The sequence below is a fragment of the Salmo salar genome, chromosome 24 (assembly GCF_965601325.2).
Source record: "Salmo salar chromosome 24, fSalSal1, whole genome shotgun sequence".
NCBI lineage: Eukaryota > Metazoa > Chordata > Actinopteri > Salmoniformes > Salmonidae > Salmo > Salmo salar.
Window position 1 is genome coordinate 4613047 of NC_138314.1, and position 72089 is coordinate 4685135.

The window sequence follows — 72089 nt, forward strand, 5'->3', positions numbered from 1 at the left end:
GAATGCTAATAAGGTCATTGTCCACAAGGAAATATAATTAGCATAATACAAAAATACCCATAGAAATCTGTCAGTTTAAGCTAGAGATTTCTGGGGGGGTTTTGCACTGGATGCATCTCAATTTACCGCATCCGCTTATGTAACCGCATCTGTGGTGAAAGGTGACAGAGCTAGAGCGATATTTGTCAGACCATGAGACATCCCGGAAATCTGTAGCCTCCAGACGGTTTGGCCTACAAACTACTATGACCCCTCTATGGAAAAAGACTCAAATACGATGGTGTTCACCGTTTTGCTCTACGACCCCCACAAGTGTCTTAGGACTCGTCTGAAGTCAGTACAGCTGATCTGCCAACTTCTGTCTGTAGTGTCTGAAACAGTTTGGGCTACACACTAATACACACAAATGACCCCTCTGTGTTTTTGTCTAGGAGGCCCACAGGCCTCACAAGACGCATCTGAATGTCCACCGGTACAAGTTGAAAAAATTTATGGAAGCAGATATGGAGACTGTTTAGTAACAAAACTAAGGGGTTAAGTAACAAATGTTTCCTGATCTTTCTTATATCTCTCAGATATAGGATAGACACTTCAGAACAAACTTCCTTTAGATGTAGTGAATCCCATGTAGTGAATCTGTTATTCTATGCAGTTGTGTCACGGATCCCTCCGGAACTTTCATTACGCACACCTGTCCCCTATTCCCACTGATTAGTACTTGACTAAGATTGCCCTTTGGAACAATAATCGACAGCCCTAAGGAAACCAATGTCCGTTGGTGCCTGTGAGTACCTGTGCTGTGTGATTTGGGCTTTCGTGCCCTTGTGGATTGTGCAGATGATTACGGGTCTCGTCCCGTGCGTTAATCATTGTGCGTGTGTGTATTTATTCGAGGTACTCTTCGCTCCTTTTGTTTGGGTTTCAACCCTGTGTTTTATGTATGTGTTTGGTTGGTCTTCGTCCCCGTTCCTTTACACAGCACGGCGTTATTTGGGCTGAATAAAAACCCTATTACGCATTCCTGCGCCTGTCTCCTGAATCATTCATAGCAACGTGACAATTTTTATGGTCTAATAGCAGTAAGGCTAAATAAAATGTGTCATCAAATAATATATCTCTATTTTTTTTTTATACTTCAAGGGGTCTTAAAAGTCAAAATCAAATATCAAAGTGATCCTTGTTATGACCTTCTTAAAACAATTCCATATAGCTTAGTAGTACCCCATCCCCCCGCCCTCCCCCTCCCCCGGCTTAGACAGGGCTTCGACTCTTATAGGTTAATACTGTGCTGAGATAATTGTTTCATTGCAAATCACAACTTTGTTAGCCTACGCTATAAAGGCCTTGTTGTTTTAGTAGAGCAGATCTTTTGATTTAGTTATAATTTGCAGAAAAATGTATTATTCTGATGTTTCCATATCTGCTGACGCTTCAAACCCACATGTTAAGCATAATTACATTACATGACATACTTATTTTAAATATGCTAGACCCCTTATTCGTTTATTACTTACCCATAATCCCTTTTTGTCTTTCTATGACAGATATATCATAATACTGACCCGAACTTTACTAAAGATAAGTGTTGCCGAATGTCTATTTGAGATGTCATGCAATGTGGTTGTCTTCAACCAACATAGTATGTCAGAATATCCAATTTGAGTGTGGTGCCATTGTGAGGGAGTTTTGAGTTTAGGGCTATATTATACTATTATAATGACAGTTTTAAATCACAGAGCGAGTAGATGTCACTGGAATGGAAATATATAAACACACATGGGATCCCAGCGTTATTTCCTTATGGTGAAACACTGACCTCAGCATGCTGTGGTAAGTGTGTGTGCGTGCGTGCTTGTGTGTGCGTGTGTGTGTGGTTTAGGGCGAGGGGAAACGCCAGCTCCATTTCCAGTAAAAGTCATTTCATAGTTACTGAAGCTCCACATGCTGAGCATTACATTAAATTACATTCAATGTGACAAAGCACTAAAATTAAACAATGTCTCTTGCTGTAAGACAATATGTTACAATATGTTGACATGAACATCAGACAGTAGATAAGATACTTTGAACGATATGTGTATAGTTTTAAGTCAGGAATTACTATGAAAACGTATGTTGACTTGAGTGAACCTGTACTTCCCTCTCAATGCTGAAATACTCTGCTTAGTCCAATATATCATTTTACAAGTAGTGCACGTCATCCAGTGAGTCTCGCTCTAATATCCATAACGTATGGGAGAATATAAAAACATTTTCTCCATGCATTCTAGCCACAGAAACATTTATATTTTATATATATTTTTTTATCCCATTTCCTTTTCTGCTTTGCATTGCAGAAAATATTTGTATTTTTTCCCTCACTCATAGATTTCTTTCTTTCAATTTTTTTTTGCAGCTAGGGCTGAAATGGATGCCAGATGTGGATGCAGTCTGTTCCTGTTACCGTGGTAACACAGGGTTCTGAAAAGACCTTCTAGGTTCTAGGGCTGTTAGCTTGGCTGACTCACTGTTGCTGTTTCTATAGACCTGGCACACTACACCGCCGTAATATGTGCCAAGATTCAAGTTCTGTTTAGACTGTCAGTCAACTTGTCATTGCACTTCCCACCCACTCTATTCCCCCCTAACAGTTTGACTGTCAAACCTGGAAGTTATCCTGTATGGTTTGTTTGTTTTTCTAATACTGTAGTTTACAAGTTGCATGAGAAGCTTTGAGCATCTAAATAACGAGTAAACACATATTTTCATATTTCTCTAACCAATGTTTCACTTTGGATGGAATCATAACTATCCAAAACCACAACATTTGTATACAGTACAGGAATACTTCAGAGCTCAGGCCAAAGGCATTGTTTAAATTCAACTAAAGTTGATATTTGAATTGGCCAAATCACAAGAAAAGAGATATACACTATCTGCAAACTTTCTCTTTGAAAATACTAGTACAAAAACATTGTGTTTGAAGGTTAGATTGCGCCTGTAATTCGCAAAAGACTCTGATTAAACGCAGATATGCCTTTTCATTCATTCCGGTCTTATAGGGCATGTCGAGGGAGAGCAACTGTGTGACAGATATTGCGATGCTGGGCTGAGAACCTCCACCATCTGTAAGTTCCACGACAGTAAGTTCTACTCTGACAATAAGTTTGATAACATTCAATAAGTTATATTACATTCTAACATTCAGTAAGTTCTATACAATTCTACTCTGCCAGTTCTACAGCCAAACACTGAATACAGTAGTCAAGAGTTCTTTGGGATGTGGTGAATTAGTATTAGGACCTGCCCTAGCCTTTTGGGGGCCCTAGGCAAGATTTAATTGGGGGTCCTCCCAGCTCACAGGCAAAACATTTTAGTGGCCCCCTCTTGATGGTGGAGACTGGGCTCTAAAGTCTGACCAATTTGGTTGCATATGCAAATAAATATTTTGCTGTGCGACCAGGAGTTGTAGGCGATGTTGCCTATGTCACTTATGGCCAGGTTAGTATCACGAACTGAATTTGGCAGTTAGTGGAAGGAGGTCTATTTTAGAAAGGTCTTTACATTAAAAACACAACGTAGAAACGTCATGTGTCAATCAAGACACATTTAACTGCTTTCTCTGGGCTGTCTGGGATATGATTGGCTCAGACCTTCTCTTTGTGGTCACAGTGTGGTCTGAAGCTGCGGTCGACCTCTGTGTCACGTCTTGACCGTGCCCTAGTTTGCAGTCTAGCTGTGCATAGGGGGCGCTTTGTTTAGTCTATGCGACACACACACACACACACACTCAAAGAAATACACACACACTCAAAGAAATACACACACACACACACTCGCAGAAAGACACACATACACACGCATGCTCGCACACACATGCAGTTAAAAAAACATGGAAGTGGAGTACCATGTCAGCAGTGCAGGCCCAAGTCAATGACCCGGTCTTCTGGATTCAATTACCTGACCACATGATCCATCCATACACTCCTTCACAGCCTTCTGCCTTGCTCCTGGCTATATACCCTTCTATCCCCCAAAAGAGTACAAATATGCAGCGCATGATGCATTAACTTTGGGGTCCTTAGCACAGAGTTCCCACTGTTTTCCCCCATGAAAGGAGCTCTTGTCTCCCTCAGGAGGAGCCCAGCAGTGGGTCCTCTGGCTCTTCTGCCTCTTTGATGATCGAGTGTGACTGTGAAAAAGTCTCTGTATCCTCTTTGTCTCCAGGAGAGAGGCAGCCAGGAGTCACCGGAAACTGTAAAATATCAATTATTGCTAAGAGGATGGGTGGTTTTAGGCTACGAATGGTGGAAGGGAGCTATATGTCTGGTTCTGAAATCAATACTCTAGGGCCACTGTGTGATGTTTGTGTGATGGTAATGATAATATTTTAGCACGCAAAAGGTTGACTGAGGGATAGGTTCACAGATTAATGTGAGAGGTGAGAATGTCCATATAGCTACATGTATCGCTTTTATTTCAAAGAAGTAAATAAAAAAAAATAAAACAAATTCAACGACAATAAACAACTGAAAATCAGATCAGACAAACAAACAAATATACCATATCGCTGATAATGTTTCTGCAGCGTTATGAGGCCCTGCTTACAAATATGTACTGTAGCCTGTGAAAGCAGGCAGAGGCCAGTCAGTCAGATATAAAAAGATGTGTTTTCTGCTTGCTTAAATTGGCACTTTATAATCACACAGCTCATATGGTTTTAGTACTTAATAACAGTGGTAACACAATAATGCACATCCTGTATAATCCTTTGAAGTTTTGATATTTCCTATGGACAAAATTATAGCAATTGGGAAAGTCGATAAGATAAAGAGAGTAGGCTATAGATTCCTGTGTAGCTATTAATGCCAGATAAGTTTCACTCTGCTTCATGCAGTTAAGTGTTAAACAAACAATAACATTGACAGAAGCCAAAGGCAACTTTACAAAGTACATACTCATACTGTGGCTGCAGAGAGCCTGACACAAACAATCAAATGTAACATGAAAGCCAGTTCATTGACACAAACAAAAATAAGTAGCAAAATAATTCATATAAGCGCAGCTTACACACATATACAATTATACTGATACAAAAACACCTTCACGTGTAGAAAAAGAACACTGGTAAAGAGTAGGCTGGCTGTACCATAAAAAAATGAAAACATCAAAGGCACCAAAACAATCATAAGCATTATCAAATAGCTCTGAAAACTGTTGAATTTTCAGTAAGTCTGAATCCACAGCCTGAACCACTGCCACTTTTGTACTACCTTATATTATGCAGATTGATTAATTGTTTTTTAATGAAGTGTTGTATTTATATTCCATACTCTTTTCTACGATCCTCCTCTTGTAATGTAGTAATCCTCATATGTATAAAACCAGTAAAACTTAATACAATATGAAATGTTGATTAAACAATACATCCCTTTCGGGGTAAGTGTTACCCTTGATTCAATAAGGCCTCTTTAACCAATTAGCTTTAATTAGCTAGCATTATTCAGCTAATTAGCCACACTGGAATTCAAGTTAAGAAAAAGTAACCTTCTAATGTAACATGACTAGATTGTCTGTTAGGTAGGTGGATGATTAATATACTGGTAAAGAATGATTGAAGTATCAAAATGTAAGTATAATATTTAATCTGTTACGTTCCCTGTGGATGTGGAATTCAAACATGACTTCAACCTTTATAAACAACATTATGATGAGAAATACCAGATAAGCCAATGCCTCTCACAGACTGTTTCTAGTGGCCAAAGACCTAGTGGCAATACATTTGTCTCTATGTGCTTCTTAGAAAACAATGGCTGCAGAAACAATGCACAGAAGCATTTGGTATAAGGAACATTGCCTACCCACATTTATTAGTGCGTAAGAATCAGGCTGAAAACTATTGAGTGGGAAAGAATCTAAGACTAAGACATGTACACTAGCTGTTCAATAGGCCCGACGAAAGAACATAACCTTAGCTTTTTTTAGCTGCTTTTACAGCATATCCAGGTAATATAGTGCGTGCCATCAGAATACAGGGCTATTGCTCTGATGGGAGGGGAATGACAACAAGTGCTTCCTTAAAAGTTTGCATTGATTACTCATTTCATTGTCAATAAACTGTGACTGACAAAACTGTGGAACAAACGTACTGTACTTCAGCTAAAACATTAGATTGTGGACAACATAGCAACAAAAAAAGATACAAATAACTCAATCTCCTTTATGGAGTGTTCCTTATTGAAACTGGCTAATTTAAATCAAACAGACAAATACTATATTTGTATTCTCAGTACCTTGTTTCAACTTGAGACCTCACTTTGCATAGATTACATTTCTATTGTTGTATCACATACAATGTTGAGGAAAAACATTTTAAATTACAAATATTGTTGGAAATTCCTATATAAATATAGTGGTGGGCATTGGAGAGATATAGTATAGATGGAAGAAAATAGAAGATGATTGTTTGCCGCTGTCAGAACTCTCCCACTGCCACAGTTATGTCCGGCTTTGAAGTGGAAAACTGATACATTGCAGGTATATGAGTTCAATATAATACAAACACACTCCCACACCAATGAGAAGAACCACAGTTTAAACAAAGTTCTACTTACTTTCCACTGGTCCTGGACACACAACACACACACACACACACACACACACACATAATAAATTCCTTTCATGAAAAACCACCAAGTCCTTTTGCATGTCTCCTTTGGAAGAAAAGTAATTAATTCCCCATTGTCATATGTGTGAGTAACAATAAAAAACCCTGGTCAATAGGTATTGGAGTAACAAATGGTCTATTTGATTATCTGCGGTGGCATAATTGCTGTCTTTGTTGGTGTCTTAGTTTCCAGAGCAGTATCCAATGTCCCTTCCTTGCCTCTCTTTCTGGGAGGCTTTTTGATGGGGGTCTTCTTTGGCGTGACGTCCACTGCTCCACCACCACCCTCTCCCACCCTGGAGCCGTTCAAGTCCTGCTTCTCCGGGCTCTTGGGGGCAACCTCGGGGGTGGCTGGGTCCGTTGTGGGGACCCCCACACCCACCATCTTCTGGAGGCTGGTGGTGGTGGGCAGCAGAGGCTTGTTGGAGCCCTGGTGGCCTGGGGTGGCCGGAGTGGTCCGCTTGGCCTTCTGCGGAGGAGTGGGCTTCTCCCGGTCTCCTCGGTCCCGGAAGGCTGGGGTGGGCAGGCCGTTGGTCTTTACCAGGCCAGTGCCCTCATTCCGGTTGATGCTCTGCGTCTTCTCTTTGAGCTGGGCTGCCAGGAGTGTGGCAGCCTCGGAGTTCATGTGTGGGTGGATCACTTTGGGGCTCTTGGGCGGCTCCTTGGGGTTCTCCAAAGCGGCTGCCTTCTCGGCCACCTTCTTGTCAGAGTTGGAGTTGTGGAAGTTACCGATCTTCTTGAGAGCGTTCTGCACCACTCCATTTATGTGCTCCATGTGGTTAATATCCTCCCTGGACCTTCCCAGCCGGTGGGCCTTGTGTTTGATGGGGGAACCATTGACCTCCGTCCCCTTCCCCTCCTGGTTCTTCTTCTCCTTGGACGTCTCCTTCAGCCTCTGCCTCTCTTCGCTCTTGGCTGAGCTGTCGCTGGAGCTCCTGGTCGTCCTTTCCTTGGGCACTGTCAGCCCCTTACCCCCCTGGTTCAGCTGCTCCACCTGGGGTGTGGTACCCCCGGTGTTCCCATGGATCCACGACACCTTCGGTTTGGTGGAGGGGTCTGGCGGGCGTGGTTTGGTGGTGGTCTTCCATCCCGGGGAAGGTGGCTTGCCATTACCTTTGACCTCTATTGTAACTGTGCTGCCACCCCCATCCTCTTCGTCCTTGGAGTTCTTGGAGAGGCGTGCAATGCGAGCATAGAGGGCCCCGATGGCCGACTCAGAGCCGCTGGTGGAGCCCTCGCTGTCGGAGGACTTGAGCAGGGTTGCTTCGCTCCCGTCCCCAGCCTGAGGCTTGTTGGTGGTGGTACTGGTAGCGCTGGTGTCTTTCAGAGAGGTGTACTCCCCTGCATCGTCTTCACTGGGCACAGCTGCTGCGGATGGCTTCTCAGCTGCTGGCTTCTCCTTACTCTCATTCAGTGACTCTATGGGACAGTAAGATATATGATTGATGAGAGTCAGGTTTAGTTTGGATGGTAATGTTTATCATACGTAGGTGGTCAGAATATGAAGTTTATTTCCAAAACACTATATCCACACATTTTTTTCTTTTTTTTATTTAATCAGAAATGATCGCTTATGAGTACCTTCATGTGTGTGTAAAATATTACTGTTCTCAGATTTTGTATTTAAGACCAGTGGTGTAGGTGCGGGTATACGCCGTATACCCACTTATTTTTCAGTGGGCATTGCCTATACTCACTTCTTAATTCCCACTGATAGGTATCAAAGTAGTGTAGCAGAGGTATAAGCAGTATCAATTAATAGGGCTGATAGAACAGATTGGAATGTTTTGCTTCAAATGTCGATAAATTATTATTTGTTCACATTTTAGGCGCAGCATTGTACACATGGCAGTGCGTGAATGTTACAAAATGCAATTTGCGGGAAAACACCGTTCTGAAGTACGCACTGCACATGCAAGCGGTTTCATGGCCAGAGAGTGAAATACAGAGATGGAAATATCCGTTAGAAAGAGGTGGAATTTAAAGATGCAACAATTATCATGGGTTGCTAATATGATTAGGATAATGTCTTTGGCTGCTAGATAATGAAAGAAAGTTGAAAGAAAACCATTATAAAAATAATTGCCTCCACATTTCTATGGTGGGATTTTGTCTTTAGGCTACTTTGAATCAAGGTAAGACATGCCTCATAATATTAAGTAAAACGTCCGGATTTCAAACAATTAAGGAACAGGAAAAATATAGTGATGCTAATGATAGGCCTAACTGTCTTCTGGTAGATGGAAAGGCTTTCTGAAAAACCTTCTCTATTAAATGTTAACTAGCTACAAAGTAGCGCATGCCTATATGTCAGAATGATATCATGATGATTATTTGCATCAATCCAGTAGCCATTTCTTTTGCAAACTCCATATCATGTGCTACAGAAACACAGCTAATCAAACAATAGTGCTAGGTACCTGCATACTTGAATTACAGGGTAGCTACCATCAAAAAATCACAATTTATTAGATTTTTACCAGACCTCAAAAGTGGTTTCCTGATGTGCATTGTTATGGACTTTTTAGTTGTTTTTCTGAAGAAAAACAAAGTGTGACTTTGAGAAAGAAAGCCAGAAAAAATGGCGGAGAATCTGAAACCTGTGAATTTCTGACTCAGTTTATCTGTTTCAATAGTATTAGCCTACTGAACAGTACTGCTTGGGTTGGCCTGATTGTGAAAGACCAATATGGGATTTATCATTTTAGTTCATTCAGAGTGTATGTCACTGTTTCTAATATAATGTTTCACACAGGGTGCAATTTGGAAAAATGTAGGCAAAATTATAGGAAACACACTTCTCCAGGCACCACTACACCACTGTTCAAGACGCTATATATATCCATTGTTTAACAGGAATGGTATGTTCATATCCTGTATATTTGACTGAGATATGTGGTTGTCTCACCTAGCTATCTTTAGATGAATGCACTTACTGTAAGTCGCTCTAGACAAGAGCATCTGCGAAATGACTAAAATGTCAAAAGTAAATGTTTTACATACAGATCTCATATGACTCTACTGAATACATTTGACTGTGTAAAACCTAGCAGTACTAATTATTTATCTGAAAGTGAGGTGGAAATACAGCATTTTGCAAAAAACATGGTTATTTGTCTCTCTGAAATTAATCCATCAAGTAATAGATTTTAAACAAATACATCTGTTATTGCCATTATTAGATAGTGAAAAAACACTTTCATAATTTCTTTAAACCTCTTGACGCACGTTAAGGACAGGGGGAGCTATTGCGAATTTTGAAAGAAATATGTGCCCATTTTAAACGGCCTCCTACTCAAACTCAGAAGCTAGGATATGCATATAATTAGTAGATTTGGATAGAAAACACTCTAAAGTTTCTAAAACTGTTTGAATGGTGTCTGTGAGTATAACAGAACTCATATGGCAGTCAAAACCCTGAGACAAATCCTAACAGGAAGTGGAAATCTGATTTGTGGAATCACTTTCAAGCCTTTGGCTATGAAACACACCGTGAGGTAGGATTCATTTAGCACTTCCTAAGGCTTCCACTAGATGTCAACAGTCTTTACAAAGTGGTTTGAGTCTTCTCCTGTAAAAACTGACCGAACGAGAGGCCTGGAAAGTGTGTCATAGAGGGAGGGCCATTACTACTATGACACACATGCCCGTGGGTACTCTCTCGTTCCGAAACGTTTAGTAAGACAATGCAATCGTCCGCCTTGAATATTATTCAATATTATTGATTCTGATTGAAAAAGGCCCTAAAGATTTATGTTATACAACGTTTGACATGTTTGAATGAACGTAAATAAAAAAAAATTGCACATTCGTGACGACAAGTCCCGCTCGCTTCGTACATTATGAGTAGCCTTTGGAATGCGCTAACAAGAAGGAGCTATTGGGACAAAAATTATTAACTTTTTCGAACAAAACTACATTTGTTGTGGACCTGGGATTTCTGGAAGTGCCTTCTGATGAAGATAATCAAAGGTAAGGGAATATTTACAATAGTATATTTGATTTTAGATGGTTCCAAGATGGCGCTAACCTGTATCGCCTAGCCTATTTTTCTGAGCATAGCACCTCGTTTATTGCAAAGTGTGATTTCCCAGTAAAGTTATTTTTAAATCTGGCAATGCGGTTGCATTCACGAGATGTTAATCTATAATTCTTTGAATGACAATATTATATTTTACCAATGTTTTCGAATAGTAATTTTGTAAATTGTAGCGCTGCTTCACCGGAAGCATTTGAGGGAAAACATTTTCTGAACATCACGCGCCGATGTAAAATGCTGTTTTTATATATAAATATGAACTTTATCGAACAAAAGAATGCATGTATTGTGTAACATGATGTCCTAGGAGTGTCATCTGATGAAGATTGTCAAAGGTTAGTGCTTCATTTAGCTGTGTTTTGGTTATTTGTGATGCATGTGGTTGGTCGTAAAATGGCGGTGTGGCTATTGTGTCGATGTACTCTCCTAACATAATGTAATGTTTTGCTTTCGCTGTAAAGCCTTTTTGAAATCGGACAACGTGGTTCGATTCAGGAGAAGTGTATCTATAAAACGGTGTAAAATAGTCCTATGTTTGAGAAACAGAATTTATTAGATTTGGTTATGAATATGGCGCTCTGATTTTTCGCTGGATGTTGATCCCGGTTACGGGATCAGCGCGTCAAGAGCTAATTTACCAACATTTCTGAAAATAGATATGCAGTGCCTTCGGAAAGTATTTAAACCCCTTGACTTTTTCCACATTTTGTTAGGTTACAGTGTTATTCTAAAATGTAAAAAATATTTTTTTCCCCTCATCAATCTACACACAATACCCCATGATGGCAAAGCAAAAACAGGTTGTTAGAAGGTAGGTAAACCTTCACCCCAGTCTGAGGTCCTGAGTGCTCTGGAGCAGGTTTTCATCAAGGATCTCTGTGTACTTTGCTCCGTTCATCTTTGCCTTGATCCTGACTAGTCTCCCAGTCCCTGCCGCTGAAAACATCCCCCCAGCATGATGCTGACACCAGCATGCTTCACCATAGGGATGGTGCCAAGTTTCCTCCAGACGTGATGCTTGGCATTCAGGCCAAAGAGTTCAATCTTGGTTTCATCAGACCAGAGAATCTTGTTTCTCATGGTCTGAGAGTCTTTTACTGAGGAGTGGCTTCCGTCTGGCCACTCTACCATAAAAGCCTGATTGGTGGAGTGCTGCAGAGACGGTTGTCCTTCTGGAAGGTTGTCCCATCTCCACAGAGGAACTCTTGATGTCTGTAAGAGAGACCATTGGGTTCTTGGTCACCTCCCTGACCAAGGCCCTTCTCCCCCGATTGCTCAGTTTGTCCGGGTGGCTACCTGTAGGAAGAGTCTTGGTGGTTCCAACCATCTTCCATTTAAGAATGATGGAGGCCATTGTGTTCTTGGGACCCCATACAGACAGGTGTGTGCCTTTCCAAATCATGTTCAATCAATTGCATTTACCACAGGTGGACTCCAGTCAAGTTGTAGAAATATCTCAAGGATGAGCTCAATTTCAAGTCTCATAGCAAAGGGTCTGAAAATATTTGCAAAAAAATCAAAAAAACAATTTTTGCTTTGTCATTATGGTGTAATGGCTGTCAGTTTCTGATGATTTTTATTTATTTAATCCATTTTAGAACCAGGCTGTAACGTAACACAATGTGGAAAAAGTCAAGGGGTCTGAATACTTTCCGAAGGCCCTGTATAGCGGTGTTTAATTAAAATCTTCATATACAGTATTAGTGCATCATCAGGGATAAAGGATGCTTTTGTGAGGCATGTTCACATTATTTAGAATGAGTGTACATCATATTTATCTTCTTGAATAATATCAAGACATTTTGAGGCCTCCAAAAACAATAAACTCACGGGGGTGTCTAAACAAAATAATATATAAACTGATAGCCATAATGCTTTCCACCAAACTACAAGGAGAGATTCATGAATTGGATGACTTTACCATTATATTTCCTGTTTATTGTTTCACATCAACACAAGGGACTGGGCTCGATGGCACATGGTAAGGATAACTAACTATCATATCTCTCTAATTAACTTTGCAAAAGTGTGTGACTCAGTGCCCAGTCATCCTAGTACGTATTCTTCCTTTACACTATGTGACAAACAAATCCCACTCCATGTGTGTGTATGTTCAAATATTTGTGTGTGTTCGTGTGTATGTGCATGCATCCGTACGTGCCTGGATGTGTTTATTTGTGGAGTAGCTGTGGCTAATCACAGTGTTTATTGTTCTTTCCTGATGACTCACCTTCATGGGGCACACATTGTTTAGACAGGTCCGTCGTCGTTTGTGTCCGTCCGTGTGTCTCTCTCTGTGTGTGTGTGTGTGTGTGTGTGTGTGGTGTGTGTGTGTAATGACTCACCTTCATGGGGTACACAGTATACGGGGCCATCATCGCTGGGTTCCTCCTCGAAGGAATCGAAGGACTCCTGGGAGGACCAGGAGGAGGGGCAGGGCTGCTCAGCTACAGAGGGGGGCTCGATGAAGCTGCAGTTGAATGTGTTCTCCGGGTCGTGGTGGGCTACTGGAGGACAGGGAGAGAAAACAAACACAGAGAAGCAGGGGTCAGAGAGAAGTAGATTGACAGGACTACCTTACAAGAACAACAGATCGACAGAGATGTTGTGGAGTGTGTTGATGTTGTCAGGCACGGTACAGTCTGGCTTGAGTTATCTAGAATGTTTCAATAGTGTTTCATGTTGATTTACATTTTTTTGTGACAATCTTCATGCTTCTACATTCCTTGAACAAACTGCTATTTACTGAGAAATAAGTTCGAGTTTTCCTTTAGTTATCATTCCAATAGACAGAGAATGCTCCATTTCCTAAATGTAGGTACTTTCCCTCCCTCCCTCCCTCCCTCCCTCCCTCCCTCCCTCCCTCCCTCCCTCCCTCCCTCCCTCCCTCCCTCCCTCCCTCCCTCCCTCCCTCCCTCCCTACCTCCCTCCCCTCCCTCCCTCCTCTTTAGATGTTGATGTATTCTGCTGACCCTTCAGTCTGGGGACAGCTGTGTTCGTGGGATGTCTGTGGTTCCTCCTCTCCTTTCCCCAACTGGCCCGAGGACTGACTGTGTGTGTGTGTGTGTGTGTGTGTGTGTGTGTGTGTGTGTGTGTGTGTGTGTGTGTGTGTGTGTGTGTGTGTGTGACTGGGCGTTAACTGGACACTAACCACATCAGATACCTCAATTTACACCCTCCCCCCTCTACTGGAGGACACATGAGCCCATCCGTTTGTTCTCCGCTAACGCTAAGCTAAAACTAAACCCTCTCTTGGCTGGAAGTTCCCCTCCAACTCTCTATGTATTTGACATGATTTATTTGACCATTTTAAACACAATTCAGCCACACAGGTGGATTTACTGCATTTAAAATCATTGAGGATAAATCAAAAAAGTTTTACAACGTATTTCCATTGTGGTCCTTATTGTGTTATGAGTTTATAGTATGAACGTTGTGGCATGGATGTCATCTCCCAAATTGTAAAACAACTGACCTCTGCTAACACCAACACAACCAGGTGTGGTACAGCTACAGCTAAATGAGTACCAGGAGATGTGTAAATGAAAAAGCAGCATTATTTTATTATTCTCACAGCACTTGTTAACTAAGCCTTGGGGTTTGGGGGGGGAGGGGGGGGTGTACTAAGCTAACATATGGAATTGTTTTAAGATGTCATACCATGGCTCATTTAGCTTTTAGATTTTAGAATTTTAGGACCCCTGTAGGTATCAGATTTTCTTGGCAATACAGACAGTCTAAAAATGTATCATTAGGAATTGGATTTTGAAGTGTCTGTCCTATATTTAGGAGATATACGAAAGCTCTGGATTTTTATATATATATTTTTACACATATATATCCCCCCAGTTAAAACAAAACGAATTGTTTTAACCAGTATGGGGTTACCTTCAGTCCTGTGAGTCCTGTAACACTTGTGGGGGTCGTAGAACAAAAGGGAGAACATCATCGTGTTTGTGGGAGTCTCGTCTTTCCATAGAGTGGTGATATTAGTCTGTACGGTTTGGATGCTACAGACAGAATATGGCACATCGGCGGTACCAAATTCAGACAAGTCCTATGTGGATGTCATAGAGCAAAATGGACCACACCATCTTGTTCGTGAGAGTCTCATCTTTTCCATATTAGTTTGTAAGCTAAACCTTTCAGACACTACATACTGTACATTTTCGTGAGAAGACTGGTCTCCAGGTCTGACAAACAGTGACATAGGTGGATAGCGGTTAACCTCAGAGGTTGAACAGATGGATTTTGATGGGAATCTTTTCATTTTGTTAATTAGATTGACGCAAGGGGACTTTCTATTTTGGTGGGAATTTCCACTGAAAATGGTGGGTACTATGAGGATATCCTGCATACTGCAGAGTCAAGCAGAAAGTGACTATTTTCCGTACTTCTGAAATTGTTCCAGGCATTATATCTGGTGACATCCCAATATTGTTCAGATATTGTTGAAATTCTACATAATACCGCCATGGGGATGGGATTAAATGGAGGAAATTGACTTGATGTAGATTCGTTGGATTGTAGCAATGGCAGCCGTTAGAAACAATATAATATAAACAGTGCCCATCCAAATATTTATCCACGGACACAGAAAAGAAAGGCCATGACAATTCTTTCATAGCAGCTTTTCTTCCAGCTGAAAATTATTTTGTTCAAATTCAATAAAGTAGATACATAAATAAATGGCAGACTTTCTGTTTGGAAGGTATGCACTTCATGACTATTGTAACAGCCCTGCTATGCTAGAGTATAATGACCAGACGACTCCAATGCCATGGAGGTACAATAGCAGAATGTCCCAGTTGACTTAACCATTGTCTGTGCTAGACTATATTACTCAGGACTGATGCAGTGTCCAATAGGTATAGCATAGGGCCTACTGTAAGTAACCTCAATTGACCGACTAACCAACTGGCTCTTTATTCCATACATTCTCTTTCATGATACAGTGAACAACTGCTGTGCTTGAATGTTCACACCAGACTAAAAGTCTGGAGCCGGATGGATTCTTCGGGGAGAGACGGGACAACAGCGAAAGCCCAAAGCTCAGCCTACAGAGTCCATTAGACAACTGTGCATTTCTGATGAACCCCAGCTGTACAGGCCTATCATAGCTGCCTGTGAGGCCAGCTACACTGGAGCAGGTGGTCCCGCTCCACATCACTTTTCACAGGGAAGCATTCGGACATGCAACTGCATCCCAAATGGCACCCTATCCCCTATATTATAGTGTACTACTAAAGTAGTGCACTATACAGTATAGTGAATAGGGTACCATTTGTGACACACACGCACACACACAGAGGACTACGGAATGGAAATGGGGGAAGGCAGCCAGCCGAGCGTGAGATAGCTAACTATAGTATAGGGCGTGGAATAAATATGCTTAGAATGGAATGACAAACTATAAGCAGTGTGGAGGTTTTAGAAGAGGAGGGGGGATGGGAGAACGTTTATGCATGAAGGAGCGGAGGAGCTATATGAGCTATGCAAAAGACAGAGCAAATGTTTTCTTCCTCCTCTTCCTCCTCTCCTCCTATTCCTCCTCCCTCTGTTTCTCTTTACATTTGTCTTGGATTGGGTGAGCATTTGGGTAAAGACACCATAAATATTTTCTTCCTCCCTCCTCCTCCCCCTCCTCTTCATCTTCCTCCTGTTCCTCCTCCCTCTGTTTCTCTTTACGTTTGTCTTGGAATGGGTGAGTGTTTGTGTAAAGACAGCATAAAGGTTTTCTTCCTCCCTCCAATTCCTCCCCTTTTTCATCTTTCCTTTTGTCTTGCCACATCTGTTGTAGTGTGTTGACCACAGTGTGGGTAAATCATAGGTCTGACACGGGCTGGGGTAAATTTGGCCACTTCCTGTTTCGAGTCCAGTGGGCCTCCTGTGGAATGTTGAAGGGACTGACGGCGCCCCAGGGAGGGTAGAGTTTCAAAACGCTGGCAGGCAGGCCACGCTTCTGTGGGCAGGCAATGAGGAAAGCAAAGCAGAGCAGAGCGTCCTGGCTCTCGAGATGGAGAGAGAGAGAGAGAGAGAAAGAGAGAGAGAGAGAGAGAGAAAGAGAGAGAGAGAAGCTGACCAGTTTATCTCTCCTTATGAAGAAGAGAGTCTATAACACTGGGAGAAGGACTCCAAAGTATATTCTTAAATTCAGTCAGTCATTTTATAGCTGTGTGTTGTCATGTATTGTTGAATGTGAGGGAGGAAAACTTAGAGAGAATTGGTTTTGGTTTGAACCAAAAACTCTATATTCTACTCTTTCCAAATTCCCAAAGTGGTAGTTTGTTCTCCTTGATTTGCTTGATCGCAACCCAGACATGGCACGATATGCTTTGTGCACAAAATAATGAAAGGGCTTGTTTGTTTGAAAGGTCATACGCATAGACTTTTAACAAAATGCCATTTCTGTTGCCTCTGGCGGATTGTTTATAAGTTTCAGTAAACTTTGAGGGTGTTTGTGCAAAATGATCTTAATGTCCCATGACACTAGATGACAAAGACAATACTGTTCCAGTGTGTGTTTCTACGCAGGCACAATGAAGACAGCTGCGAGCTGAAATAATCAGCTAAAGAAGTGGAGAAGAACATGCTACTCGTTGTAAAAGAGGAGAGAAACAAGGTCACCGCTTTTTAACTCCTTCCCCATCACTGATCTTAATTGGTAAAGGTAACTACAATATATCCCACAAATAGGGCATTTCTTAATTCCAAAACTTAGTCAGAGCACTGTCAGAGCTATTCCATCCATGCATTCAGAACCAGTCTAGATAGCCATGATTCAATTTAACTCCTACATAGCAGAGCCAAAGCAGAACGGCACAGAATGTGGCCGTGTTTGAAATTTCTAGAGATTCCAGAAGGCATCTGGGTAGACAAAGGAGCGTTCTTCAGTATGTAGGCAATGTGTAATGTCCTTTAAGCTGACTTGAGATGGGTCCTGACAGACAATCCTATCCCAGACCACGAGACCTTCCTCCACTTCCTTCTCTCCCTCCCTCCACACAGACAGACAGGAGCTACTCTCCCTCCTCTCCCATCCACGTTGACACAAACAGAGTAGCCTTTGATAAAGTATCACTCAACACCACTCAGACCTCCCGAGCACCACACTGACCCATTCTCTCTTAATAACACTGCCTTCAGCCCAGCAGAGTAGGAACTCAACTCACTTTCTTAGGAAGTAGGGAAGGAGGGAAATGAGTAAAGAAAAGAGAGAGAAAAAAGAGAAGGGCCTGTTTAGGGTTGTAATAATATGAACACATGGTATTTAAGGGTGCCAAGAATAATAAGCCCTGCAACCAGTGCATTCCTCTCAGATGAAACCCCATACCCATTTGGCAGCCGCAGTACACTTTTCAACCCTATTCATTGTCTGAAAACCACTCCACAGAGAGTCGCAGAGAGAAGTATCACAGAGCAAAGGTAAAATGAAAACGCTCTCTCCCTCTTGCTGAAGAGTTAAAGAGGCTTGCAATGATTATGACACAGAAACTATGGGATCATCCGGAGACGCATGGAGCATATACACAAACAAACTAGAGAGTATCGTATTGAAGAAAGTGGCTGTAGCTGCATCCTGAATGACACCTTCTATTCCCTATATAGTAAACTACTTTTAACTAGGGCCCATAGGGCTCTGGTCAAAAGAGTTGCATTATTTAGTGAATAGGATGCCATTTAGGATGCAGGCTCTGTCTTGGCATGGTTGAGGCGGTAGACTATGGGGAGGAGGGATTGGGGCTTACCGACTACTTTGGGCAGCTTCTGTCGTCTCAGTGGGATCTGGGGGAGTTTGGTGCTGATTCGGCTGAATCTTCCACACAGGATCCGCTTGGCTTTTTTGCTGTTGGTAGAGTTGTCTTGGTCAGGACTGAGGGAAAGAGGGAGGGGTGACTCCATGGAAAACATACTAAATTACGAAACACCACAAACTGATTCAAATGTGGGTAATGTTCATCTGTATTGACACGCTTGCAGTACAAGCAACATTTCATGGGCCACATGAAGAAAAAAAGACCACACACAATATCATACTGACCCATTTTTGATTTGGCTACAAACGATATGCAGGGCCTGCCGTTCTTCCTTACCATGTGAACTAACCAGGAAAGACTTTAGGCCCTTATTGTAACTTATAACAAGGACCCAGATATAAGACAAAAGGGCAAAAAGCTATTTAAAAGGATAGAGCCATCTGCATGAGCTACTAGCAAGGAAGGCAAATGGCCCACTCTTCCCTTCCAACCCATCCCATCCCTCGCCCTACACCAGGCCCGTGTCTGTCACTCACTTGTGGTCATCTTTATTTCGGCAGAGGCAGCAGCAGCAAAGCAGCGAGAGGAGGACAATGAGCAGAAAAGAGACCAGGGTTCCTGCCGCGATCACGCCCATCCGCTGGTTGGGCTCTGAAACAGCAGACAGACACAAGCAGGGATTTTTGGGTGTGCCACACTGGTGCAGACTGCTAGTGCCAACAAGAGCCATTTGTATAATATATCTGGTGTCAACTAATGTTACTCTCTGTCAGAACTCCCTGAACTCCTAGAACCAGAACTCTGGAGCTGAAATTCAATCTGTCCTGCACTGTGTTGACCCTCCACACTGTGGAAATACTGTAGGCCAATCATTAAAGTGGGCATTGAAGAGATAGAGATATCCAAATTATCGACAATGTGGAACAGACAAATTGACTTCCATCTATTAAATCGCCACCCGCATTATCTATCTCCTGATGTGGATTCTACTTCTGAAATATCTGTCAAACCCCATCTTTTCACTTTTCTCTCACTCCTCTACTACACTCCCTATACCGCCATAATTCATTGATGATTTATTAGCACCCCTCCCTTTCTACACTGGATACACTTAAACAGAACAGCAGTCCATCTGTTGCATAAGCATCTCTCAGGGTGTGACTGAAATGGCACACTATTCCCTACATAGAGCACTATACTGTTAACCAGAGCCTTATGGGCCCTAATCAAAAGCAGTGCACTGCATATGGAATAGGATGCCATTTCAGACGCACCTTTAATTTCCACAGTATACATGCACTGTGCAGCCAGATGACGCCATCAGTGAGATAACCTATAAGTTAGCAGATAGATAAATACTGCTGGCCCCTGGCCCTCTACGCCCCTCTTCTGTCAGAGGCTGTGGATGAATGGAAGTGTGGCCTGGGTGTGGCGTGTAAGGCCTCTTGTGTTCACAGCTGGAAAAAGGAAGGGACTAGCCTGGCAGAGCCCAAAGGCCTGACCTGTGACATCATCACTGCTTCCCAACATGTCCATTTGGTAACCCTGTTTCCTCAAGCTGCTCTCCTCCCTCCATCCCTTCTCTTTTCTTCCTCCAGTTCTCTCTTCCTCTTTTCTCTCTCTCCAGCGGGACAGGAACAGGGCCAACAAACACAAAGTAAAAAAAGGACACCAGGCAGTCTGGAAACACCGTTAGGCTCAACTACTACATTGACCTGAATCGACATGTGTGCTAGTGCTCATTGTCTCCCCCATAGGGCTCTGGTCAAAAGTAGTACATAATATAGGGAATAGGGTGCCATTTAGGATGAACTTGTCTCTGTCACCGCTATCAACTGGCTATTTAGACAAACAGTTCAAGCAAGGGGTTTGGGACCTTCATGTGCAGTGCACCCATTTGATATGTTCCCTATGGTTTCATGCAGGGGTGTGTTTTCTTTATGTTGTGCCTTTCTTCTTATAAAAATGTCTTTATCACTAGAAGCACCAGGGTTTGACGCCGCAAGTACTCTGCTAAGAATGCCTTTTTACATCTACATTTTAGGTCTTGCAGCGTGGCTGACTTCAAAAACAGTGACCTAACATTCACCCAGATCTGTAGAAGTGAATGAGGTAATAAAGAGAGTGGTTCCCTTACATAGGTTGCAGAGTGTATATGTGTCTCGTGTGTGTGTGTGTGTGTGTGTGTGTGTGTGTGTGTGTGTGTGTGTGTGTGTGTGTGTGTGTGTGTGTGTGTGTGTGTGTGCATGCACATGTATGTGTGACTAAGGAAAGAGAGTGGGTTGGTTTCCTTACGTAGGTTGCAGGCCCCAGACATTGGGTTGCAGTTCTTGTCGTGACAGGAGCAGGTCTGGGCACAGTTCACTCCATACTGACCCATCTGACACGTCATATTGCAGCTAGAAGAAAGAGAAGACACTAACAACTTAGTTACTGTGTCCATGTGAGAAACATACAATTAAATAGACAGTGGCACAGGGATTCAAAGACAGTAAAAAAAAAAACGGAAAATGACAATATAATACTGACTACTTCCCTGTACTGACTGAATAAGCAATGAGTACAGCCAGGAGTTTTTCCTGAATATATGACCTGAGCAGGGTTCTAGAGATATGCTAGGGGTCTAAAGTGTTTCCTGATCTAGTCAAGTAGACAGGAAACTCTAGCGTGAAGCACGGATGAGTGGAAAAAACAGTAGAGAGAAAACATGACATGTTGGACACTCTTTCTGGCAGTGAAGCATGAGAGGAGGAAGGGGAGGACCATCCCTCTAGGTGAATTTGATAAAAATAAGAATAGTGAAACATTTAAAAAGTTATTATTTTTAGATAAAACTATAATAAATATATTCACGTCACCAAATAATTTATTAAAGAACATTGTTTTGCAATGAAGGTCTACAGTAGCCTTAGCAACACTCTGTAGACTGGCAAAATGGTGTCGCCGGAGGACAGCAAGTTTCCATCCTCCTCTGGGTACATTCAATACAAAACATAGGAGGCTTGTGGTTCTCACCCCCTTCCATAGACTTACACAGTAATTATGACAACTTCCGGAGGATGTCCTCCAACCTATCAGAGCTCTTGCAGCATGAATTGACATGCTGTCCACCCAATCAAAGGATCAGAGAATGAATCTAATACTGAAAGCATAAGCTACAGCTAGCTAGCACTGCAGTGCATAACATGTGGTGAGTAGTTGACTCAAAGAGAGAGAAAGACAATAGTTGAACAGTTTTTTACAAATGAATTTCTTCATAAATGAAGGAGTAGCAAGAGAGAAAGAGAGAGTGAAGGAGCTAGCTATATTTAGTATTTATTTCACTTTCACTTACTTAGCTAGTAAAATACAGCTTGCTAGTTTAGCCTACTCAAACACCTGGCTCAAAAAGAGAGGGATGCTATGTTACCTATCTGGTTATGGCTATGCAACACTGGAACTCTTCCAAGTCAAGGTAAGCTTTTGGTTTTATTAATTTATTGCCACCGGGGCCTGGCGGTGTAACTGGTAAACTGCTTGCTAACTGTACACTGTACTGCATGATTGTAGCGGGTTTACTAATGCATTATTTGTGCACTGAAGTTTGTGGACTTCAATGCACAACACATTAGCTTTCCAAGCCAAACCGTCATATCATAACCGCTAACAACTACACAGCCTACATCGTTGTCACCAGCCTACATTGTTGACTTGACGGTAGCTAATAATGGTGACAGCGATGTAGACTGTGTGTAGCGGTTAGCGGTTATGATATGAAGGTTTGGCTTGGAAAGTTTTTTTTGCCTAGTCACAGACAGCTAATGTGTTGTGCACTGAAGTCCACAAGCAAAGGGAAAAGGTGAGTGGTGGAGAGGGCGTAAATGCGAGAAGGAATAATCCAAAGCTCAAATCGATCATCCTGTTTTATGTGGCTGCTATGAAAGTGAACTGTGTTTGCGTGTGATCAGGGGTGTATTCATTTCACCGATTCTGTTGAAAAACGTTTCTTAAATGAAAACAAACAGAATTAAACGGGAATAAACATACCGGAATTTGTCCAATAGAAATTCTTGTTTGCAAGTGTTTGACTAATGATTACACCCTTGATCAGCTAGATGCAGTCAAGACTGTGCAAGGCGGTATTGAATGTGTCAATGTCTGTCACCTTGCTTGCTCAAATTTCTCTCGACTTTTGCACCTACATTGTAAACTTTCATTCATAGGCTAGGTTGTAGCAACCTCATGATGGGTATAGGGAAAATGTTAGTATCATGTAGTAGCCTAAACCTATCGATGTTACATTACGCTGGGTGAATGGAATATGAATGACAGTCATCCAATATGCTGTAATAGAAATAAGGCCATGCTCATATTTTTTTTAAATTGTCCTTCCTCATCTTAAATGGCACCGACCGCCACTGATCTCTGGGTATTGTAGCCGTGAAGGGAAGCGTAAACATTAAGATGTTTTGGTGAGAGGTCTGACTTACTAGGTCCCGTAAAATCCCAGGTCATACAGGCACTCTCCGGTTGCAATGTGACAGACACCGTTAAAATAGTATCATGTAGTAGCCTAAACCTGTCAATGTTACAATGAGCTGAGTGAATGGAGTATGAATGACACTCATCCAATATGCTGCAATAGAAATGAGGCCATGTTCATAAAAAAAATTTTTTTGTCCTCCCTCATCTTAAATGGCACCGACCGCCACTGCTCTCTGGGTATTGTAGCCATGAAGGGAAGCGTAAACATTAAGATGTTTTGGTGAAAGGTCTGACTCACTAGGTCCCGTAAAATCCCGGCTCACACAGGCACTCTCCGGTAGCAATGTGACAAACACCGTTAAAACAGTGGCTGCAGTCATTCTCACAGTTATCCCCATAAGTCCCGTTGGGACAGCGCACCTCACACCTACCGACCAGGGAGACAAAACAGGAATGAATGTTGTTTATTATGGTCATTGTCACATCAGCTGTGAGTCATGTCTCAGAACTATTAGCATAACATGAAAGCCTGTGCCAGTACAAGTTCAGGTATTTGAAATAGTAATTATAATGCAGTATCTATGTAAATTACATTTTGACATGCTGAAGAGTAGACAACAATTGACATTTTCTCTAGCTTTGTATTCAAGTGTATATTAGCATAACTGTAAGTCTTTGTTTGAAGTTATGTTTTCAAGTGTTGTACTAGAGCAGGGCTGTTCAATGTCGGTCCTGGAGGGGCCAAAACACTCCTAGTTTTCATCCTCTCCTTCGAATCTGGGACTGATTCAGACCTGGGACACCAGGTGAGTGCAATAAACTACCAGGTAGAAGCAAAAAAAAGTGTTTATGTGTGTGTACGTGTGTTTCTGTTTCCATTCCAAGTGAGTGTTCTCTCACCTGTCCCCGATCCAGCCGGGGTTGCAGTGGGAGCACTTTCCGTCGATGCGGTTGCAGAAGTGACCATCTTTACACGGGGGACACACATCCAGGCAGTTCTCTCCGAAGAAGCCTGGCAGGCACATCTGATCACACTTGGTCCCGTTCCAGCCCCTCTCACAGGTCACACACCTCCCCTCTGTTATCTTACAGGGCTGCTGGCCTTTACAGTGGCCACACCTGGAGTCGGGACATGAAGGGAGAGAGGGCATCAAGATGGTGGATGAAACATTTGCCTTGGAAATGGCACCATATTAACATAATATTCCCTATGGTGCACTACTTTTGGCCTGGCCTATTGACAGCAAGACTATTTGGTAACATTTTTATAGCGAATCTTTGTGTTGGTATCTACACAATTTAGCGGTCCCTGTATATACATTTCCAGGAGCCTGTAGAAATGTTACACCTCCATACTGCCTTTTCTTATAACATCTATGACATAGACGTCAGAGAAATGTGGGAAAGTGGCTATGTAGCAGCTCATGTTATACATGAGTTCTGTAGACTTTGAGCAAGGTAAATTACTTAACCTGAATGGCTTCAGCATATTGGATGATTATTATGAGGAACAGTGAATACCAATTCCACAGTACACTTTTACCGATCATGTTTAAAGTAACTGTCCAGTGAAAATCTCACTTTTAAAAGTTAATATTCTGTTAATTCATACCCAAATAATGCTGTTGACTCTTCCTGGGCTCCTGAGTGGCACAGCGGTCTAAGGCACTGCATCTCGGTATTAGAGGTGTCACTACAGACACTGGTTAAAATCCAGGCTGTATCACAACTGGCTGTTATTGGGAGTCCCATAGGGTGGCACACAATTGGCCCAGCATTGCCGGTGTAGGCTGTCATTGTAAATAAGAATTTGTTCTTAACTGACTTGCCTAGATAAATAAAGGTTAAATAAAACATTTTTTTAAATACTATACTCGCATGAATAATTTTTATGACCGGTATACGCCCACACCATTCTGTTGTTGGGGTACGACCACACCATTCCAACACAGAAAAGCAGATTTTTAAAATACTTAATAATCAACATTTCACTCATATAGTAATTATTTATAGGTCATATTTTCTAGAAATCTGTAAACACTGGACAAGTATTTTAAGATATGTTATGGGTTATCAGCTGGAGCTCAATCAAAACTCCAAAACCACAATATAATACGTATCAGAAAGAAAACATTAACATTAAGATCCTCGGAATAAAATTAAGAGAAAGCCCTGTTAATAAGAATCCACGGCATTTCAGTTTCCCATCTGCTACACTATCATGAAAAATGTCTTATTTTCGGTTATAATGACACAGAGTAATGTTCTCCAGTGGTTCCTCACCTGTTCCTGCAGTTCTGTCCGTAGAAACCTGCGGGACACGGTTCCCTGCAGAACTTCCCCCGGTACCCCGGTGTGCAGGTACATGAGCCATCTGCCTGGTTGCACTTCCCATGGATACACTGACAATACCTCTCGCACCGGGGGCCCCACAGTCTCTCCCGGCACTGGCAACGACCCGTAAACTGCTCGCATGGAGAGTTATTACAGTTACACTGGATGGCACAATTCCTCCCCGACCAGCCTGGACTACAGTTACACCTTCCTGTGTTCTGGTCACACACAGAGTTGAGACTGCAGTAGCAGTTGTTTGCACACTGAGGGCCCCAGAAGCCATATTGGCAAGTACATGTGCCTGTGTCCTGGTCACACTTGCCCTTCTGGCAGAGGCAGGGCTTCTCGCAGTTGGGCCCCCAGCGGTTAGGGTTGCACGTGCACTTGCCCGTCACATCATCACACTGGCCGTTCGGAAAGCATTGGCACTTGCCCTTGCAGTCTGGGCCCCAGAACTGGGTGGGGCACTCTGAGAAAGGAGGGATGAAGTAATATCAGGATATTATGGTGAGAACATCATAAGCATTACACAAACATTTCTTTGATGCCTTATATCTAGGTGAATATGTCGTTTCTGATGTTTTAGGACAGGACGTGTGAGATGTGTCCGAAAAATAAGGTGCTTACTTGTATCACAACTGGCTCCGAAGTATCCATGGCGACAGCGGCATTCATTGGGCCTAACGCATACCTCATTTTCCTTACAGGTGAAGTTACCTTCACAGAGAGCTAGGGGGAGGATGTACTGAATCACTACATGTCCACATATTAAACATTGAGGGCTGGTTTCACCAAACCGAGAACCTCCATTGAAATCATTTTTTTGTCCAGGACTAAGCTTAATCTCTGTCCAGGAAAAAGGCCCTAAGTGATATAAACATGTACAGTTGAAGTCAGAAATGTACATACACCTAAGCCAAATAAATTTAAACTCAGTTTTTCACAATTCCTGACATTTAATCCTAGCAAAAATTCCCTTTCTTAGGTCAGTTATGATCACCACTTAATTTTAAGAATGTGAAATGTCAGAATAATAGTAGAGAATGATTTATTTCAGCTTTTATTTATTTCATTAAATTCCCAGTGGGTCAGAAGTTTACATTCACTCAATTAGTATTTGGTAACATTGCCTTTAAATTGTTTAACTTGGGTCAAACGTTTCGGGAAGCCTTCTACAAGCTTCCACAATAAGTTGGGTTAATTTTGGCCCATTCCTCCTGATAGAGCTGGTGTAACGGAGTCAGGTTTGTAGGCCTCCTTGCTTGCACACGCCTTTTCAGTTCTGCCCACACATTTTCTATAGGATTGAGGTCAGGGCTTTGTGGTGGCCACTCCAATACATTGACTTTATTGTCCTTAAAATATGCTTGGGGTCATTGTCCTTGGAAGACACATTTTCGACCAAGCTTTAACTTCCTGACTGATGTCTTGAGATGTTTACATTTTAGTCATTTAGCAGACGCTCTTATCCAGAGCGACTTACAGTAGTGAATGCATACATTTCATACATTTTTTTTTTTTTTCTGTGCTGGCCCCCCGTGGGAACCAAACCCACAACCCTGGCGTTGCAAACACCATGCTCTACCAACTGAGCTACAGGGAAGGATGTTGATTCAATATATCCACATAATTTTCCTCCCTCATGATGCCGTCTATTTTGTGAAGTGCACCACTCCCTCCTACAACAAAGCACCCCCATAACATGATGCTGCCACCCCCGTGCTTCACGGTTGGGATGGTGTTCTTCGGCTTGCAAGCCTCCCCCTTTTTCCACCAAACATAACGATGGTCATTATGGCCAAACAGTTCTATTTTTGTTTCATCAGACCAGAGGACATTTCTCCAAAAAGTACAATCTTTGTCCCCATGTGCAGTTGCAAACCGTAGTCTGACTTTTTTATGGCGGTTTTGGAGCAGTGGCTTCTTCCTTGCTGAGCGGCCTTTCAGGTTATGTCGATATAGGACTTGTTTTACTGTGGATATATACTTTTGTAACTGTTTCCTCAAGCATCTTCACAAGATTGATTTGCACTTTTTGCACCAAAGTACAGAATGCTCCTTCCTGAGCGGTATGACGGCTGCATAGTCCCATGGTGTTTATACTTGCGTACTATTGTTTGTACAGATGAAAGTGGTACCTTCAGGCGTTTGGAAATTGCTTCCAAGGATGAACCAGACTTGTGGAGGTCTACAATTGTTTTTCTGAGGTCTTGGCTGATTTCTTTTGATTTTCCCATGATGTCAAGCAAAGAGGCACTGAGTTTGAAGGTAGGCCTTGGCATACATCCACAGGTACACCTCCAATTGACTCAAATGATGTCAATTAGCCTATCAGAAGCTTCTAAAGCCATGACATCATTTTCAGGAATTTTCCAAGCTGTTTAAGGGCACAGTCAACTTAGTGTATATAAACTTCTGACTCACTGGAATTGTGATACAGTGAATTATAAGTGAAATAATCTGTCTGTAAACAGTTTTTGGAAAAAGTACTTGTGTTATGCACAAAGTAGATGTCCTAACCAACTTGCCAAAACTATAGTTTGTTAACAAGAAATTTGTGGAGTGGTTGAAGAACGAGTTTTAATGACTCCAACCTAAGTGTATGTAAACTTCCGACTTCAACTCTACATATGAAAATACTGTGCTATGATGTTGATATGCTGTATACATACGTGTCAAACATTCCTCTCCTATCTGCCCCCACCCGCTGCAGCACACAAAGCCTGGTGACCTGACAGAGAGGAGAAGAAATACGAGTGTGTCAGATAGGAAGAAAATAAGCAAGGCAACTTAAACAGACACTGGAATATAACAACATGCCACCACCCTGCACATCCACTACTATCCTTTCATCTCCTCAGTCCTCACACTTGTCCTTCATGTGGCAAACGCTGAAAACTAAACGTCTGCGCAGCATTTGTTCTGACTTTCTCCATATGCTTTCCATGTGCAAAGAAATGGGTAAATATGAATAACACACTTCTCACATAAACATCCTTCTCTCCAAAGCCCCTTCAACTCGACCTCTCCTGCCCGGCCTGTCAGCAGTCAACAGTCAGAACAATAGTAGCCTCTGAAGTGCTAACCCATGGAGACTATAGAAGAGCAACTCTAGAAATAGCTAGCTAGCTACAACCACAGTTCAAAAACAATGTTTTCTTTCAAATACTTTAATAATGTGTGATTGAACCTACCAGGCGTAACTGACGGGTGATGTTTTGCACTTTTGGGACTATCCCATTGATCAGTGTGTCAGTCAGTCTCAATCAAGCACAGCTTTGGTATCAGAAAGAACACAAATACTGTTTAAAGATGACCCCACGTCTAGCCAGGAAGGAGTGAGGAGTGAGTTTAGAGAGGCAGTCTTTGGCGGTCTAGTTTGAAGCAAAGCTAGATCCCCTCCACTCTGCTCTCTTCTCCTCTCCACACTGCTCTGTCAGGAAAGGACAGATGCTTCTCTTCTTCCTCCCACACCACTGACCTCCCAGAGGCCCCCACCACACTTTTACTTCCTCTAAAGTGTTGGGGGCGGAATTCTGCCTTCAGTCAGGGCTTGCACACGTGCACACAGACACACACATGCGCTGTTTTTCCCCTCTAAAACCTGGCATTTGTTAAAAACACTATCTCAGCCTCTCTGTTTTGTCTTAGAACTGGGTCTGTCACTCAGAGGGAGAGTCTAAGGGATACTGGTCTTATTTAGGCCTACTATTCTGGATTGGGTCTAAAGACGCAAGAATGAGCTAATACATGGATAAAAAGCTGTGTTGGTTCATTTATACCTCACAAGAAGCTGTTTGTAAGGTATTAATCAAATCTCCTTTTAGTGAAGCATTTCCAATGTGGTCAGTGGTGTCTGCGATTTTAGATGACCCCATCTGACCTTTGACATACAGCTCAATCCATCACAGCTCTGGAAAAGAACACATTATGTTCATTGTGTAACAAATGTGACGTTTTGAGATAAAGCAGGACTCACATTGGTCTCTCATTATCAAAGCAGGACCCACATTTGTCTTTAGTTACTCAAAATAGCCTAAACTTTATCGGCCACAGGATTGTTACATTTGGCACTTTGAACAGAGTTCTAGTACTTAACACTTCATTCAACAACATAATATTTGTTTCTCAACACTGAAAAAAATCAGATAGCAACTTTTCTCAATTTGTATGTTTTTTTTCTTCTTCTCACTTTCCCATGGTACTTTATGATGCATTGAATACTGACAAACAATGATGTGTGAACCAACGTTGTTAATGTTGTCAATGCCCCCCCTACAGTCAGCGAGTTGATTTAGTAACACGTGGACACAGATAGGAAGTGCTAAGCAGCAATGATAAATGAACAACTACTTCCCTCAATTCTTCCTGTGAGCAGTGAACCCAGTAAAGAGATTAAACAAAATGCACAAATGAAAGAAAATGATAGGGGTGGTGCACTGCAAAAAATAAATCATGCAAGCCAGTAAAAACACTAAGAATAGGATTGTGGTAGAGACTTTAAATTGAGAGTGGGGCCAACAGTAAACGTGTGTGATTGCATTGAAGATAAAGGATTGAGAATAGTTCACAGTAAGCACTAACTCTCCTCGGAGATGCTAAATGTTAAAGTAATGACCTTCAAACCAACTATAGACATTTGGGCAACAACTTTGACAACAAAGGAACATGTTTTCCCCGTGAGACACTGTAAATGCTCACCATTGTCTATTGAGTCACATTCTATTACATTCTAACACGAAAGGTAAGGATAGGCGCAGGCAGGGCCCAGGGGTCTACTTGTAATGTCATTTAAATGTGTATAATACCAGACCACAGAAGGGCTATGACCTCTGTTATGGAATGCCAAAATGTCAACAGATTTCACACACTCTGGTCCTACACCAACCCTCCTTTGACATGTGGTTTTCAGTCTGCATAGTAAAGGTGCTTTACTGGTGAATAAGAAATGTAGGCTTATGCTAACTTGATGCACCCCCTGTCTATAAGTTCAGTCTACAACTTAACCTTTGTTTCTGGTAGCTGCAGCCATACAATTTTGTGTGGTTATTTTCAGCCATATAGCTGATGCCACGACTTCAGGCCAGTGACACTAAATATATAGGGCCTGAAAGCGCCCCCTATGTGAAATTATAGAACATTACCCACGGTTCCAGATGTAGGTAGCATCTGGATGGCTGCTCCTCAGATGGACTCCTCCTTGTGTAAGGAGAGTGCATATGAAAAGAACTATGACCAACTAGCCTACACAATATCGAAAATGAACTTTTTTAGGTAGTGGAGGGCAAGAGAAACCAGTAATCCCGAGTCTAAAACACATTTTTGCAATGTGAATAGTCAATACTCAAAGTACAATAGTTCAGAATTTGACCTGAATAATCAACAAGTAGCCTAGTAACTAGTTGCATCGCATGGAGAACGATAGAGGCAGTCTACTCTTTTTTTATCGACAGAAGCCCGTTATTCTGCGTCCGCAGTGCAGCTATACTTACCCTGGTAATTTGCATACATTCCTGCCTTTAGGATTGAGTTCTTGGCTAAAACTCAAAGAAAAAAATGAACAAACCACCACAACAACTTCAATAATGATCTTCAATTCCATTTTACAAGAAACAGCATCCTTCTAGATGCCTCTTTCTCTCCGCATTCCTCCTCTCCAGAAAACGACAATTGCTCCTATTCTTCTGCTCTCCAGGGTTGCGTTTATAATCCACGGCGGTAAAAAAAATGTTTTGTTATTGTGGGAACTTCAGAAGCTTTATCCAAGTATTCGAGAAATGATCCAGGTTCCAGTTGGGGAGAAAAGGCTTACCACTGCGCCATCTACGCCATCGACGTACCCAAGAGTTGAAAGAATGTGTAGCGACACCAAACCACACAGAGCACAGTTCCAAAGAAGTTATAAAACCCAAACTTGAACACGCAATTCGATCTCCTCGAACGATTACTTTCCTTCATTGCTGATTCGTAATATTAAACCATTCATTATCCCATACATTTTCAGAAGAATAAGGAAGAAGGAAAGAGGCATCAGGAAAGTAGCGGAATCCAACGGGCATCCTCCTTCGACAATAAAAGCACCCGCTTATTGCCACCAACCATAACTTGACCACAAATATTCTGTTTTATGCACAGTGCTATGGCATAGGTACAAACGAAATCTTTCGACTGGTCGAGGCAAAGATTCCCTTTTCTTTTTTTAAATCAAAGATTAATAACGTTTTGTCGCCTTCTCTTTCTATTGCGCTCTCATGAGTGGCGGGGGGCAGGCACTTTCTGATTTGTTACTCTATCCTTGCCTGCAGTTACTTACACAGAGTTAAGTGAGCATACTTTTCGTGCGCCACAGTTGATTTCTTTTCAGAGAAAAGAGGCGATAAGCAACATACAAAAGTGGGTGTGCCACATATGATATAGGCCTAGGTCTCGTTCTTCGTTCTTTCCTCAAAATATAAAATATAATACATAGGCCTACTACTACTACTACCACCAATAATTATAATAATAATAATAGGGTGAGTATTGGTAAAGTGGGACACTTTCTGAAACCCCCCCCAAAATGATGCAATTCTAAATAGGTTAAGAATTAAATACAGAATGGATGATTGTCTTGAGACCAATATCGACACTGGCAAATTGGGACACCTTGATTGGCAAAGCAAGACACTTAATTCTTTAATATAAAAATAGAGAAATTAGAGAGTAATACAAATAATGTTTTTATAAGAATAAGAGTAATTATATCAAGTATCAAATGTATTTATTGACATCTTTGTCATATGAACGTTAGTCCCAGTCAATAGCCCCAATTTTATATTTTATGCCAACTTCATTGTATTGAAATTTGACAGAAAGACTACCGATTAGGCTATACTTTTGCACGGCAATGGCTCCCCCGTCTGTTTCATTAAATGAACTGGCAAAATAACCACGGAGAGGACTGTGGGTTATTAGTAGATGGCCATAGTTTTTCAATACAATAGTAGTAATATTTTATCCTGATATTGAATGTGCAACATTAGGCTTACACCAAAAAAATCACTATTCCATAAGATTTCATGACAGGGGACAGAATGATGGTCTTGCGCGCCCAAGTACACCTTAAAGTCTTGGCCAATGAGGTCTCAATAAAGACGTGTCGAAATTAAACTATTACGTCAAATTCAATATGCATGCGTCAGGGTTTTTCCACCAACCGGTACTTCAGAATTAAACAACTATAAATATGCATGAAAGGAGTAGATACGAATACGTGTGGCAGATAAAATGCGAAACTAATTTTAAACAGCCCATGCCGCCCTCACCTGCTTAGTTAGTTCCGCTGAGACCAACGCAGCACCTCAAAACTCATGTCTTATATCAAAACTGTACCTGCCCTTACTCGGGCAGGCGTGGATATAAACGTCAGAAGACTGAATACCCTTTCTAACCGAAGAGCACAGTCCACTGTCGCCTCAACTCAGGCAGACCAGGATGTCACCAACAGAGAATCTTACTCTTCAAGGAAAAGCAGAAATGCTTCCTCCTCTCCAAAGATCTCTATTGACTTTGAGCTGACACAGGAAGCATACAAGAGTAAAAACAATTTAGAACTGCTCAGAAGTTTGGTGGTTTTCAAACTGTGCTCTTATGACCTTTTGGTTGATAAGAATAAGGAGGTATGGTATAATATCTGTGTGCTGAATCTGCATTAAGTTCGTATTTGTTTTGTTGTTGACAAGCTCAAGTTGGTGAGACACATAAACTGTATTAGAGAAACTTTACTGCATGTGATCTCTGTCTCGCAACATCCTGCTGAAAAGGATTATGCTGACTCATAATAGAAGACAACACAGAAAGCCCAAATTACTTTCTAAATGCAGGAGAATCTGCATTTTATAGAATATATAAGAAACAGAATATAATGGAATAATTTTTTCCTGTGAGGGAACTCTTATTTGAAGTGGTATAAGAAAACATAAACATAGTTGTTTAACATTCAGTTAACCTAAAGGGTGTGCATACAGGTGCAGGCAGCAAGGAATCTATTACCCCTCTTCCAGTAAATCTGTCATCTACCTAGCATGCTGTGTGCCTATCACTAGATAAGTTACCACCAAGCGGTCTATTTAGAGTGTGGAATTACTCCCTCTTATAGAACATAACTGTGCCTGACTTGCCTGGCCCCCTTCCCACTGTTTGCTGTCACCTTGAGGTTCTCACCTCAGTGAAATTTCCAAAAACTGCAAAAGACGGTGTTCATGGCAAATGCTATAACAATGTTATGTAGCATTTATAAAGGCTTTATTACCATTATTACCACACAATTATTGTCTTGATTCAATCCGTAGCACTGAAGATCCACAGTAATGGCGTGATTGAAATTTAAAGGAAATGTTTACTTGTTTGCGGGGACGGCATTCACTGTAAACGCTTTCATTTAAATCGCGCTATACCGCAGATCCTCAGCGCTATAGCTTGAATCAAGCTCTAAATGCATTTCCATTTTTTTCTTAGCTGATGGATATCAGTAAGTTCCTACTGGGGAAGAAGGCATTTGAGCAGTTTATGAAGTTGACATTCTATGGTCAGTTTGTGGCGGGAGAGGACCACAAGTCCATCAAGTCTCTGATTCAAAAGAACAGGGCCTTCGGAGTAGGCTCTGTCCTGGACTACAGTGTAGAGGAGGACCTCACACAGGAGGATGCAGTGACTAAAGAGATGGAGTAAGTAAATTGCTTATTACCCTAAAAATGCTGTTCCTAACCTATATAAAATGCTGTTCCACAACTTAATCAGAAGGAATATGAGTGGTTGTTTGATGAATGCATTTCCTGTCATCAGTTAGGTTTCGATAAGGATTAGGGAACATAGAAAGTACTGCAGTTCTGTGTTGTTCACTTCTGAAAGCACACAGGCATTGTTTTAAGCAAACAAAGTTCTATTTTTCACACATACAGATTTAGTTCCCCAAACTAATGTAATTTCCTTATTTTGTATAAAGTCAAAGGCATCCCAATCTAACCAGAGTGAATGACCACAAGTATGATTTTCCCCTTGTTTGTAGCCAGGGACACACTATAATTTGATATCCCTCTTAGGATGTAAACACTAGTCTGTCCAGACCCCATTGGTCGGTTTGGTCAAGGCCCTCCTCGGTGGATTGGCTGGCCTCTCGGAACTCACTCTTCAGGAATTCTGTCACATGAGTTGATCCCAGCTCTGATATAAGCCTGTATGACAGGCCAGGAAAAACTTACACAACTGTTCTCTCTGAGGAGAGCTATAGTTTTGATGTGTGAGATAATGGCACTATGTACTCACACTGTGAGTTAGTTATGCTAAGGACATTTGTTTTTCTTCTTAGCTTAGTTTCCTGGCCCCTCTTTGAAGGACAACTTTAACTTTGAGGTTATATACCTACAAATAAATAAATAAGACATTTGGTTGGCATTTAGTCCAGTGAGAGAGATAAATAAAGCCGCTTAAATTGAAATTGAATTGAGGACGCTCTCTCTCTCTCTCAATACACATACAGTCACTTTATTGCTCTGCTTAATTTTCTCCTTTGTCTTTACTTTGTCTGCCATCAAAAGACATGGCCATCAAAGTCTCAGTCAGGCCTCTCTGTTGGTAAAAAAACAGACCTGCAAGGCATACGCTAGAGAAAGGTAGCTAGTCTACTTTGATGCAAGACGACTGCTATAGTAACGTTCGTGCTTGACATGCACTCCTATGACCCTCCAAAGAGAATCGCACTGATCAGCTAGAGTAGGACACAAACAACAGGAACGCTTGGCCTTCAAGGAGAATAAAATAGAAAAGTATAGAGGTTTCACAAGCTCATACATGTACACACAAATATGCAAACCAACAACCAAACCATCACTCAGACATTTACAGTTCCATCCCAAGCATGTAAAACGTCTGGCACTTACAGTCCAGACATGCCATCATACCATTCAACCTCCTTCTGTTTAAACGCACTGACAGTGACGTCCAAAAACCCACCAAACCTAGCACCAATAACCACCAAAATACCCAATATAGTGTCCTGTGACGTCAGCCCTTGTGTCCTGTGATCTGTGATGGTGTAGTGTGTCTGAGTGCCCTTTTAGGAAGGTCAAAACATTGGCAGGGAGACAGCTCAGCTTCAGTCAATCTGGGGCCACCTGTGGGTAGATGTGTGCTATATACACTGGCTTGTGCCTCAAGGGCAATATGGTTCATAGAATGGTATTTATTTCTAGAAGTGGAACGGGGCTTGATGTGTGGTCACCAAGGAATTGAATGTGTGTGTGTGGAGAGAGAGAGAGAGATCTCTTATAATACTTTGTGTCCATAACAAATTAATCAATTCTCCTCTCTTTTCTTTTCTCATTGTCAGCTCATGTGTGTCTGCTACAGAGAAAGAAGGCATGAGTAAGTCCGTCCTTGCCTTTTTTTGCTCTCATTTGAGCCCAAACTATATGATGCAACTGGTTGCAATAGGGAGGGATGCTGATGTGTTTGCTTCCCCCTGCAGGCATGGACCACAGAGAAAAGCAGTACAAGGCTCACCAACAGTTTGGGGACCGCCGAGGGGGAGTGACCGGCGCCAGGACATACTTCTACTCTGATGAGGCCAAATGTGACCAACACATGGAGACCTTCCTAAAGTGTATCAAAGCATCTGGTACACCTGTGGATATAAACAATACGAAAAGGCTGGGTGGTTGGGATGGAGTTTTTTATTCAGTGACTAATAGTAATTACCATGTACCAATTTTTTGTTTCTTGGCATCGTAACACTCACTAATGGACACTCATGAATGCAAGACCGTAATTATTAATCAGCAACATATCCCTCTATGGAACCTTACTGTTTAGACAACATTATGCAAAATGCATCAGCTTCCTATTCCCATGAATTTATATATTGCTGTTTTTGATTGATATTAGTGTGGCTTACACTGAGCATTTGTGACCTATCAACCTTCATCCAGGTGGGAGCTCAGTGGATGGCTTCTCTGCCATCAAGATGACTGCACTGGGACGACCTCAGTTCCTGGTAGTTAAGGGGAAACTCACCTCATTCAATATCAATGTGTAGCGCACACTTAGCTGATAGTTGACTCTCTGGTGAAGTGCTATAATGCTTGTGTTTTGCTCTCTACCGCTATAGCTCCAGTTCTCGGAGGTGCTGGTGAAATGGAGGCGTTTCTTCAGCTTCCTGGCGGCACAGCAGGGGAGAGATGGCATGGAGGCTCTGGAGCAGAGGCTAGAGCTGCAGCCACTACAGGTATACAGAACACACAGGGTTGGGGAGTAACGGTTCCGTTACCAGCAAAAATATTGTAATCAGATTACAGATACTTTTGAAAAACTAGATGATTACTTATAGGACTACTTTTCAATTCAGAAAGAAAGTTCTCAATGACTGTAACGAGTGCGCTGAGAGTCGGGAAGCAAGTGTTTTTAATAAATAAACAACAACAAAAAATACGAAACACAAACAACTCACCGACATGAAACCGTTAATAACACCTGAGGAAAGAACCAAGGGGAGTGACAGATATAGGGAAGATAATCAAGGAGGTGATAGAGTCCAGGTGAGTGTCATGGGGCGCTGGTGCGCTCGACGATGGTGACAGATGTGCGGGATAATCAGCAGCCTGATGCCCTAGAGGACGGAGAGGGGTATACGTGACAGTATCCCCTCCCTGACGCGCGGATCCAGCCGCAGGATGCCGACAAAGGAGACGAACCCGGGGATCAGGAGCGGACCGGTCACCCCTGCTGAAGCGCGGGAACCTGTCACGTAGGCTGAGGCACGGGAACCTGTCGAGCTGGCTGGGGCGCGAGAACCTGTCAGACCAGCTGAGGCAGGGGAGCCTGGCGATCCGGCTGAGGCATGAGAGCCTGACGAGCTGGCGGAGGCAGGGGAGCATGTAGCGGCTCCCGGACCCGACGTCATTTACACTGACAAAAAAAACAACACTCTCTGATACTTCCCTTAGTGAGGTGTTATTCTGTAATGATGGGGCGGGGAGTCGGGAAGCAGGTGCAGGTGAAACGTTTTAATAAAACAAAACCAAGAACACGACACTAACATAAGGCAGTACACCGAGACACAAGAACAGAGTCAATAACACCTGAGGAAAGAACCAAGGGAAGTGACAGATATAGGGAAGATAATCAAGGAGGTGATGGAGTCCAGGTGAGTGTCATGAGGCGCAGGTGCGCTTGACGATGGTGACAGGTGTGCGGGATAGTCAGCAGCCTGATGACCTAGAGGCCGGAGAGGGAGTATACGTGACAATGACATTCAAATCAGAATTGAAAAAAGGCGCAAGTTTAAATTTGTTCGGCGTGAGCGAGTCTGACCACAAGTCAGAGACCACTGTGTATAACGACACAAGGCGAAACCCAGATGCAGACACAGGAGGCAGATGTTTTGAGCTCTGATATTTATTATAGTCCAAGGATGGACAAAAGGCAGGTCGGGGACAGGAAAGAGTTTATAGCCAGGGCAGAGTCCAAAACGGTAGAGGGCAGCAGGCAGGCTCGAGGTCAGGGGCAGGCAGAGTGGTTAGGCAGGCGGGCTCAGAGTCAGGACAGGCAAGGGTCAAAACCAGGTGGACGAGAAAAAGAGAGACTGGGGAAAAACAGTAGCTGAGAGAAAAACTCTGGTTGACTTGGCAAACAAGATGAACTGGTGCAGACAGACAGAAAACACATGTAAAAATACCCAAGGGATAATGGGGAAGATGGGCGACACCTGGAAGGGGGTGGAGACAAGCACAAGGACAGGTGAAACAGATCAGGGTGTGACACTATGCTGACACACCAAATGTGTTTGATGGATCGCAGGAAAATAGGAATAGGTTTTGTAGGCTACAGTCCAAGCTATGTCTTCCAATGGTGCGACTGCTGTCGGCATCAAAAGATTATCCAACTTGAATAAACGCTTGGAGTTAAGGACAACAGCACTGGTGGATATCACTTATTATTAATATCTACATAGCACATTGATGTGAATCACACTGCTGCTCTCTCATTTAGCTATTTGTATTTATTACAGATCCCCATTAGCTGCTGCCAAGGCAGCATCTACTCTTCCTGGGGTCTAGCAAACTTAAGGCAATTGTATATAATTTAAAACATGCCATTATATTTCACAACAGATTAAGTGTGTGCCCTCAGGCCACTACTCTACTATCACATATCTAAAACACAAAATCCATGTGTATGTGTGTATGTTACCGTGTGTATGTGTGTGTCTGTGCGCCTTACAGATTGTGGTTGTTGGGGATCGCAGTTCACCAATGTATATGTGTATTTTAACCCAATAATGGTAGAATTTATGAAGTTTAAGCTGCTTATTAATCATTGTTTTTGTGACCAGTGGACAGTCAGTGAAAAATGAAACAGCTTTAGTGCGGTTCCCAGCCTATCGAATAAAAGTTTGAGGGAGTTCCTCCTTTCTAAACTCCCTGTGGTATTGTGTTCAATACTGTCAAAAACGAGTTTAATTTAAGTGGGGCTTTTATTGCTCAATCTAATTCATGCTGATAAAAAAAAATAACAATTCCATAGGCCTAACAGACACATGCTCAAACTCGCACACTTTTGATAGAATTATCCCAAACAGCTGCAAATTATCGGCATATCAAAGTGTCACCAACAAAAATTGAAGCAATAGGCCTATAGCAAATGCAGCATATGGTATTCATTTGTCACATGCAAATTGCACTTTTCAGTAGTGCTCAAAGCATGCCATTCCATGAGCGCAGCATTTCTTTTTCAACTTGAAGCAATGACCCCAATCAGTCCTCCATGACAACAAAACATAAACAACAGAGTAGGTTATTAAGTCCTTATTGTTTGGGTTAAGGTCAGGTAAAACATATTGGCTAATCTATATTTCCAAGTCTTGAAGATCAAGGGGTATTAATTAATTGGAATGACAGGACATCTGACAGACTTTGTTTTTTTCAATGTAAATATATGTCCTACTTGTATTATTATCTGTAGTAGAAAGCAATGGGTTAGAAGAAGCCTACATAACCAACACATAAAGTAAAATGCAACATCCATTTATGGCCAGCTATGTAAACTCTAATATGTATTTACCCTGCAATAAATGTCATTCAATTGGTCATATTCATTTTTGTCTTCTTCTAATGCCTCTTAAGCGGAAAGCAAGCTAAAAGTAACTGAAAGTAAACAGATTATGTTACTGAGTTTGGGTAATCCAAAAGTTAATATTCTGATTACAATTTTTGGAAGGTAACTAGTAACCCTAACGGATTATATTTAGAAAGTAATCTACCCAACCCTGAGAACACAGTTGCTGTTCTGTAGGTTTTATAATGACTGTTTAGGTGATCACCCCTTGTTTGACCTATTTGATCCATTGAGATAACAATGTCGTACTATATATATATGGTCAAAAATGCCTATTTGTCCATACAGGAGTTTATGACCACGCTGGGAGCCACAGGTGACTTCTATGGCTGGTTCACTGGAGAGAAACAAGGATCGGGGTAAAAATAATACCACTAGTTAGAGAAACTGTATTATGTCATAAAGCAGTAGAATAATTGCCCTTGCATACTTTGTTGAAAAAGCCCCTTACAACAACTATATTTGACTTACTAAAAGCGGTCTCTCTGTGCCCCTGCAGAACCATTGACAGGCTGGACTGGAACAGCCTGATCGACGACAGAATAAAGATATCAGATCTGCTGGTTGTCCCAAATTTAGAGGTAAGCAAGGCACGGCAATGGCAATGAAAGTACTCTAGAAGATAAGCACCATTTGGATTTGTTTCAAACTTAAGTGGTTCCGTAAACACCTCCAAACCCTGTCAATTGTTTGAGTAAATACGTTGATAAGATTGACCATTCAGTTTAGAGTTGATCCCAGAATGGTGAATGAATGTTTGAAAGGAGTTACACCTCCTGTGACTCACTGGGCCTGAAATGGTTTGAATTGGCACGCCATTCCCTATGTAAGCATTAACACATGACAGCTGTGAAATTCCAAGGAATAACCACACACCTCAGCGGTGTGAGAAGGCTTGAGGCCGTGTGTTAATACTTACTTATCTTAGACAAAGCCATTCTGTTGAAGGTAAAGGCCCTCAGGTCTCTGTGTGTGTCAGCTGTCTCCAGTGTTAGCTCAGACAGTGTGATTCATTGAGCCTCAGGTAGGCTTGTCCTTTCTTTGTTTGTCCAGACTGGTCAGCTGGAGCCCCTGCTCAATAAGTTCACAGAGGAGGAGGAGAAACAGATGAAGAGGATGCTCCAGAGGCTGGATGTACTTGCCAATGTAAACACAGGGAGGTCAAAATGCTATATGAAACCATGCCATGTTTATGTTATCTTCAGCAATGTTATGCTATGTCACGTTACATCACGCCAGGTCATCTTATCTCATAATTAGCTACCAGTTCAGTTTCCTTGGTTTATTGAGAAAAGCTCTGAGCTCATGTGTGGATTGAAGTGGAACTCACCTGTCCTGGCTGTCTGTGTTGCAGCATGCAGAGGAGCACAGTGTTCGTCTGATGGTGGATGCAGAGCAGACCTACTTCCAGCCTGCCATCAGCACACTGACTGTGGAGATGCAGAGGATCTACAATAGAGGGAAACCTGTCATCTTCAACACCTACCAGTGCTACCTCAAGGTTAGAGACCCATTACGTTGCTATCCTTCCAAGTCTTGTTTGTTACATCACAAGGAAGTTGAAGCCTGGGAGCTGAGGCTACCAGAGACCCCGCCACTGAGTTTCTATGCTCATACTGTATGTAGTCATGTCTTACCAGCAGCTCTCTGAAACACATAATTTGAAGGTTTGCTTATAAACAGCTTATACGCCATGATTATACAGATGACCGGTGTCCCTAATATCCCTCCTTTACTTCCTCCCTCTCGCTTTCTCTTCCATTGTAGGAGGCCTATGATATCGTGACCATGGATGTTGAGTTGTCGAGGCGTGAGGGATGGTTTTTTGGGGCCAAGCTAGTGCGTGGGGCTTATATGTATCAGGAGAGGAGCAGAGCGGAGGAGATCGGATACGAGGACCCCATCAACCCTGACTATGAGACCACTAACGTAATGTACCACAAGTAAGGGATGGATGTGCTTATTTAGTTACTCAATGTGCTTAAATACATACTGTACTTAATACATTCTTCAATTCGTATTGAATAGCAATTGTTTTTAAGAACCTGTTAAAATGCTGAATGACCTATAAACTAAACTCTCTGACTTGAACAAAAGTAGAGCACTATGGGGAATTTTTCAGTCACAGCTGTGTAACATCGTTTCACACAGAGAGCATTTTGGTTAGCATTTTGTTATTTTAGTCATTCAGCAGCCACTCTTATCCAGAGCGACTTACAGGAGCATCTATGGTTAAGTGCCTTGCTCAGGGGCACATCGACCAATTTTTCACCTAGTCGGCTCAGTGATTCAAACTACAACCTTTCAGTAACTGGCCCAACGCTCTTAACCACTAGGCTACCTGTCGTTCACTTAACATGTCTGTCATGTCTGTACTTTGTAAGGTGTCTAGACTACATCCTGGATGAGATTGGACTGAACAGAAATGCCAATGTCATGGTTGCTTCTCACAATGAGGACACAGTGAAGCACACCCTCAGGAGGCAAGTCTCATTACTGCACTGCATGGCCTTAGCTTGACACAGACACACTGAGGATGGCTCTCTGCCTAGTTTTCCTGCTCAAACTCTAACACACATGGTTATTGCATTTCTATAGTGATTTTCTCATGTTTAAAGCACATACTATGTACAGTCGTGGCCAAAAGTTTTGAGAATGACACAAATATTAATTTTCACAAAGTCTGCTGCCTCAGTTTGTATGATGGCAATTTGCATATACTCCAGAATGTTATGAAGAGTGATCAGATGAATTGCAAAGTCCCTCTTTGCCATGCAAATTAACTGAATCCCCCAAAAACATGTCCACTGCATTTCAGCCCTGCCACAAAAGGACCAGCAGACATCATGTCATGGATTCTCTCGTTATCACAGGTGTGAGTGTTGACGAGGACAAGGCTGGAGATCACTCTGTCATGCTGATTGAGTTCAAATAACAGACTGGAAGTTTCAAAAGGAGGGTGGTGCTTGGAATCATTGTTCTTCCTCTGTCAATCATGGTTACCTGCAAGGAAACATGTGCCGTCATCATTGCTTTGCACAAAAAGGCCTTCACAGGCAAGGATATTGCTGCAAGTAAGATTTCACCTAAATTAACCATTTATCAGATCATCAAGAACTTCAAGGAGAGCGGTTCAATTGTTGTGAAGAAGGCTTCAGGGCGCCCAAGAAAGTCCAGCAAGCACCAGGACCGTCTCCTAAAGTTTATTCAGCTTCGGGATCGGGGCACCACCAGTACAGAGCTTGCTCAGGAATGGCAGCAGGCAGGTGTGATAGCATCTGCACGCACAGTGAGGCGAAGACTTTTGGAGGATGGCCTGGTGTCAAGAAGGGCAGCAAAGAAGCCACTTCTCTCCAGGAAAAACATCAGGGACAGACTGATATTCTGCAAAAGGTACAGGGATTGGACTGCTGAGGACTGGGGTAAAGTCATTTTCTCTGATGAATCCCCTTTCCGATTGTTTGGGGCATCCGGAAAAAAGCTTGTCCGGAGAAGACAAGGTGAGCACTACCATCAGTCCTGTGTCATGCCGACAGTAAGGCATCCTGAGACCATTCATGTTTGGGGTTGCTTCTCAGCCAAGGGAGTGGGCTCACTCACAATTTTGCCTAAGAACACAGCCATTAATAAAGAATGGTACCAACACATCCTCCGAGAGCAACTTCTCCCAACCATCCAGGAACAGTTTGGTGACGAGCAATGCCTTTTCCAGCATGATGGAGCACCTTGCCATAAGGAAAAAGTGATAGCTAAGTGGCTCGGGGAACAAAACATCGATATTTTGGGTCCATGGCCAGGAAACTGCCCAGACCTTAATCCCATTGAGAACTTGTGGTCAATCCTCAAGAGGTGGGTGGACAAACAAAACCCCACAAATTCTGACAAACTCCAAGCACTGATTATGTAAGAATGGGCTGCCATCAGTCAGGATGTGGCCCAGAAGTTAATTGACAGCATGCCAGGGCGGATTGCAGAGGTCTTGAAAAAGAAGGGTCAACACTGCAAATATTGACTCTTTGCATGAACTTTGTGTAATTGTCAATAAAAGCCTTTGACACTTATGAAATGCTTGTAATTATACTTCAGTATTCCATAGTAACATCTGTCAAAAATATATAAAGACACTGAAGCAGCAAACTTTGTGGAAATTAATATTTGTGTCATTCCCAAAACTTTTGGCCACGACTGTACAGTTGAAGTCGGAAGTTTACATACACTTTAGCCAAATACATTTAAACTCAGTTTTTCACAATTCCTGACATTTAATCCTAGTAGAAATTCCCTGTCTTAGGTCAGTTAGGATCACCACTTTATTTTAAGAATGTGAAATGTCAGAATAATAGTTGAGAGAATGATTTATTTCAGATTTTATTTCTTTCATCACATACCCAGCGGGTCAGAAGTTTACATACGCTCAATTAGTATTTGGTAGCATTGCCTTTAAATTGTTTATCTTGGGTCAAACGTTTCGGGTAGCCTTCGGCTTGCAAGCCTCCCCCTTTTTCCTCCAAACATAGCGATGTTCATTATGGCCAAACAGGTATATTTTTGTTTCATCAGACCAGAGGACGTTTCTCCAAAAAGTACGATCTTTGTACCCATGTGCAAACCGTAGTCTGGCTTTTTTATGGCGGTTTTGGAGCAGTGGCTTCTTCCTTGCTGAGCGGCCTTTCAGGTTATGTCGATATAGGAATTGTTTTACTGTAGATATAGATACTTTTGTACCTGTTTCCTCCAGCATCTTCACAAGGTCCTTTGCTGTTGTTCTGAGATTGATTTGCACTTTTCGCAAGTACGTTCATCTCTAGGAGACAGAAGGTGTCTCCTTCCTGAGCAATATGACAGCTGCGTAGTCCCATGGTGTTTATACTTGCGTACTATTGTTTGTACAGATGAAAGTGGTACCTTCAGGCGTTTGGAAATTGCTCCCAAGGATGAACCAGACTTGTGGAGGTCTACAATATTTTTTCTGAGGTCTTGGCTGATTTCTTTTGATTTTCCCATGATGGCAAGCAAAGAGGCACTGGGTTGGTAGGTAGGCCTTCCACAAATACATCCACAGGTACACCTCCAATTGACTCAAATTATGTCAATTAGCCTATCAGAAGCTTCTAAAGCCATGATATCATTTTATGGAATTTTCCAAGCAGTTTAAAGGCACAGTCAACTTAGTGTATGTAAACTTCTGACCCACTGGAATTGTGAATTATAAGTGAAATAATCTGTCTGTAAACAATTGTTGGAAAAATGACCTGTGTCATGCACAAAGTAGATATCCTAACCGACTTGCCAAAACTATAGTTTGTTAACAAGAAATTTGTGGAGTGTTGATGACTCCAACCTAAGTGTATGTAAACTTCCGACTTCAACTGTGTGTGGAAAGCTAACGTGTCCCTTTCACCATTAGTGCTAGCTAGAGCTGTTTGCACATACAGTAACAAAATGTGTCCAAAAGAAGTCTCTATGCCCGGGTACCTCATCTCTTAGCTTCATGGACTGTGTCTACGTCACTGTCATATACCATACAAATATAACTTACATTTTTCCTTTTCCTCTTGTTGACACAGGATGAATGAGTTGGGCCTGACTCCCACGGAGAACAAGGTGTACTTTGGACAGCTGCTGGGCATGTGTGACCAAATCAGCTTCCCATTGGGTGAGACTGACTGACTGATTGGTTAATTTATTGATTGGTTAGCTTCCCAATAGTCCAAGTTTGCACTTCCCATGCCTACAGGACAGATTATTGGAATGCAGGGACAGACAGAGCTCTCTGACCTCACAGAGCACTGTTGATTTGATGGCCTATTGGCCCTGTTTAGATTCAATAGGATTAGTATCGGTATTTCCCAATAGCAGTCAGTTATTTGTGTTGACACATGGAAACTCATGACCCTGCAATGTGCACATATGGAGTTCTGGGACTTCCACTGACACATTATTGACAAATTGGCCATGTCTGTTGTTGGCTCACAGCACTAGCTTGTCAATCACAGACATTGTATTGAACTAAATCAGGGATGGTCAACTGAGGTGCTGGGGAGCCACAGGATGTAAAGGCTTTTGCTCAAGCCTAGCGAAGATACTAGTGGTTCAACTTTGTGTGGTCTAATATTTAAGTGCACAATTAGTTGAATAAATTCCCAACTTACTAATTCCATTACACTAGCCAAGTATAATATTTTTTTGGTTTGTACTGAAAAGCTGCCCCAATATATGTCATTCTCTTCCCCTCTGTCTCTCTCCCCCAGGCCAGGCAGGTTTCCCTGTCTATAAATATGTTCCATACGGGCCGGTGAATGAAGTGATACCGTACCTATCCCGTCGTGCCCAGGAGAACAGGGGATTCATGAAGGGTTCCCAGAGGGAGAGGGAGCTGCTGTGGAAGGAGCTAAAACGCAGGCTGGCCTCGGGACAAGTCTTCTACAGACCTCAGCCTGAACCGGGACTATGAAATCACAGCTAGCTAGCTGTCTGTGCTGCTTACTCTCTTTCTAGTTCTCTCTCTTTCTGTCTCCTATCTCTCTTTGTCATGTTCTCTGTTTTATTCTTATCGATTACCCCTCTCTCTGTTAATCTCTTCCCCTTCCCCCTAGCCATCTTTCTCCCTCTCTCTTTCCCCCACTTCCCGTTCTTCCTCTCTCTTAATTCTCTCTGTGAGCATTCCTCTTGGTGTCCTCAGCATCCTCAAAGCGCTGCATACATCATATGGGCATCTTTACTACTCTAACAGGACTCCCTAAAATGTCAGGCTGGCCCAGTCTACCCGTCACTCGCTGCTTTTTATAGCTCTATTTATCCTTTATCCTGGAGAGGGACGACAGTAATAAAAACATAGCAGGCTTGATTTAAATGGCAGTAAAAGATCCATCAATATCCCTTTTACTTTATAATGCTTCTTGAGAATACAAAAACCTCTGAGGAGTATTTCTGTAGATTTCCTACATAATGTTTTAAAGATAGTATAGTGTTCTTTGGAAATGTATACTGTACATAAATCTAGGGTGAGAATGTATACTGTACATAAATCTAGGGTGAGAATGTATACATGTCTACACACACTAGTGACTCTAGTACTGTATTAAATATTGCTCTCATAGACATAGCTTGTTTAGTTTGAATCAATAAGAGTTTTTTGGAACTAAATTGTGTAAAGGGTCTGGAGGGTTGGTTCTCCGGTAGCCTAGTTTCTTTTGTGTTCATATCCAGGGATGCAATTACAGTATTGTATACGATTCTGGACATCAAATAACTGATACTGAGTGTGCTATTTATTTGTCCATTTGGCATGTAAATTAATGACATTTTAAATATGTTGGATTTTACACTCCAACCTTGTCTCTTGTAAATATAGTTAAGCTATCTGTGAAAAGTCGTTAATTTTGTTTATTCAAAATGTGTTTCACGAAGTGAGTTTATAATCAAAATGGCTGACAAGAAGAATGTATGAAAAAATGCACAAGGCCTCAACAAGTCTTGTACAAGTTGAAAGTAAATTGAGAAATCACAAAGTTATTGTCCTCTTTTGATAGCCCAGCTTTTAAGTTAGACTCCCAGTATGGGACATTTTGTATGAATGCACACAACTTCGAACTCTCAACACATCAACAAGTCTTGTTAAAGAAAGCAAATGGAGAAATCACAAAGTTATTGTCCTCTTTTGGTAGCCCAGCTTTTAAGTTAGACTCCCAGTATGGGTAATTTTGTGTGATAATTGTAGGCTAATGCCTGTTTCATTACTAACAGTCTATTAATATTTCATTCAGAAACGAATCATGCTTCCCAATAATTATCACCCTGTGACTCTGCAGATGTTCATTAAATTGCCTGTGATATTGTTATTTCACACTGAATAGGGGAGGGAGAGGATGTGTCATTCATTGTAGGCAAATTGGTCAGAAAAACTCTTTGTGTTACAGAAACAAGAAAAATGCATTGTCTAATGTGCTCAAAGTGCTCAATTCAATCTGTATTGTTATAGCTCGAATTACATTTAAAGGCAGTGTTCCCATGTTCGCGGAGACTGCATTCACAGTAAATGCTGCAAATGTTGGCTCATTCAGAAATTGCCTTTCAATGTCAAAGCGGATCTTCCGCGAAACTTCAGCAATACGTTTCTGTTCTCTGTTTTTTTTAAACTGTTCTTTTTGACTTTCAGGACATGTTTTTTTTTCTCTAGTAAGGAAACAATGGAACTCCAGATCCACTGACAGTACCTTCTAAACTGAGCTGTTCCTAATTTCCTTTATGTAATGAATGTCGACGTTTCTTATGCAAGAGGTTGACTGGAATCACTTTACATGTGGGCAGCAGGTAGGGTGGCATGTAGCCTAGTGGTTAAGAGCATTGGACCAGTAACTGAAAGGTTGCTGGCTCGAATCCCAAAGATGACTTTGTAAAATCTCTTAATGTGCTCCTGAGCAAGGCACTTAGTCACTCTAGATAAGAGTGTGTACTAAATGACAAAAATATTAAGTGCAGTGTTGTTTCATGAGAGCCCCTGTGGTGGTGGAATGGTTTAGACTTTTTGTATGTTTTGCTTGGGCATTGACTAGAGCAGCGAAGTCAGGTATAGTTTCTGACGTCGCTATGCGCAGGATTGCTGAGAGGTGAGAGTCAGTAAGAGATGATCTTGTTTGTGGTTAGGATTTAAAAGGGTGTGGGACCTGAAGTCAGAAATGTCCCTTTTTCAGGACCCTGTCTTTCAAAGATAATTCTTAAAAATCCAAATAACTTCACAGATCTTCATTGTAAAGGGTTTAAACACTGTTTCCCATGCTTGTTCAATTAACCATAAACAATTAATGAACATGCACCTGTGGAATGGTTGTTAAGACACTAACAGCTTAGGCAATTAAGGTCACAGTTATGAAAACTTAGGACACTAAAGAGGCTTTTCTACTGACTCTGAAAAACACCAAAAGAAAGATGCCCAGGGTCCCTGCACGTGAACGTGCCTTAGGCATGCTGCAAGGAGGCATGAGGACTGCAGATGTTGCCAGGGCAATAAATTGCAATGTCCGTACTGTGAGATGCCTAAGACAGCACTACAGGGAGACAGGACGGACAGCTGATCATCCTCACAGTGGCAGATCATGTGTAACAACACCTGCACAGGATCGGTACATCTGAACATCACACCTGCGGGACAGGTACAGGATGGCAACAACAACTGCCTGAGTTACACCAGGAACGCACAATCCCTCCATCAGTGCTCAGACTGTCCGCAATAGGCTGAGAGAAGCTGGACTGAGTGCTTGTAGGCCTGTTGTAAGGCAGGTCCTCACCAGACATCACCGGCAACAATGTCGCCTATGGGCACAAACCCACCGTTGTTGGACCAGACAGGACTGGCAAAAAGTGCTCTTCACTGACAAGTCGTGGTTTTGTCTCACCAGGGGTGATGGTTGGATTCACGTTTACCGTCGAAGGAATGAGCATTACACCGAGACCTGTACTCTGGAGCGGGATCGATTTGGAGGTGGAGGGTTCGTCATGGTCTGGTGCGGTATGTCACAGCATCATCGGACTGAGCTTGTTATCATTGCAGGCAATCTCAACGCTGTGCATTACAGGAAAGACATCCTCCTCCCTCATGTGGTACCCTTCCTGCTCATCCTAACATGGCCCTCCAGCATGACAATGCCACCAGCCATACTGCTCATTCTGTGCGTGATTTCCTGCAAGACAGGAATGTCAGTGTTCTGCCATGCCCAGCGAAGAACCCGGATTTCAATCCCATTGAGCACGTCTGGGACCTGTTGGATTGGAGGGTGAGGGCTAGGGCCATTCCCCCCAGAAATATCCGGGAACTTGCAGGTGCCTTGGTGGAAGAGTGGGGTAACATCTCACAGCAAGAACTGGCAAATCTGGTGCAGTCCATGAGGAGGAGATGCACTGCAGAACTTAATGCAGCTGGTGACCACACCAGATACTGAGTGTTACTTTTGATTTTGACCCCCCTCCCCCTTTGTTCAGGGACACATTATTCCATTTCTGTTAGTCACATGTCTGTGGAACTTGTTCAGTGTATGTCTCAGTTGTTGAATTTCGTTATGTTCATACAAATATTTACACGTTAAGTTTGCTGAAAATAAATGCAGAGGACGTTTCTTTTTTTGCTGAGTTTATGTGGATTTCCCTCAACTGCAAGATAAAGAATGGTTGGCTGATTTTGCCTTCACCGTGGACATCATGGCCCTCATGAATGAACTGAATTCCAAATGACAAGGGAAGGGCCTTTTTGCACATCAGATGTACAGCCTTGTCAAAGTCTTCAAGGGAAAATTACTCCTCCTGACCCGTCAAGTAGGTGCCAACAATCTCACCCACCTTCCGACACTACTAGTCTGTTTCCTATCAGATGACCAGCGGGAGAAGTATACATCACTGCTGCATGCTTTGAACGGTGAGTTTTCTCATCGTTTTGAGGATTACAAAGTGTGGGAAAATGACATGCTGTTGGTTTCCTCTCCTTTCACCTTCAATGTGGATAACGCTCCCACTGACCTGCAACTTGAGCTTTTCGATCTTCAGTCTGATGCAGTGATTGGAGAACTATTCAAAATAATGTCACTGACAAGGTTCTATGCATCTCTCGATTATTAACAAAACTTTCCAAAGATTAGGAGTCATGCTCAGAAGATGTTTGTACTATTTTCAGTGATGAAATATAACAAGTCAAGGCACAGATTATTTCTTACTGACTCTCACCTCTCAGCAATCCTGCACATAGCGACGTCAGAAACTATACCTGACTTCACTGCTCTAGTCAATGCCCATCAGAAACTTCACTCCTCACACTGATTGAGTAGTTTAAATGTAATGTTGCGCTCTCTCTCTTTATGGTGTTTTTGTGCATACCCATTAACGAGAGTTATGTCAGTGGTGCTGAATGCACAGTGAACTTTTCCCTCCGTGTAGTTCATTGCATGTTTAATAATGAAAATACCTACATGGATGTGGTTAATTTGTTAAAAAAGTCAAATAAGTACCATATCTGGACATGATTTACAGTAGATATATCTGTCAACACAGTCATACACATGTTGTATAATCCTGTAATATGATTCTTGCCCGCGATGGCAAAAATATATTCTAATGTGGCCCTCCAGGCCTACCCTAAACCCACCCCAATTTGCATACCACCCCAATAGATCCACAGACGATGCAATTGCCATTGCACTGCACACTGCCCTATCCCATCTTGACAGTATACCTATGTAAGAACGCCTCATTGACTACAGCTCAGCCTTCAACACCATAGTATCCAAGTTCTACTAAGCTACATGGAATTTTTTAAGGTCATACCAAGGATCCATTTGCTATTTGATTTTGAATTTTCAGTGCTATTACCCCATACGAACACATTGAATAACAGATTTACAACATGGAACAACAGATATCTAAAGGAAGTTTGTTCTGAAGTGTGTTATTTTTTACATGTTATTAAACCCTCATTTTTGGCACTAAACCGTCTCCATTCATTTTTTCAACTGGTACCGGGGGACCTTCAGACTAGTTTGTGATGCCTGTGGACGTCTGTGTTCGTGAGAGTCTCGCCTTTCCACAGAGGAGTCATATTAGTGTGTTGGCCAAACTGTTCGGCTGCTACAGACAGAAGTTGACAGATTGGCTGTACCAATTTACGAAGAACACCGTCGTGTTCGTGAGAGTCTCATCTTTCCATAGAGGGGTTATAGTGGTTTTTAGGCCAAACTGTTCCGATGCTACAGAACATTTTGTGAGAAAACCGATTTTTGGGATGTCTCATGGTCTGACAAACGCTCTAGCTCTGTCAACTTTCACCGCAGATGCAGAAGTGTGATATAGACGGATGCGGTGAAATTTTATTTCACCTTTATTTAACCAGGTAGGCTAGTTGAGAACAAGTTCTCATTTGCAACGGCAACCTAGCCAAGATAAAGCATAGCAATTCGACACATACAACGACACAGAGTTACACATGGAATAAACAAACATACAGTCAATAATACAGTAGAAAAAAAGAAAAACAAAAAGTCTATATACAGTGAGTGCAAATGAGGTAAGATAAGGGAGATAAGGCAATAAATAGGCCATGGTGGTGAAGTATTTACAATATAGCAATTAAACACTGGAATGGTAGATGTGCAGAAGATGAATATGCAAGTAGAGATACTGGGGTGCAAAGGTGCAAGATAAATAAAATAAATACAGTAACGGGATGAGGTAGGTAGATGGGCTGTTTACAGATGGGCTAGGTACAGGTGCAGTGATCTGTGAGCTGCTCTGACAGCTGGTGCTTAAAGCTAGTGAGGGAGATATGAGTCTCCAGCTTCAGTGATTTTTGCAGTTCGTTCCAGTCATTGGCAGCAGAGAACTGGAAGGAAAGGCGACCAAAGGAGGAATTGCTTTGGGGGTGACCAGAGAGATATACCTGCTGGAGCGCGTGCTACGAGTGGGTGCTGCTATGGTGACCAGTGAGCTGAGATAAGGCGGGGCTTTACCTAGCAGAGACTTGTAGATAACCTGGAGCCAGTGGGTTTGGCAACGAGTATGAAGCGAGGGCCAACCAACGAGAGCATACAGGTCGCAGTGGTGGGTAGTGTCTGGGGCTTTGGTGACAAAACGGATGGCACTGTGATAGACTGCATCCAGTTTGTTGAGTAGTGTTGGAGGCTATTTCATATATGACATCGCCGAAGTCGAGGATCGGTAGGATGGTCAGTTTTACGAGGGTATGTTTGGCAGCATGAGTGAAGGATGCTTTGTTGCGATATAGGAAGCCGATTCTAGATTTAATTTTGGATTGAAGATGCTTAATGTGAGTCTGGAAGGAGAGTTTACAGTCTAACCAGACACCTAGGTATTTGTAGTTGTCCACGTATTCTAAGTCAGAGCCGTCCAGAGTAGTGATGCTGGATGGGCGGGCAGGTGCGGGCAGTGATCGATTGAATAGCATGCATTTAATTTTACTTGCATTTAAGAGCAGTTGGAGGCCACGGAAGGAGAGTTGTATGGCATTGAAGCTCGTCTGGAGGTTAGTTAACACAGTGTCCAAAGAGGTGTCAGAAGTATACAGAATGGTGTCGTCTGCGTAGAGGTGGATCAGAGAATCACCAGCAGCAAGAGCAACATCATTGATGTATACAGAGAAGAGAGTCGGCCCGAGAATTGAACCCTGTGGCACCCCCATAGAGACAGCCAGAGGTTCGGACAACAGGCCCTCCGATTTGACACACTGAACTCTATCAGAGAAGTAGTTGGTAAACCAGGCGAGGCAATCATTTGAGAAACCAAGGCTGTCGAGTCTGCCAATAAGAATGTGGTGATTGACAGAGTCGAAAGCCTTGGCCAGGTCGATGAATACGGCTGCACAGTAATGTCTCTTATCGATGGCGGTTATGATGTCGTTTAGGACTTTGAGCGTGGTTGAGGTGCACCCATGACCAGCTCTGAAACCAGATTGCATATTGGAGAAGGTACGGTGGGATTTGAAATGTCGGTAATCTGTTTGTTAACTTGGCTTTCGAAGACCTTAGAAAGACAGGGTAGGATAGATATAGGTCTGTAGCAGGTTGGGTCTAGAGTGTCACCCCCTTTGAAGAGGGGGATGACCGTGGCAGCTTTCCAATCTTTGGGAATCTCAGGCAATAGGAAAGAGAGGTTGAACAGGCTAGTAATAGGGGTTGCAACAATTTCGGCAGATAGTTTTAGAAAGAGAGGGTCCAGATTGTCTAGCCCGGCTGATTTGTAAGGGTCCAGATTTTGCAGCTCTTTCAGAACATCAGCTATCTGGATTTGGGTGAAGGAGAAATGGTGGGGGCTTTGGCAAGTTGCTGTGGAGGGTGCCGGGCAGTTGACAGGGGTAGGGGTATTCAGGGGGAAAGCATGGCCAGCCGTAGAGAAATGCTTGTTGAAATTCTCAATTATAGTGGATTTATCGGTGGTAACAGTGTTTCCTAGCCTCAGAGCTGTGGGCAGCTGGGAGTAGGTGCTCTTATTCTCTATGGACTTTACAGTGTCCCAGAACTTTGAGTTTGTACTACAGGATGCAAATTTCTGTTTGAAAAACTAGCCTTAGCTTTCCTAACTGCCTGTGTATATTTGTTCCTAACTTCCCTGAAAAGTTGCATATCACGGGGGCTATTCGATGCTAATGCAGTACGCCAGAGGATGTTTTTGTGCTGGTCAAGGGCAGACAGGTCTGGAGTGAACCAAGGACTATATCTATTCCTAGTTCAAAAAAATTTGAAGGGGGCATGCTTATTTAAGATGTTGAGGAAGGCACTTTTAAAGAATAACAATAATAATAAATGCAAAAGCTACAACTGACAAACTTTCATGGGGATGTTTTTATTATGCTAATTCGATTTCTGCGGGGATGCGGAAATCAACCTTAGGGGTTAAAGACGAAACTGAAGGAAATTGATACCAACAATTGAAATGATAATGTATATTGTTGATATTACTTCAGAATGTGCTGAATGGTTGAACAGAAAAACATGCCTTATAAATAACTGTTTTTAAATTAGTCATTTGTGTTAGTCTCTGGCATCCTGTTTCCCCCACAAAAATATCCACAAACTGACATGGTACTCTCCTAATGGAAGACACAAGAACCAGATTGACCACCTGATGATCAACGGCAAGTGGAGAAGTTCGCTGAGGGACGTCAAGGTGCGAATGGGGGCAGATGTCGCCAGTGACCACCATCTTGTGACTGCCAACATCAAACTAAAGCTGAAATGTTCAGGACCACCAACAAAAGGAACAACAAGATTTGATGTTGGCATGCTGAGGGACCAAACCGTCAACAAAACCTTCATAATGCAAGTTCGCAACAAGTATCAAGCCCTTTCAAACAACACAGAATAAGGTGAGGAGGAGACTGAGGAGTATATATATATATATATATATATATATATATATATATATATATATATATATATATATATATATATAGGAAGTGGGATAAAATGGTTAAAGCTAATAAACCTATGGAGATTTAGCTGTCATATGAACCATAAAAGCTTTGAATTGATAAAAATACTCCGTAAACTATCAAAGAAATATATCATAAACAGAATCCCCATTGTCGATTTATACTTTTCCCAAATAGATGTAATTCTTTTGTTACCCGCCTATACTTTCAGTGACAAACATATTTAAAATCTCATCTATCTATATAGATATACTGCAGTGGTGTGTGAGACAGCAGGGGTTCAAATTGTAGAACCCAGTTCCTACATTTGAATATAAAAAGGGATTTTATCAATCAAAACTATGCTACATTTTATCTCTGGGACCCCCAGGATGACAAATCAGAGCAAAATTACTGAATGAAAGTACATTATTTACCTTCAGTGGTGAATTTACATATCAAACCAGTTGCAGTAATTAAAGTTTTTTGTTGTTGTGCTTTCTCCTTAAACAATAGCATGTTATTTTTTCATTGTACTAGCTACTGCAGTCATTGTACTAGCTACTGCAGTTAGCTACTGCTACTGCAGTTAGATTAACAAGAATTTAAGCTTTCTGCCCATATAAGACTTGTCTATATCTTGGAAAGTTTGCTGTTACTTATGTCATTCTACTCACATTAGCGCACGTTAGCAACAACTGTTCCGGTATAGGGACACCGATCCTGTAGATCCTTCTGAGGTTAACCTCTACGTGATCAGTGTGCCCCCCAAGGAAATGTATTAATAAACCAATTAGGCATATTTGGGTAGTCTTTATACAACATTTTGAACAGAAATGCAAGGGTTCATTGGATCCGTCGAAAACTTTGCACCAACAATGCTTCCATCTAGTGGCCAAAATCAAAATTTTGCCTGGGCTGGAATAATGCATTATGGCCTTTCTCTTGCATTCCACAGATGGTATTTTTTTATGTTTCTCTTTGTATTATCTTTTACCAGATCTAACATAGGAATATGTCTTCTTATCACAATCACACCATGAGTAGTTAATCATAAAACATACAATGCCGCCTTTCTTCTTCCCAAAGAGTTCTTTATGCCTGCCTGCGCGATGTACTGAGAACCCAGCTGGCTGTATGGATGGGGACAGCATATATCCAGAGAGAGTTATGATTCCGTGAAACAGAGTACGCTACAGTCCCTGATGTCTTTCTGGAAGAAGATCCTCACCCTGAGCTAGTCTACTTTATTGTCCAGAGACTGAACATTAGTGAATAATATACTCGGAAGTGGTGGATGGTGTGCATGCCTCCTGAGTCAGACTAGAAGTCCACTTCGAATATATCTTGTTTGCCGACGGCATCTTGGAGCAGCCTCTGGGATAAGTTCATAAGCCTTGTGGGGGGTACGAAGAAAGGATCCAATTTGAAAGTTGTATTTCTGGTCGGAATGCTGGAGAGATACCACCACTGATATCCAAAAGTTATTTCTGGCTGTATGTAACACAAAAAAATATTCTGGGCTAATAACGTAAGAAATAACACACAAAGAAATACTGCAAAGTTGCGTAGTAGCTAGAAGCAGAGCTGCCATGTCTGTCAGCGCCATCTTGCCTCAAGTAAAAAATAAATCTATACATGCAACAGCTTGTTCAACTACAAATCTTTTAATATTTATTGAGGCTACAGGACAGCTCTTTTCATAATTTTTTCTGCAACATTTTTATTAGCCTATGTAATTGTAAAATATGTACCTTGTAGCAGTCAAGGGCATGAAATCAGCAGAAGGCAAGGCAGGTTGATGTGCTCAGAGCGTAGATTTATTTACAGGTCATGGTGAGCCAACGTTGAAAGTGGCATACATTATACAAGTAGATTTACCAAATATATGAGCAATAGCCAGAAATAAATTGCCTCTGTATCTGAGAAACCAAAATGAATCTGTCTAAAAGGAGCTATAACAGGTATGCCTAAATAATAAGCCCTTGGCTTACAGGACCATACAATTACCCAATAGGCAACTACAACCAATAAACTGGTTCCACAATGTAAAAGGTAATGTCTACATCCATTGTTATATTTGTACATTAGTCTTAAAAATCAGACAATGATATTCCAACACCATGCATACATGGAACAATAATTTTCTCTCATTCAATGTTCTGACTGCAAAGCGTGGAGCGCAGGCCATGTAGCCTAAAGCACGCGCTCCTATTACGCACAACAAAAATGACAGGAACAGGACACCCAGGACCTGACATAAGCAGGGAAATATGAAAAAAAGAAAATCATACATTTCATTAAATAAACAATTGCTACCTCACGAGTCTTCCAAATGTTCATGTGCACTATAAACATTGTGCACATTGTTGCTATAAAATTCAAATGTATTGAAGGCCGATGTATCGTAAACATTACACAAGTTGGAAATCGCAAACTCAACAATGAGTGGTTTGGAAGGAATCAGTTGCTAACTGCAAGTGTTGCAAAGCAATCAATCACTAGCCTGCTATTCAGTGTAGTGGGTGGTCCAAGTCTGGGTTTAACGGTCCCTTTACCAAGTTTAAAATAATAAACATGCAACACCACGGGCCAGAACAGTTTGAATACATTGGCCATGCTTTCAATCCTGCATGATTTCTACCATGTTCAAAACAACTGCAAACTCGGAAATCTCCGACTTCAGTGAGTTCAAGACAACTGGGGAAAAAACTAGCTCCAACTGGGACAATAATCTTTGAATGGTCATCCAACAGGTCTGACCTGTAGATCATTGACGTCATGATTTGACCTTGTCCGTCCCCCCTGGCTTTCCAGTTGTCTTGAAAGCACCATAAATCCAGAGAATGCTGATTTGATTTGTAATCAAAATCTGGCAAACTGCTCGCCCGACCTGTGTGGATTGAGAGTTTGCTTGTCCAATTAGAGTTCCGAGTGTATGTTTCACTAGCCAATCTGTTGCATTTTTTTTGCAAGGGCGATGATGCGGCTACATGTAGATTAATCCATGTAGACTGTGCCACAAAATGAGTGACATACCAAGGTCAGATCCTTTTAAGTCAGTCTCAAGTCAAAGTCCTTAGTCTTGAGGCTCAAAGTCAAAGCTATTTTATACAAATTCAAGTCTCAAGTCAAATGTGTTTGTATGGGCTAACAGCAGTAAAGCAAAAACATTTTTTTTATACTTCAATGGGTCTTAAAAATCTAAAGTAAATAACAAAAGGATCCTTGGCATGACCCTCTTAAAACAATTCCTTATCAAATTTGGTCGCAAACACATATTTAGCACAAGTTATTGGAGGTGTAGCGAAATGCTTGTGTTCCTAGCTCTAACAGTGCAGTAATATCTAACAATACACACAAATCTAAAAGTACAAGAATGGAATTAAGAAATACAGAATATAATATTAGGATGAGCAATGTCAGAGTCCAGTGTGTTTGTGTATATATATAACATTGAGTATATCTGTAGAATACGTAGGACAGCATAATATATACAGTACCAATCAAGTTTGGACACAACTACTCATTCAAGGGTTTCTCTTCATTTGTACATCTATAAACATTGTAGAATAATAGTGAAGACATCAAAACTATGAAATCATGTCGTAACCCCCCAAAAAGTGTTAAATAAATCAAAATATATAACATTTTAGATTCTTCAAAATAGCAACCCTTTGCCTTGACAGCTTTGCAAGCTCTTGGCATTCTATCAACCAGCTTCTTGAAGTATTCACCTGGAATGCATTTCAATTAAAAGTGAATTTGTGGAATTTCTTTCCTTCTTAATGTGTTTAAGCCAATCAGTTGTGTTGTGACCATATTATGGTAAGGCCAGCTCCAACAAGCAGTCCATCATTACTTTAAGACATGAAGGTCAGTCAATACGGAACATTAAGAACTTTGAAAGTTTAAGTGCAGTTGCAAAAACCATCAAGCATTATGATGAAACTGGCTGTCATGAGGACTGCCACAGGAAGACCCAGAGTTACCGCTGCTGCAGAGGATAAATTCATTAGCATTAACCCCACCTCAGATTGCAGTCCAAATAAGTGCTTCACAGAGTTCAAGTAACAGACACATCTCAACATCAACTGTTCAGAGGAGACTGCGTGGAGGCCTTCATGGTCAAATTGCTACAAAGAAACCACTGCTAAAGGTCACCAATAATAAGAAGAGACTTGCTAGTCCAAGAAACACGACCGGTGGAAATCTGTCCCATGGTCTGATCAGTCCAAATTTGAGATTTTATTTGTGAGACATGTTGTGGGTGAATGGATGATCCTCGCATGTGTAGTTCCCAACGTAAAGCATGAAGGAGGAGGTGTGATGGTGCTTTGCTGGTGAAACTGTCAGTGATTCATTTAGAATTCAAGGCACACTTAACCAGCATGGCTACCACAGCATTCTACAGTTATACACCATCCATCTGGTTTCCGCTTTGTGGGGCTATCATTTGTTTTTCAACAGAACAATGAATCAACAGACCTCCAGGCTGTGTAAGGGCTATTTGACCAAGAAGGAGAGTGTTGGAGTGCTGTATGACCTGGCCTCCACAAGCATCCGACCTCAACCCAATTGAGATGTTTTGGGATGAGTTGGACCGCAGAGTGAAGGAAAAGCAGCCAACAAGTGCTCAGCATATGTGGGAACTCCTTCAAGACTGTTGGGAAAGCATTCCAGGTGAAACTGGTTGAGAGAATGCAAAGAGTGTGCAAAGCTGTCATCAAGGCAAAGGCTGGTTGTTTGTTTAACACTTTTTTGGTTACTACATGATTCCATGTGTTATTTCATAGATTTGATGTCTTCACTATTATTCTACAACATAGAAAATAAAGAAACCTACTCATTCAAGGGGTTATCCAAACTTGACTGGTACTGTGTGTGTCACACACACACACACACACACACACACACACACACACACACACACACACACACACACACACACACACACACACACACACACACACCTTGTCTAGAATACAGTATACACATATGAAGGGGGTTAAACAGTATGTAGTAGAACCCCCCCGGCTTAGACAGGGCTTAGACTCATGGGTTAAAACCATGCTATTTAAAACCACACAAAACTTACCAACAAAACAAAAAGGGGCATAGCAAGTGGTGCAGCCCAGGAGGCAGGCATCAATTTATTCCCGTTATCAATTAAAACTCAAAATTCATTTTCCATGTGCATTCACCAAACGTAGCCATATGCTGTCGGCGCACCCGGCTCCACCAGGTCTCCAGACTGCATTCACTTCTTGTGGGCAGCCACATAAAGCACAATACATGAGGACTGAAATACACAATATACAAGTCATATGATTAGGTCAATTGTCCAATGAAAATGCTTGCTGAATTAACAGGGGGGATTAGTCACACTTGTGGAGTGTGATAATCCCGTAACACTTTGTAGTCAACAGTGATCAACAGTATCAGAGCGTGTATGTTTCATCAGTGTCACTTTACTCACTGAATGGCTCTGGGTAATCTGTAATGCTCCATTGATCTGAACACGCTTCAGAGAGCGAGAGAGAAGAGAGAGACAGAGTAAGAGAGAATGAGGAAGAAAAAGATAGGGGAATAGAGAGATGAGAGGGGGCGAGAGAGAGACTCAACCCGGACCAGCCTGATTACACACAGCTCCCCTTGGTTGGTGGCTCTGATGTCAGCCAATGAGTAAACAAATGAGATGTAAACGCAACAGATGGGACTGGCACTAACTAATCTCATTGGTCTGTTGAGAGAGAGGCATTCAAAGACAGAGTGAAAGAGAGAGACAGGGAGAGAGAGAGAGAGAGAGTGTATTTGGCATCTCATCGCTGCTGTGGTTCTCTCATCCATACCATTTTACTATGAATGATGAGTCATTCCGATTGTCATAGGCTACAGATCTCCTGGGTGTGTGTAAATGTTTTAGGTATCAGCATGTCAGATATCAGTAGCTTTGGCAGACAGGAGGGTCACACGTCTCAGGAAGAATTAATTGGCTTTTCTTCCACCACAGCTTGTTGTCGGACTGGCTGTTTCTCTAATTTAGTTTCCGTTCAGTTTCCAAGGAGGTGAGAGACAAAGCTGTCCTGATAGAAATTACTAATCCAATGGTTGTGTCTCAAATGGCACCCTATTCCCTATATAGTGCTTTGGTCATGCACTTTATAGGGAAAAGGGTGCCATTAGGACTCAAACAATGGCCATGAAAGCCAAGCTCTCTCTCTTCCTCTCCTGAAAGTCACTAAAACAGAAGAAGAATTCATCTTGACTGGATTTCTTTCAAACTTCCCCTTTTTTCCTTCTCCACCACCACCACTAGCTTTTGTTCTAGCCAATGAATGGTGCCCATGTATTATACAACTAGTTCTCACAGTCTCATGTCAGAATTAGACGTCCATCCATGCTTCTTAAGTATGACATTTCAAAGTAGTAAGTGTTTAAGGTTAAGTTTAGGCATCAATTCAGAATTTTAAGAATAGGGTTAAGTTTGGCATTAACTCCGAATGGTTAAGGTAAGGGTTAAGGTTTTTTGATAGACTTAAAACAAAAATCTGAAAAAACAACACCCTAGCAAAACCGAAACCTTCTTGAAGGTAACAGAGCTCACACGTTCTCAACTGGCAGCTTCATTAAATAGTACCCGCAAAATACCAGTCTCAAAGTCAACAGTGAAGAGGCAACCCCGGGGTGCTGGCCTTCTAAGCAGAGTTCCTCTGTCCAGTGTATGTGTTCTTTTGCCCATCTTAATCTTTGTATTGGCCAGTCTGAGATATGTTCTTTTCTTTGCAACTAGGCCTAGAAGGACAGCATCCCAGAGTGGCCTCTTCACTGTTGACATTGAGACTGGTGTTTTTCGGGTACTATTTAATAAAGCTGCCAATTGAGGACTTGTGAGGCGTCTGTTTCTCAAACTAGACACTCTAATGTACTTGTCCTCTTGCTCAGTTGTGCACCGGGGCCTCCCACTCCTCCTTCTATTCTGGTTAGAGCCAGTTTTCTCTGTTCTGTGAAGGGAGTAGTACACAGCATTGTACGAGATCTTCAGTTTCTTGGCAATTTCTTGCATGGAATAGCCTTAATTTCTCAGAACAAGAATAGACTGACGAGTTTCAGAAGATAGTTCTTTGTTTGTAGCAATTTTGAACCTGTAATCAAACCCACAAATGCTGAAGCTCCAGATACTCAACTACTCTAAAGAAGGCCAGTTTTATTGCTTCTTTAATCACGACAACAGTTTTCAGCTGTGCTAACATAATTGCAAAAGGGTTTTCTAATGATCAATTAGCCTTTTAAAATGATGAACTTGGATTAGCTAACACAACGTGCCATTGGAACACAGGAGTGATGGTTGCTGATGATGGGCCTCTGTACGCCTATGTAGATATTCCATAAGAAATCTGCCGTTTCCAGCTACAATAGTCATTTACGATATTAACAATGTCTACACTGTATTTCTGATCAACTTGATGTTATTTTAATGGACATAATATGTGTTTTTCTTTCAAAAACAAGGACATTTCTAAGTGACCCCAAACGTTTGAACGGTAGTGTACTTATGAGATGAGTAATGCAAGATATGTAAACATTATTAAAGTGGCATTATTAAAGTGACTAGTGATCCATTTATTAAAGTGGCCAATGATTTCAAGTCTGTATGTAGGCAGTAGCCTCTCTGTGTTCGTGATGGCTATTTAACAGTCTGATGGCCTTGAGATAGAAGCTGTTATTCAGTCTTTCGGTCCCAGCTTTGATGCACCTGTACTGATCTCACTTTCTGGAAGGTAGCGGGGTGAACAGGCAGTGGCTTGGGTGGTTGTTGTCCTTGATGATCTTTTTGGCCTTTCTGTGACATCGGGTGCTGTAGGTGTCCTGGAGGGCAGGTAGTTTGCCCCAAGGATTGCGTTGTGCAGAACCGCACCACTCTCTGGAGAGCCTTGTGGTTGTGGGTGGTGCAGTTGCTGTACCAGGCAGTGATACAGCCCAACAAGATGCTCTCAATTGTGCATCTGTAAAAGTGTGTGAGGGTTTTAGGTGACAAGCCAAATTTCTTCAGCCTCCTGAGGTTGAAGATGCACTGTTGCGCTTTCTTCACCACACTGTCTGTGTGGTGGACCACTTCAGTTTGTCGGTGATATGTACACTGAGGAACTCAAAACTTTCCACCTGGCCTCCCGAGTGGTGCAGTGCTCTAAGGCACTGCTATTGCAGTGCTAGCTGTGCCACTAGAGATCCTGGTTCAAGTCCAGGCTCTGTTGCAGCCAGCCCAGTTGGCCCAGCATCATCTGTGTTAGGGGAGGGTTTGGCTGGCAGGGATGTACTTGTCCCATCACGCTCTAGTGACTCCTGTGGTGGGCTGGGCGCAATGCATGCTGTCACGGTTGCCAGGTGTACGGTGTTTCCTCTGACACATTGGTACGGCTGGCTTCTGGGCTAAGTGGGCATTCTGTCAAGAAGCAGTGCAGCTCGGCTAGGTTGTGTTTCAGAGGACGCGTTGCTCTCAACCTTTGCCTCTTCCGAGTCTGTGCGGGAGTTGCAGTGATGTGACAATACTGTTACTATCAATTTGGATTCCATGAAATTGGGGGAGAGAAAGGAGAATATATATGTATATATATTTCCACCTTCTCCACTGCTGTCCTGTTGATGTGGATAGGGGGTGTTCCCTCTGCTGTTTTCTGAAGTCCATGATCATCTCCTTTGTTTTGTTGACGTTGAGTGAGAGGTTGTTTTTCTGACTCCACACTCTGAGTGCCCTCACCTCCTCCCTGTAGGCTGTCTCGTCATTGTTGGTAATCAAGCCCACTACTGCTGTATCGTCTGCAATGCAAACTTGATGATTGAGTTGGAGGCATCATGGGTGAACAGGGAGTGCAGGGGGCGGGCTGAGCACTCACCCTTGTGGGGCCCCAGTGTTGAGGATCAGCAAAGTAGAGATGTTGTTTCCTACCTTCACCACCTGGGGGAGGCCCGTCAGAAAGTCCAGGACCCAATTGCACAGGGTGGGGTTGAGACCCAGGGCCTCAAGCTTAATGATGAGCTTGGACAGTACTATGGTGTTGAATGTTGAGCTGTAATCAATGAACACCATTCTTACATAGGTATGCCATTCTTACTGAGGCTGCCCAGTCTGCGTGATCAAAACAATCTTGAAGCATGGATTCCGATTGGTCAGACCAGCATTGAATTGTTCTCATCATGGGTACATGCTGTTTGAGTTTCTGCCTATAGGACAGGAGGAGCAAAATGGAGTCGTAGTCAGATTTGCCGAAGGTAGGGCAGGGGAGAGCCTTGTATGCATCGCGGAAGTTAGAGTAGCAGTGATCCAGTGTATTGCCCGCACGAGTGCTACAATCAATATGCTGATAGCCTTGTTCTCATATTTGCTTTGTTAAAATCCCCAGCTACGATAATGCAGCCTCAGGATATATGGTTTCCAGTTTGCATAGAGTCCAGTGAAGTTCCTTGATGGCCGTCGTGGTATCGGCTTGAGGGGGATATTCACGGCAGTGACAATAACCGATAAGAATTCTCTTGGGAGATAATATTGTCAGCAGTTGATTGTGAGGAATTCTAGGTCAGGTGAACAAAAGGACTTGAGTTCCTGTATGTTGTTACAATTACACCATGAGTCGTGTAATCATGAAGCATACACCTCCGCCCTTCTTCTTCCCAGAGAGATGTTTATTTATGTAGGCACAACGCATAAAGAATCCCGTTGGCTGTACCAATGCCGACAACATATCCCGAGAGAGCCATGTTTCCATGAAACAGAGTATGTTACAATCCAGGATGTCTCTCTGGGAAGCAACCCTTGCACTAATTTAATCTACCTTGTTATCTAGAGACTGGACATTGGCAAGTAATATACTCGGAAGCGGTGGGTGATGTGCACGCCTCCGAAGTCTGACCAGGAAGCCGCTCCATATACCTCTTCTACGATGTTGTTCTGGGTCTGCCTCTGGGATCAGATCAAATGACATGGGTGGTGGTGAGAAGAAAGGATCCCCTTCAGGAAAGTCATATTCCTGGTCGTAATGTTGGTAAGTTGACGTCACACTGATATCCAATAGTTCTTCCCGGCTGTATGTAATAACACTTAAGATTTTCTGGGCTAACAATGTAAGAAATAATACATAAAAAAATGAAATACTGAATAGTCCCTCTCTGTCGGCGCCATCTTATCTTATGGCCAAGCCAAATGGTCTTAAATAAATAACAAAAAAATGAAAAACTCCAAGGCTGACTGGATCTGGATGGATTCCATCATTCTTTACCTGATGCAGAACTAGTCTTAGTCCCAAATAGCACCCTATTTCCTATATATTTGAATGAAGTGCACTAAATAGGGAATAGTATGCCATTTGAGATGCATCCTAGAACATTATGGAAGACAGCCTACCTATAGGAAGACAGCGTACTGCCAGCCATGCATCACATGGGTTTCAGGTCGGGTGAAAATCCAGATCAGTAGGATGAATATTGCCTAGCCATACAGTAAGACTAGAAATAAAGGAACAGAACAGAAAGACAGCAAATTGGTTTCCTTGTTCTTGCACAAGCAACTGCACCTTGGGAAGACGAAGGTTGATGGTACTGGGCCTACTGTATATTATAGTGTTTGTTCACCACTAGGTGGCAGGTAACCTAGTGGTTAGAACTTTGGACTAGTAACTGAATGGTTGCAAGATCAAATCCCCGAGCTGACAATGTAAAAATCTGTCATTCTTCCCCTGAACAAGGCAGTTAACCCACTGTTCCTAGGCTGTCATTGAAAATAAGAATTTGTTCTTAACTGACTTGCCTAGTTAAATAAAGGTAAAATAAATTTAAAAAACTAAGGGCCTATCATGTTTTCATGCCTAATGACTTTAGAGGGACTTTGAACTTAGAACTCCATCAAATGGAAGGAAGAAAAGGACTGATGTGTTGTGGGAGGAAGCAGAGAAGAGAACCACATCATCATAGTCACATCCTTCTTATACAATTACCTCTTATACCTCTACAATGCTTCCTTCCTCAGAGGGACTGTGGACTTATGTCATTAGATGTGTTGTGGGGGAAGCGAGCAGAGAAACAAAGAGAAGTTCCTTCATCATCTTAAATCCTTATTATACCTGTCCATCTCCAAACAGGATATAAATAATTGCAATTTTTATTTCAGGATGATGAGTCAGTGTGTAGATAGATATGGCACAGTGCCTCTACTCCTACCGCTCCTTATTCCTCACTCCATATTCCTAACCCTGGGCAGAAGGGTAGAATCCAGCATATAAAAGTCGACTGTACAGCAGCCAAGACTAAAACATCTTCATTGATTTCTCTTCTGTGTGTGGGCTTCGAGAGATTCAGCTGGCGGGCGGCATGTGATCCGCAAGAAAAGGATATCCTTTCTTTCTCCGTTGCGTTCTGACGCCCACGGCCAAGTTGAAATGATGATTCATACCGCTAAGCCCACACACTTTAGATCAAGCAAATATAAAGGTGAGCAGTGCTCTGGATAGAATACATTCTGGTAGAGGAATATAGTACCAGAACTCATAAGCAGGTGGCAGTAGGGATCTTCCCTTTCCTATGATAAGACTCCAGATGTGTTGGAACCTTACACATCCCATCCAGCTTCCAGCTCTTTACTAGTCCTCCAGCTAAAGCCGTTTTTAGTGTATGAAATTTCATGCTGACCTATTTTAGTCAGGGAAATATCATATGTAAAAAAAAATCTTAAGGCTGGACCTGCTTCTCAGGGCTATTGCACATCATTGATCAAAACTTACGGCCATATAGTATAATAAGGGCAGAATTCACATTTAGCAGAAGAGCATAAACCACAGGCACAGGTGTATGTTTTTCTCATATCTTACAGTAAGTACATCATTTATGTTTCCTAAAGAATGTGTGGTGGAAATTACAACATTATGTTATTCACATTACTTTATATTAGAATGTATTCTTATATTGTTACTTTCACACTCTGTCTGTTCTTCTGAGAGGAGCCGCTGAGGCTTAACACTGACAGTTGATTTACGATACCTTTGGTGATAAAACCTAAAGACTGCATTCCATTCCATGATTAGTGTCTGTGTGAAATGCTGGTCTGTTTCCCAGTGCCAGGCAAACCCTCCCTCCAGTTTATTTCTCCCACATCGCAGATGAACACAGGACTTCATCATTTGAGGGAAGGACCTAGTGTCCTATGTTGCATCAGTATTTCTGTATTAACAAGCAGTAAATGACCGAGAGACAGAAACCTGGTGCGATGTAAATCTTGCTGTTGCTTGATATCACATTGTACCTTTGTATAATTCAACACATCTGTTGTTTGTCATGAACATTCAGGAGGATGTACTTTGCTATAAAGAGATGTAACCCAAATCTGCTCGTTGGGCTCTCAGCGATCACCCACGGGGGGTCGTTGACCAGCTCCATTATTGCAATAATGAATAATAAAGTTTGATTCTTTTGAAGAAATCTAAAAGTCTCTCTCCTTTAAATCAGAAATATTCCACTACAAATGTCATAACGTACATGTAAAGAAGCACACTCAACACCATCTCTCTATTTCCAGCACACATTTCCTTCCATTAACCTCTTGCATTCACAATACGATATATTGTCGATGGATAACAGTACTCTATTCCCTTTGATATCAGTCACCATAACCGCATAATCCCTACCTTGATATTTCAAGGATTATTATCTTTACACAGATATAGATTGCACACACACACATGAACACACACAGAAAGAGAGAGAAAGAGAGAGAGGGATAATCAGCTAGAGAGGAGAGAGAGAGGGAGCGAAGAGAGGAGTGCAGGATTATTGTCCTTGTATCTCTCCCTACCCCTCTTTCTCTCTCTTTGAGCTGATGTACAACTGTCCCTCATACAGATACACACAGCACAGATTGCACACACACACACACACACACACACACACACACACACACACACACACACACACACACACACACACACACACACACACCCACACACAAAACGGCTAATATTTCACCTATTCTATCTTTCACACACTTTTCTAAAAGAGGGCTTAACCCCAGGCTTCCATTAGTCAACAGAAAGCTCCTCATCCTAAGCTCTTCTCTCCAGAAACTATTTTGGTGCTTTACTATCAATCTGGTTGCCTTTCAGATAAAAAATATCATAACACCTTGGCAGGGCGAGGCTTGAGGTACGACTGTGTGGATGTGATTTCCTGCTGTGGAGATAATTCAGTTGGGACTGGGAGGTGTTTGTGTGTGAGTGAGTGTGAGTTAGTTTGTGTTGCAGGCAGGTTGAGGCTCCTTCCAGGCTAGGATTACTGTACTGTATAGTTCCTCATTATCATCCAGAGGAGAGATTATCCCTGGTCTGCCCTTGCTGCTCCCGTCCCATCTACAGCACTCTGTTACCCAACGCTTATATACAAATGCTCAGAGCAACACTGTAGGGGATATGGGCTGCTGCAGATATTGATACAGATCTGATACAGATCAAAACACACTGTGTGGTTAGGGTAAACCAGTACAAAAATACTGACATAAACAGCGACTCTTAAACACAGTACACACAATACACACAGACACAAATAGACACACACAGACATGCAAACACACAAATTGTACTGAAAGGAAGTAGAATTACTCTCCAATTCTGTGATTAAATTTCTGAATCCACCACTGGCTCGCTGGCCCAGCCATCACTAATAGAAAGACAGAATAGATAATGCCACACTGTATTACAGTAGACAGGGACCCCCACTCCAGCTGTTGCTATCCCAGTCAACCTTGATGGTATTAGCGAGAGACTGTCTGTTGGTGTCCCAAATGGCACCCTATTCCCTATGGGCCCATGTCAAAGTAGTACACAACATAGGGAATAGGGTGCCATTTAGGACACAACCAGACAGAATGCTGTCTGAGCACACTAGAGGCGGTCTCTCTCTCTCTCCACTAATCTCATCAATACTAACACCAACAAAAAAATGAGTTCTGACCAGCCATTACAGAGTGACAGATATTGGACCAATGACATGGCGGAGATGGCACAAAATGGCTCCTTAAGCTGCACCAAATGACATGTTAAAAGTTCACCCTGATTAATGATCTGGCTACGGTCTGGTCGGGGTGATGAACAGCGGGCGGGTAATGTTGTAATTTTAAAGGAGAGAGAGATAGAGAGAAGATTCCTTACAAAAAAAACCATGGTTTTATTTTTTCACATGAGTCAGACACATGTTTTTATTTTACTAGGCAAGTCAGTTAAGAACAGATTCTTATTTACAATGACAGCCTACCCGGGAACAGTGGGTTAACTTCCTTGCTCAGGAGCAGAACGACAGATTTTTACCTTGTCAGCTCAGGGATTTGATCCAGCAACCTTTTGGTTACTGGCCCAATGCTCTAACCACTAGGCTACCTACCTTCCTGGTTAATTCTTCACGCTTACTTTTCTTACATGTGAACAAATCACATATGAAAAATGTCACATGAACAAAAAAAAATACACATGGTTTTCACATGACTTAGACACAATGTTTTCCAACATTTCACATATGATATTCTAAGTTCAACATGTGCTTTCGTAACCAGTGTGATTCGAACCTGGGTGTTCCACGGGGGAACCCAATGTCTTGACCATTAAAGCACAACAGCCGACACTAAGTTTTTCTTTCAATTAATATTTCTTATACATTTTTCTCAGTAACAAAATCAAGTAAATTGAAATTCTTTAACCTCAATGTTAATTTGTTTAGACAACGCATGTGGTTTTTAGCTGTATATATTAAGTATTTGGGATGTTTTCAGTGTATTTTGAAAGCTTTCAGACCATGCGATTAATGACGATTAAAACAAATATGTTCACTAAAATTACATAAAATTGACTTGAGTTAACTGATTATCTCTGACAGACCTAATTCAAAATAATATATTTTCAGAAAATTATCTATTTACATTAATTCAAATTACGAACACATTCACAAATGTTCAAATACCTTAACCCACATTCTACCAACTGGGGTCTTTTCGACCACAGAGTGATATTTTAGATCCTAGCCCAAAAGTGGTTTATTACATTTTTCCAGGTTTTTATGACTTTGCCAATCACCTTATTCTTAATAAATATAAATCACTATTAGGTGCTTCTATATCAATACGGACTTAAAAAAAAATGACAGCCAAAAGAACACAGTAATTTGATAGAAAGGACCTTTATTTAAATCGAGGTTTCTCTGCGGACATACAGTATCAAGAAGTTATCCATACCAGCAGAGGGTATCAGGGACCTGTATCAGTGATTCGATCAGTGATAGAAAGATCCCCTGCAGAGATATACTGTAGCTCCCCATGTACTCGCCTACGATTGTACTTTTCTATACTATGTATCGTATGACTGTGTACAAAACCTAAATATACCTTATTTTTGTACATATAAAACTCTGCAAATTGAATACAAAGTCTGTCAATAGTATAAGTACTTGATAGAACTACAATACAGAACTCAGATACAATGTACATCTACACAGAGAGGTGCATTGGTGTGTATTCCATGAAAAGTAGGTTTTCTAGTGCAAATCTAAAAAAGTATTTATTTGAATCCTGGTTTCTCTGGAGACATAATATTAAGTTATACATTTTATCAGAGGATGTAGTGGGACTTGTATTAGTGATTTTGACCAGAGAGACAGATCACCTGCAGAGATTAAGTACATTAAGACAGCTTTGCACACTATTGGCATTCTCTCAACCAGCTTCACCAGGAATGCTTTTTCAACAGTCTTGAAGGAGTTCCCACATATGCTGAGCACTTTTCCTTCACTCTGTGGTCCAACTAATCCCAATCATCTCAATTTGGTTGAGGTTGGGGGATTGTGGAGGCCAGGTCATCTGATGCAGCACTCCATCACTCTCCTTCTTGGTAAAATAGCCCTTACGCAGCCTGGAGGTGTGTTGGGTCATAGTCCTGTTGATAGTCCCACTATGCCCAAACCAGATAAGATGGTGTATCGCTGCAGAATGCTGTGGTAGCCATGCTGGTTAACTGTGCCTTGAATTGTAAGTAAATCACAGACAGTGTCACCAGCAAGCACCCCCACACCATAACACCTCCTCCTCCATGCTTTATGGTGGGAAATACACATGAGGTAATCCGTTCACCAACACCGCTTCTCACAAAGACAGTGTGGTTCTTTCTAGCCATTTTGAGCCTATAATTGAACCCACAAATGCTGATGCTCCAGATTCTCAACTACTCTAAAGATGGCCAGTGTTATTGCTTCTTTAATCAGGACCACAGTTTTAAGCTGTGCTAACATAATTGTAAAAGGGTTTTCTAATGATCAATTAGCCTTTTAAAATGATAAACTTGGATTAGCTAACACAACGTGCCATTGGAACACAGGAGTGATGGCTGCTGATAATGGGCCTCTATATGCCTATGTAGATATTCCATTAAAAAAAATCAACCGTTTCCATTATAATAGTCATTTACAACATTAACAATGTCTACACTGTATTTTTGATCAATTTGATGTTATTTTAATGGACAAAAAATGTTGCTTTCCTTTCAAAAACAAGAACATTTCTAAGTGACCCCATACTTTTGAACGGTGGTGTATATACAGTGCCTTCGGACAGTATTCAGATCCTTTGACTTTTTCCACATTTACAGCATTATTCTAAAATGGATTAAATAAATACAAATCCTCAACAATCTACACACAACACCCCATAATGAAATGTTTGCAAATGTATAAAAACGAAAACAGAAATATCTTATTTACATAAGCATTCAGACCCTTTGCTGTGAGACTCATAATTGAGCTCAGGTGCATTCTGTTTCCATTGATCATTCTTGAGATGTTTTTACTACTTCATTGGGGTCCACCTGTGGTAAATTACATTGATTGGACATGATTTGGAAAGGCACACTCCTGTCTATATAAGGATGGACTGTTGACACTGCATGTCAGAGCAAAAACCAAGCAATGAGGTTGAAGGAATTGTCTGTAGAGCTCAGAGACAGGATTACGTCGAGGGACAGATCTGGGGAAGGGTAACATAACATTTCTGCAGCATTGAAGTTACCCAAGAACACAGTGGTCTCCATAATTCTTAAATGGAAGAGGTTTGGAACCACCAAGAGTCTTCCTAGAGCTGGCTGCCCAGCCAAACTGAGCAATCGGGTGAGAAGGGCCTTGGTCAGGGAGGTGACCAAGAACCCGATGGTCACTCTGACAGAGCTCTACACTTCCTATGTGGAGATGGGAGGACCTTCCAGAAATGGGAGAACCCTCCACCAATCAGGCCTTTATGGTGGAGTGGCCAGACGGAAGCCACTCCTTGGTAAAATGCACATGACAGCCCGCTTGGAGTTTGCCAAAAGGCACCTAAAGGACTCTCAGACCACGAGAAACAAGGTTCTGTGGTCTAAAGAAACCAAGATTGAACTCTTTGGCCTGAATGTCAAGCGTCACGTCTGGAAGAAACCTGGCACCATCCCTACGGGGAAGCATGGTGGTGGCAGCATCATGCTGTGGGGATGTTTTTCAGAGGCAGGGACTGGGAGTATAAAATATAAATATAAACGCAACATGCAACAATTTCCATGATTTGACTGAGTTACAGTTCATATAAGGAAATCGGTCAATCTAAATAAATGTAGTAGGCCCTAATCTAGGGATTTCACATGACTGGGAATACAGATATGCATCTGTTGGTCAGAGATACCTTCTTAAAAAAGGCAGGGGCGTGGATTAGAAAACCAGTCAGTATTTTGTACACAGTTATCTCCTTCGCATAGA

At 42.0% G+C, this 72089-nt stretch overlaps 2 protein-coding genes across 4 annotated transcripts; one reads left to right on the forward strand and one right to left on the reverse strand.

The window, feature by feature from the left end:
* Nucleotides 1-4435: 4435 nt before the first annotated feature.
* On the reverse strand, nucleotides 4436-31660 carry LOC106585229 (scavenger receptor class F member 2). 3 transcript variants are annotated; one of them, XM_045706666.2, is made up of 11 exons: nucleotides 30733-31660; nucleotides 27913-27971; nucleotides 25868-25969; nucleotides 25190-25709; nucleotides 23807-24025; nucleotides 23205-23333; nucleotides 20738-20841; nucleotides 18979-19093; nucleotides 18434-18558; nucleotides 13031-13189; nucleotides 4436-8065 (listed from the first exon to the last, which is right to left on the reverse strand). In XM_045706666.2, the coding sequence occupies exons 1-11, from the start codon at nucleotides 30840-30842 to the stop codon at nucleotides 6783-6785; spliced, it is 2925 nt and encodes a 974-aa protein (XP_045562622.1). In that variant the 5' UTR covers nucleotides 30843-31660; the 3' UTR covers nucleotides 4436-6782. The 3 variants fall into 3 exon arrangements, with proteins under 3 accessions (XP_045562622.1, XP_014026696.1, XP_014026697.1); XM_014171221.3 differs by having other exon boundaries at nucleotides 13031-13192; nucleotides 30733-31656; XM_014171222.3 differs by having other exon boundaries at nucleotides 13031-13192; nucleotides 18434-18531; nucleotides 30733-31655.
* Nucleotides 31661-32397: 737 nt separating this feature from the next.
* Nucleotides 32398-47454, forward strand: prodhb (proline dehydrogenase (oxidase) 1b). The gene is made up of 14 exons (XM_014171223.3): nucleotides 32398-32898; nucleotides 33737-33945; nucleotides 35607-35641; nucleotides 35745-35894; nucleotides 36205-36269; nucleotides 36384-36500; nucleotides 39677-39747; nucleotides 39888-39969; nucleotides 40442-40534; nucleotides 40743-40889; nucleotides 41156-41331; nucleotides 41773-41871; nucleotides 44956-45044; nucleotides 45640-47454. Exons 1-14 carry the CDS (start codon nucleotides 32590-32592, stop codon nucleotides 45840-45842), a joined length of 1845 nt encoding a protein of 614 aa, XP_014026698.1. The 5' UTR covers nucleotides 32398-32589; the 3' UTR covers nucleotides 45843-47454.
* The last annotated feature ends 24635 nt before the right edge of the window (nucleotides 47455-72089 follow it).

What these genes read in the sequence shown, in the direction of transcription:
- LOC106585229 (XM_014171221.3), bottom strand. Translation starts at nt 30,842, where the DNA reads ATGGAATTGAAGATCATTATTGAAGTTGTTGTGGTGGTTTGTTCATTT. An exon ending in GTCTGGGGCCTGCAACCTAC is followed by an intron (nt 19,094 to 20,737) that starts GTAAGGAAACCA and finishes CTGCTGTTTCAG; the next exon opens with AGCCCAACCAGCGGATGGGC. An exon ending in CGAAATAAAGATGACCACAA is followed by an intron (nt 18,559 to 18,978) that starts GTGAGTGACAGA and finishes TCTTTCCCTCAG; the next exon opens with TCCTGACCAAGACAACTCTA.
- prodhb (XM_014171223.3), top strand. Translation starts at nt 32,590, where the DNA reads ATGTCTTATATCAAAACTGTACCTGCCCTTACTCGGGCAGGCGTGGAT. An exon ending in GCAGTGACTAAAGAGATGGA is followed by an intron (nt 33,946 to 35,606) that starts GTAAGTAAATTG and finishes TCTCATTGTCAG; the next exon opens with CTCATGTGTGTCTGCTACAG. An exon ending in ACTAACGTAATGTACCACAA is followed by an intron (nt 41,332 to 41,772) that starts GTAAGGGATGGA and finishes GTACTTTGTAAG; the next exon opens with GTGTCTAGACTACATCCTGG.